The following is a 72,089-nucleotide window of genomic DNA, read 5'->3' on the forward strand; positions in this document are numbered from 1 at the left end:
GGGAGTGGAAATGGAACGGGAGTGGAAATGGAACGGGAGTGGAAATGGAACGGGAGTGGAAATGGAACGGGAGTGGAAATGGAACGGGAGTGGAAATGGAACGGGAGTGGAAATGGAACGGGAGTGGAAATGGAACGGGAGTGGAAATGGAACGGGAGTGGAAATGGAACGGGAGTGGAAATGGAACGGGAGTGGAAATGGAACGGGAGTGGAAATGGAACGGGAGTGGAAATGGAACGGGAGAGGAAATGGAAAGGGAGTGGAATGGGAACGGGAGTGGGAATGGAACGGGAGTGGAAATGGAATGGGAGAGGAAATGGAATGGGAGTGGAATGGGAACGGGAGTGGAAATGGAACGGGAGTGGAAATGGAACGGGAGTGGAAATGGAACGGGAGTGGAAATGGAACGGGAGTGGAAATGGAACGGGAGTGGAAATGGAACGGGAGTGGAAATGGAACGGGAGTGGAAATGGAACGGGAGTGGAAATGGAACGGGAGTGGTAATGGAAAGGGAGTGGAAATGGAACGGGAGTGGAAATGGAACGGGAGTGGAAACGGAAGAGGAGTGGAAATGGAACGGGAGTGGAAATGGAAGGGGAGTGGAAATGGAACGGGAGTGGAAATGGAACGGGATAGGAAATGGAATGGGAGTGGAAATGGAACGGGAGTGGAAATGGAACGGGAGTGGAAACGGAACGGGAGTGGAAATGGAAGGGGAGTGGAAATGGAACGGGAGTGGAAATGGAATGGGAGTGGAAATGGAACGGGAGTGGAATGGGAATGGGAGTGGAAATGGAACGGGAGTGGAAATGGAAGGGGAGTGGAAATGGAACGGGAGTGGAAATGGAAGGGGAGTGGAAATGGAACGGGAGTGGAAATGGAAAGGGAGTGGAAATGGAACGGGAGTGGAAATGGAACGGGAGTGGAAATGGAACGGGAGTGGAAACGGAACGGGAGTGGAAATGGAAGGGGAGTGGAAATGGAACGGGAGTGGAAATGGAATGGGAGTGGAAATGGAACGGGAGTGGAATGGGAATGGGAGTGGAAATGGAACGGGAGTGGAAATGGAAGGGGAGTGGAAATGGAACGGGAGTGGAAATGGAAGGGGAGTGGAAATGGAACGGGAGTGGAAATGGAAGGGGAGTGGAAATGGAACGGGAGTGGAAATGGAACGGGAGTGGAAATGGAACGGGGGTGGAAATGGAACGGGAGTGGAAATGGAACGGGACTGGAAATGGAACGGGAGTGGAAATGGAACGGGAGTGGAAATGGAACGGGAGTGGAAATGGAACGGGAGTGGAATGGGAATGGGAGTGGAAATGGAACGGGAGTGGAAATGGAACGGGAGAGGAAATGGAACGGGAGTGGAATGGGAACGGGAGTGGAAATGGAACGGGAGTGGAAATGGAACGGGAGTGGAAATGGAACGGGAGTGGAAATGGAACGGGAGTGGAAATGGAACGGGAGTGGAAATGGAACGGGAGTGGAAATGGAACGGGAGTGGAAATGGAACGGGAGTGGAAATGGAACGGGAGTGGTAATGGAAAGGGAGTGGAAATGGAACGGGAGTGGAAATGGAACGGGAGTGGAAACGGAAGAGGAGTGGAAATGGAACGGGAGTGGAAATGGAAGGGGAGTGGAAATGGAACGGGAGTGGAAATGGAACGGGATAGGAAATGGAATGGGAGTGGAAATGGAACGGGAGTGGAAATGGAACGGGAGTGGAAACGGAACGGGAGTGGAAATGGAAGGGGAGTGGAAATGGAACGGGAGTGGAAATGGAATGGGAGTGGAAATGGAACGGGAGTGGAATGGGAATGGGAGTGGAAATGGAACGGGAGTGGAAATGGAAGGGGAGTGGAAATGGAACGGGAGTGGAAATGGAAGGGGAGTGGAAATGGAACGGGAGTGGAAATGGAAAGGGAGTGGAAATGGAACGGGAGTGGAAATGGAACGGGAGTGGAAATGGAACGGGAGTGGAAACGGAACGGGAGTGGAAATGGAAGGGGAGTGGAAATGGAACGGGAGTGGAAATGGAATGGGAGTGGAAATGGAACGGGAGTGGAATGGGAATGGGAGTGGAAATGGAACGGGAGTGGAAATGGAAGGGGAGTGGAAATGGAACGGGAGTGGAAATGGAAGGGGAGTGGAAATGGAACGGGAGTGGAAATGGAAAGGGAGTGGAAATGGAACGGGAGTGGAAATGGAACGGGAGTGGAAATGGAACGGGAGTGGAAATGGAACGGGAGTGGAAATGGAACGGGACTGGAAATGGAACGGGAGTGGAAATGGAACGGGAGTGGAAATGGAACGGGAGTGGAAATGGAACGGGAGTGGAATGGGAATGGGAGTGGAAATGGAACGGGAGTGGAAATGGAACGGGAGAGGAAATGGAACGGGAGTGGAATGGGAACGGGAGTGGAAATGGAACGGGAGTGGAAATGGAACGGGAGTGGAAATGGAACGGGAGTGGAAATGGAACGGGAGTGGAAATGGAACGGGAGTGGAAATGGAACGGGAGTGGAAATGGAACGGGAGTGGAAATGGAACGGGAGTGGAAATGGAACGGGAGTGGAAATGGAACGGGAGTGGAAATGGAACGGGAGTGGAAATGGAACGGGAGTGGAAATGGAACGGGAGTGGTAATGGAAAGGGAGTGGAAATGGAACGGGAGTGGAAATGGAACGGGAGTGGAAACGGAAGGGGAGTGGAAATGGAACGGGAGTGGAAATGGAAGGGGAGTGGAAATGGAACGGGAGTGGAAATGGAACGGGATAGGAAATGGAATGGGAGTGGAAATGGAACGGGAGTGGAAATGGAACGGGAGTGGAAACGGAAGGGGAGTGGAAATGGAACGGGAGTGGAAATGGAAGGGGAGTGGAAATGGAACGGGAGTGGAAATGGAACGGGATAGGAAATGGAATGGGAGTGGAAATGGAACGGGAGTGGAAATGGAACGGGAGTGGAAACGGAACGGGAGTGGAAATAGAAGGGGAGTGGAAATGGAATGGGAGTGGAAATGGAACGGGAGTGGAAATGGAAAGGGAGTGGAAATGGAATGGGAGTGGAAATGGAACGGGAGTGGAAATGGAAGGGGAGTGGAAATGGAACGGGAGTGGAAATGGAACGGGAGTGGAAATGGAACGGGAGTGGAAATGGAACGGGAGTGGAAATGGAACGGGAGTGGAAATGGAAGGGGAGTGGAAATGGAATGGGCGTGGAAATGGAATTGGAGTGGAAATGGTATGGGAGTGGAAATGGAACGGGAGAGGAAATGGAGTGGGAGTGGAATGGGAACGGGAGTGGAAATGGAACGGGAGTGGAAATGGAACGGGAGTGGAAATGGAACGGGAGTGGAAATGGAACGGGAGTGGAAATGGAACGGGAGAGGAAATGGAACGGGAGTGGAAATGGAACGGGAGTGGAAATGGAACGGGAGTGGAAATGGAACGGGAGAGGAAATGGAACGGGAGTGGAAATGGAACGGGAGTGGAAATGGAACGGGAGTGGAAATGGAACGGGAGTGGAAATGGAACGGGAGTGGAAATGGAACGGGAGTGGAAATGGAACGGGAGTGGAAATGGAACGGGAGAGGAAATGGAACGGGAGTGGAAATGGAACGGGAGTGGAAATGGAAGGGGAGTGGAAATGGAACGGGAGTGGAAATGGAAGGGGAGTGGAAATGGAACGGGAGTGGAAATGGAAAGGGAGTGGAAATGGAACGGGAGTGGAAATGGAACGGGAGTGGAAATGGAACGGGAGTGGAAATGGAACGGGAGTGGAAATGGAACGGGAGTGGAAATGGAACGGGACTGGAAATGGAACGGGAGTGGAAATGGAACGGGAGTGGAAATGGAACGGGAGTGGAAATGGAATGGGAGTGGAATGGGAATGGGAGTGGAAATGGAACGGGAGTGGAAATGGAATGGGAGAGGAAATGGAATGGGAGTGGAATGGGAACGGGAGTGGAAATGGAACGGGAGTGGAAATGGAACGGGAGTGGAAATGGAACGGGAGTGGAAATGGAACGGGAGTGGAAATGGAACGGGAGTGGAAATGGAACGGGAGTGGAAATGGAACGGGAGTGGAAATGGAACGGGAGTGGAAATGGAAAGGGAGTGGAAATGGAACGGGAGTGGAAATGGAACGGGAGTGGAAATGGAACGGGAGAGGAAATGGAACGGGAGTGGAATGGGAATGGGAGTGGGAATGGAACGGGAGTGGAAATGGAATGGGAGAGGAAATGGAATGGGAGTGGAATGGGAACGGGAGTGGAAATGGAACGGGAGTGGAAATGGAACGGGAGTGGAAATGGAACGGGAGTGGAAATGGAACGGGAGAGGAAATGGAACGGGAGTGGAAATGGAACGGGAGGGGAAATGGAACGGGAGTGGAAATGGAACGGGAGTGGAAATGGAAATGGAATGGGAGTGGAAATGGAACGGGAGTGGAAATGGAAGGGGAGTGGAAATGGAACGGGAGTGGAAATGGAACGGGAGTGGAAATGGAACGGGAGTGGAAATGGAACGGGAGTGGAAATGGAAGGGGAGTGGAAATGGAATGGGAGTGGAAATGGAATTGGAGTGGAAATGGTATGGGAGTGGAAATGGAACGGGAGTGGAAATGGAACGGGAGTAGAATGGGAACGGGAGTGGAAATGGAACGGGAGTGGAAATGGAACGGGAGTGGAAATGGAACGGGAGTGGAAATGGAACGGGAGTGGAAATGGAACGGGAGAGGAAATGGAACGGGAGTGGAAATGGAACGGGAGGGGAAATGGAACGGGAGTGGAAATGGAACGGGAGTGGAAATGGAACGGGAGTGGAAATGGAACGGGAGTGGAAATGGAACGGGAGTGGAAATGGAACGGGAGAGGAAATGGAACGGGAGTGGAAATGGAACGGGAGTGGAAATGGAACGGGAGTGGAAATGGAACGGGAGTGGAAATGGAACGGGAGTGGAAATGGAACGGGAGAGGAAATGGAACGGGAGTGGAAATGGAACGGGAGTGGAAATGGAACGGGAGTGGAAATGGAACGGGAGAGGAAATGGAACGGGAGTGGAAATGGAACGGGAGTGGAAATGGAACGGGAGTGGAAATGGAACGGGAGTGGAAATGGAACGGGAGTGGAAATGGAACGGGAGTGGAAATGGAACGGGAGTGGAAATGGAACGGGAGTGGAAATGGAACGGGAGAGGAAATGGAACGGGAGTGGAAATGGAACGGGAGTGGAAATGGAAGGGGAGTGGAAATGGAACGGGAGTGGAAATGGAAGGGGAGTGGAAATGGAACGGGAGTGGAAATGGAAAGGGAGTGGAAATGGAACGGGAGTGGAAATGGAACGGGAGTGGAAATGGAACGGGAGTGGAAATGGAACGGGAGTGGAAATGGAACGGGAGTGGAAATGGAACGGGACTGGAAATGGAACGGGAGTGGAAATGGAACGGGAGTGGAAATGGAACGGGAGTGGAAATGGAATGGGAGTGGAATGGGAATGGGAGTGGAAATGGAACGGGAGTGGAAATGGAATGGGAGAGGAAATGGAATGGGAGTGGAATGGGAACGGGAGTGGAAATGGAACGGGAGTGGAAATGGAACGGGAGTGGAAATGGAACGGGAGTGGAAATGGAACGGGAGAGGAAATGGAACGGGAGTGGAAATGGAACGGGAGGGGAAATGGAACGGGAGTGGAAATGGAACGGGAGTGGAAATGGAACGGGACTGGAAATGGAACGGGAGTGGAAATGGAACGGGAGTGGAAATGGAACGGGAGTGGAAATGGAACGGGAGTGGAATGGGAATGGGAGTGGAAATGGAACGGGAGTGGAAATGGAACGGGAGAGGAAATGGAATGGGAGTGGAATGGGAACGGGAGTGGAAATGGAACGGGAGTGGAAATGGAACGGGAGTGGAAATGGAACGGGAGTGGAAATGGAACGGGAGTGGAAATGGAACGGGAGTGGAAATGGAACGGGAGTGGAAATGGAACGGGAGTGGAAATGGAACGGGAGTGGAAATGGAACGGGAGTGGAAATGGAACGGGAGTGGAAATGGAACGGGAGTGGAAATGGAACGGGAGTGGAAATGGAACGGGAGAGGAAATGGAAAGGGAGTGGAATGGGAACGGGAGTGGGAATGGAACGGGAGTGGAAATGGAATGGGAGAGGAAATGGAATGGGAGTGGAATGGGAACGGGAGTGGAAATGGAACGGGAGTGGAAATGGAACGGGAGTGGAAATGGAACGGGAGTGGAAATGGAACGGGAGTGGAAATGGAACGGGAGTGGAAATGGAACGGGAGTGGAAATGGAACGGGAGTGGAAATGGAACGGGAGTGGAAATGGAACGGGAGTGGTAATGGAAAGGGAGTGGAAATGGAACGGGAGTGGAAATGGAACGGGAGTGGAAACGGAAGGGGAGTGGAAATGGAACGGGAGTGGAAATGGAAGGGGAGTGGAAATGGAACGGGAGTGGAAATGGAACGGGATAGGAAATGGAATGGGAGTGGAAATGGAACGGGAGTGGAAATGGAACGGGAGTGGAAACGGAACGGGAGTGGAAATGGAACGGGAGTGGAAATGGAACGGGAGAGGAAATGGAACGGGAGTGGAAATGGAACGGGAGTGGAAATGGAACGGGAGTGGAAATGGAACGGGAGAGGAAATGGAACGGGAGTGGAAATGGAACGGGAGTGGAAATGGAACGGGAGTGGAAATGGAACGGGAGTGGAAATGGAACGGGAGTGGAAATGGAACGGGAGTGGAAATGGAACGGGAGTGGAAATGGAACGGGAGAGGAAATGGAACGGGAGTGGAAATGGAACGGGAGTGGAAATGGAAGGGGAGTGGAAATGGAACGGGAGTGGAAATGGAAGGGGAGTGGAAATGGAACGGGAGTGGAAATGGAAAGGGAGTGGAAATGGAACGGGAGTGGAAATGGAACGGGAGTGGAAATGGAACGGGAGTGGAAATGGAACGGGAGTGGAAATGGAACGGGAGTGGAAATGGAACGGGACTGGAAATGGAACGGGAGTGGAAATGGAACGGGAGTGGAAATGGAACGGGAGTGGAAATGGAATGGGAGTGGAATGGGAACGGGAGTGGAAATGGAACGGGAGTGGAAATGGAACGGGAGTGGAAATGGAACGGGAGTGGAAATGGAACGGGAGTGGAAATGGAATGGGAGTGGAATGGGAATGGGAGTGGAAATGGAACGGGAGTGGAAATGGAACGGGAGAGGAAATGGAATGGGAGTGGAATGGGAACGGGAGTGGAAATGGAACGGGAGTGGAAATGGAACGGGAGTGGAAATGGAACGGGAGTGGAAATGGAACGGGAGTGGAAATGGAACGGGAGTGGAAATGGAACGGGAGTGGAAATGGAACGGGAGTGGAAATGGAACGGGAGTGGAAATGGAAAGGGAGTGGAAATGGAACGGGAGTGGAAATGGAACGGGAGTGGAAATGGAACGGGAGAGGAAATGGAACGGGAGTGGAATGGGAATGGGAGTGGGAATGGAACGGGAGTGGAAATGGAATGGGAGAGGAAATGGAATGGGAGTGGAATGGGAACGGGAGTGGAAATGGAACGGGAGTGGAAATGGAACGGGAGTGGAAATGGAACGGGAGTGGAAATGGAACGGGAGAGGAAATGGAACGGGAGTGGAAATGGAACGGGAGGGGAAATGGAACGGGAGTGGAAATGGAACGGGAGTGGAAATGGAAATGGAATGGGAGTGGAAATGGAACGGGAGTGGAAATGGAAGGGGAGTGGAAATGGAACGGGAGTGGAAATGGAACGGGAGTGGAAATGGAACGGGAGTGGAAATGGAACGGGAGTGGAAATGGAAGGGGAGTGGAAATGGAATGGGAGTGGAAATGGAATTGGAGTGGAAATGGTATGGGAGTGGAAATGGAACGGGAGTGGAAATGGAATGGGAGTGGAATGGGAACGGGAGTGGAAATGGAACGGGAGTGGAAATGGAACGGGAGTGGAAATGGAAGGGGAGTGGAAATGGAACGGGAGTGGAAATGGAAGGGGAGTGGAAATGGAACGGGAGTGGAAATGGAAAGGGAGTGGAAATGGAACGGGAGTGGAAATGGAACGGGAGTGGAAATGGAACGGGAGTGGAAATGGAACGGGAGTGGAAATGGAACGGGACTGGAAATGGAACGGGAGTGGAAATGGAACGGGAGTGGAAATGGAACGGGAGTGGAAATGGAACGGGAGTGGAATGGGAACGGGAGTGGAAATGGAACGGGAGTGGAAATGGAACGGGAGAGGAAATGGAACGGGAGTGGAATGGGAACGGGAGTGGAAATGGAACGGGAGTGGAAATGGAACGGGAGTGGAAATGGAACGGGAGTGGAAATGGAACGGGAGTGGAAATGGAACGGGAGTGGAAATGGAACGGGAGTGGAAATGGAACGGGAGTGGAAATGGAACGGGAGTGGAAATGGAACGGGAGTGGAAATGGAACGGGAGTGGAAATGGAACGGGAGTGGAAATGGAACGGGAGTGGAAATGGAACGGGAGTGGTAATGGAAAGGGAGTGGAAATGGAACGGGAGTGGAAATGGAACGGGAGTGGAAACGGAAGGGGAGTGGAAATGGAACGGGAGTGGAAATGGAAGGGGAGTGGAAATGGAACGGGAGTGGAAATGGAACGGGATAGGAAATGGAATGGGAGTGGAAATGGAACGGGAGTGGAAATGGAACGGGAGTGGAAACGGAACGGGAGTGGAAATGGAAGGGGAGTGGAAATGGAATGGGAGTGGAAATGGAATGGGAGTGGAAATGGAAAGGGAGTGGAAATGGAATGGGAGTGGAAATGGAACGGGAGTGGAAATGGAAGGGGAGTGGAAATGGAACGGGAGTGGAAATGGAACGGGAGTGGAAATGGAACGGGAGTGGAAATGGAACGGGAGTGGAAATGGAAGGGGAGTGGAAATGGAATGGGCGTGGAAATGGAATTGGAGTGGAAATGGTATGGGAGTGGAAATGGAACGGGAGAGGAAATGGAACGGGAGTGGAATGGGAACGGGAGTGGAAATGGAACGGGAGTGGAAATGGAACGGGAGTGGAAATGGAACGGGAGTGGAAATGGAACGGGAGTGGAAATGGAACGGGAGAGGAAATGGAACGGGAGTGGAAATGGAACGGGAGTGGAAATGGAACGGGAGTGGAAATGGAACGGGAGAGGAAATGGAACGGGAGTGGAAATGGAACGGGAGTGGAAATGGAACGGGAGTGGAAATGGAACGGGAGTGGAAATGGAACGGGAGAGGAAATGGAACGGGAGTGGAAATGGAACGGGAGTGGAAATGGAAGGGGAGTGGAAATGGAACGGGAGTGGAAATGGAAGGGGAGTGGAAATGGAACGGGAGTGGAAATGGAAAGGGAGTGGAAATGGAAAGGGAGTGGAAATGGAACGGGAGTGGAAATGGAACGGGAGTGGAAATGGAACGGGAGTGGAAATGGAACGGGAGTGGAAATGGAACGGGACTGGAAATGGAACGGGAGTGGAAATGGAACGGGAGTGGAAATGGAACGGGAGTGGAAATGGAATGGGAGTGGAATGGGAACGGGAGTGGAAATGGAACGGGAGTGGAAATGGAACGGGAGTGGAAATGGAACGGGAGTGGAAATGGAACGGGAGTGGAAATGGAAAGGGAGTGGAATGGGAATGGGAGTGGAAATGGAACGGGAGTGGAAATGGAATGGGAGAGGAAATGGAATGGGAGTGGAATGGGAACGGGAGTGGAAATGGAACGGGAGTGGAAATGGAACGGGAGTGGAAATGGAACGGGAGTGGAAATGGAACGGGAGTGGAAATGGAACGGGAGTGGAAATGGAACGGGAGTGGAAATGGAACGGGAGTGGAAATGGAACGGGAGTGGAAATGGAAAGGGAGTGGAAATGGAACGGGAGTGGAAATGGAACGGGAGTGGAAATGGAACGGGAGAGGAAATGGAACGGGAGTGGAATGGGAATGGGAGTGGGAATGGAACGGGAGTGGAAATGGAATGGGAGAGGAAATGGAATGGGAGTGGAATGGGAACGGGAGTGGAAATGGAACGGGAGTGGAAATGGAACGGGAGTGGAAATGGAACGGGAGTGGAAATGGAACGGGAGAGGAAATGGAACGGGAGTGGAAATGGAACGGGAGGGGAAATGGAACGGGAGTGGAAATGGAACGGGAGTGGAAATGGAAATGGAATGGGAGTGGAAATGGAACGGGAGTGGAAATGGAAGGGGAGTGGAAATGGAACGGGAGTGGAAATGGAACGGGAGTGGAAATGGAACGGGAGTGGAAATGGAACGGGAGTGGAAATGGAAGGGGAGTGGAAATGGAATGGGAGTGGAAATGGAATTGGAGTGGAAATGGTATGGGAGTGGAAATGGAACGGGAGTGGAAATGGAATGGGAGTGGAATGGGAACGGGAGTGGAAATGGAACGGGAGTGGAAATGGAACGGGAGTGGAAATGGAACGGGAGTGGAAATGGAACGGGAGTGGAAATGGAACGGGAGAGGAAATGGAACGGGAGTGGAAATGGAACGGGAGGGGAAATGGAACGGGAGTGGAAATGGAACGGGAGTGGAAATGGAACGGGAGTGGAAATGGAACGGGAGTGGAAATGGAACGGGAGTGGAAATGGAACGGGAGTGGAAATGGAACGGGAGTGGAAATGGAACGGGAGAGGAAATGGAACGGGAGTGGAAATGGAACGGGAGTGGAAATGGAACGGGAGTGGAAATGGAACGGGAGTGGAAATGGAACGGGAGTGGAAATGGAACGGGAGAGGAAATGGAACGGGAGTGGAAATGGAACGGGAGTGGAAATGGAACGGGAGTGGAAATGGAACGGGAGAGGAAATGGAACGGGAGTGGAAATGGAACTGGAGTGGAAATGGAACGGGAGTGGAAATGGAACGGGAGTGGAAATGGAACGGGAGTGGAAATGGAACGGGAGTGGAAATGGAACGGGAGTGGAAATGGAACGGGAGTGGAAATGGAACGGGAGAGGAAATGGAACGGGAGTGGAAATGGAACGGGAGTGGAAATGGAAGGGGAGTGGAAATGGAACGGGAGTGGAAATGGAAGGGGAGTGGAAATGGAACGGGAGTGGAAATGGAAAGGGAGTGGAAATGGAACGGGAGTGGAAATGGAACGGGAGTGGAAATGGAACGGGAGTGGAAATGGAACGGGAGTGGAAATGGAACGGGAGTGGAAATGGAACGGGACTGGAAATGGAACGGGAGTGGAAATGGAAGGGGAGTGGAAATGGAACGGGAGTGGAAATGGAAGGGGAGTGGAAATGGAACGGGAGTGGAAATGGAAAGGGAGTGGAAATGGAACGGGAGTGGAAATGGAACGGGAGTGGAAATGGAACGGGAGTGGAAATGGAACGGGAGTGGAAATGGAACGGGACTGGAAATGGAACGGGAGTGGAAATGGAACGGGAGTGGAAATGGAACGGGAGTGGAAATGGAACGGGAGTGGAATGGGAATGGGAGTGGAAATGGAACGGGAGTGGAAATGGAAAGGGAGAGGAAATGGAATGGGAGTGGAATGGGAACGGGAGTGGAAATGGAACGGGAGTGGAAATGGAACGGGAGTGGAAATGGAACGGGAGTGGAAATGGAACGGGAGTGGAAATGGAACGGGAGTGGAAATGGAACGGGAGTGGAAATGGAACGGGAGTGGAAATGGAACGGGAGTGGAAATGGAACGGGAGTGGAAATGGAACGGGAGTGGAAATGGAACGGGAGTGGAAATGGAACGGGAGTGGAAATGGAACGGGAGTGGAAATGGAACGGGAGTGGAAATGGAACGGGAGAGGAAATGGAAAGGGAGTGGAATGGGAATGGGAGTGGGAATGGAACGGGAGTGGAAATGGAATGGGAGAGGAAATGGAATGGGAGTGGAATGGGAACGGGAGTGGAAATGGAACGGGAGTGGAAATGGAACGGGAGTGGAAATGGAACGGGAGTGGAAATGGAACGGGAGTGGAAATGGAACGGGAGTGGAAATGGAACGGGAGTGGAAATGGAACGGGAGTGGAAATGGAACGGGAGTGGTAATGGAAAGGGAGTGGAAATGGAACGGGAGTGGAAATGGAACGGGAGTGGAAACGGAAGAGGAGTGGAAATGGAACGGGAGTGGAAATGGAAGGGGAGTGGAAATGGAACGGGAGTGGAAATGGAACGGGATAGGAAATGGAATGGGAGTGGAAATGGAACGGGAGTGGAAATGGAACGGGAGTGGAAACGGAACGGGAGTGGAAATGGAAGGGGAGTGGAAATGGAACGGGAGTGGAAATGGAATGGGAGTGGAAATGGAACGGGAGTGGAATGGGAATGGGAGTGGAAATGGAACGGGAGTGGAAATGGAAATGGAATGGGAGTGGAAATGGAACGGGAGGGGAAATGGAACGGGAGGGGAAATGGAACGGGAGTGGAAATGGAACGGGAGTGGAAATGGAAATGGAATGGGAGTGGAAATGGAACGGGAGTGGAAATGGAAGGGGAGTGGAAATGGAACGGGAGTGGAAATGGAACGGGAGTGGAAATGGAACGGGAGTGGAAATGGAACGGGAGAGGAAATGGAACGGGAGTGGAAATGGAACGGGAGGGGAAATGGAACGGGAGTGGAAATGGAACGGGAGTGGAAATGGAACGGGAGTGGAAATGGAACGGGAGTGGAAATGGAACGGGAGTGGAAATGGAACGGGAGAGGAAATGGAACGGGAGTGGAAATGGAACGGGAGTGGAAATGGAACGGGAGTGGAAATGGAACGGGAGTGGAAATGGAACGGGAGTGGAAATGGAACGGGAGAGGAAATGGAACGGGAGTGGAAATGGAACGGGAGTGGAAATGGAACGGGAGTGGAAATGGAACGGGAGAGGAAATGGAATGGGAGTGGAAATGGAACGGGAGTGGAAATGGAACGGGAGTGGAAACGGAACGGGAGTGGAAATGGAAGGGGAGTGGAAATGGAACGGGAGTGGAAATGGAATGGGAGTGGAAATGGAACGGGAGTGGAATGGGAATGGGAGTGGAAATGGAACGGGAGTGGAAATGGAAATGGAATGGGAGTGGAAATGGAACGGGAGGGGAAATGGAACGGGAGGGGAAATGGAACGGGAGTGGAAATGGAACGGGAGTGGAAATGGAAATGGAATGGGAGTGGAAATGGAACGGGAGTGGAAATGGAAGGGGAGTGGAAATGGAACGGGAGTGGAAATGGAACGGGAGTGGAAATGGAACGGGAGTGGAAATGGAACGGGAGAGGAAATGGAACGGGAGTGGAAATGGAACGGGAGGGGAAATGGAACGGGAGTGGAAATGGAACGGGAGTGGAAATGGAACGGGAGTGGAAATGGAACGGGAGTGGAAATGGAACGGGAGAGGAAATGGAACGGGAGTGGAAATGGAACGGGAGTGGAAATGGAACGGGAGTGGAAATGGAACGGGAGTGGAAATGGAACGGGAGTGGAAATGGAACGGGAGAGGAAATGGAACGGGAGTGGAAATGGAACGGGAGTGGAAATGGAACGGGAGTGGAAATGGAACGGGAGAGGAAATGGAACGGGAGTGGAAATGGAACGGGAGTGGAAATGGAACGGGAGTGGAAATGGAACGGGAGTGGAAATGGAACGGGAGTGGAAATGGAACGGGAGTGGAAATGGAACGGGAGTGGAAATGGAACGGGAGTGGAAATGGAACGGGAGAGGAAATGGAACGGGAGTGGAAATGGAACGGGAGTGGAAATGGAAGGGGAGTGGAAATGGAACGGGAGTGGAAATGGAAGGGGAGTGGAAATGGAACGGGAGTGGAAATGGAAAGGGAGTGGAAATGGAACGGGAGTGGAAATGGAACGGGAGTGGAAATGGAACGGGAGTGGAAATGGAACGGGAGTGGAAATGGAACGGGAGTGGAAATGGAACGGGAGTGGAAACGGAAGAGGAGTGGAAATGGAACGGGAGTGGAAATGGAAGGGGAGTGGAAATGGAACGGGAGTGGAAATGGAACGGGATAGGAAATGGAATGGGAGTGGAAATGGAACGGGAGTGGAAATGGAACGGGAGTGGAAACGGAACGGGAGTGGAAATGGAAGGGGAGTGGAAATGGAACGGGAGTGGAAATGGAATGGGAGTGGAAATGGAACGGGAGTGGAATGGGAATGGGAGTGGAAATGGAACGGGAGTGGAAATGGAAATGGAATGGGAGTGGAAATGGAACGGGAGGGGAAATGGAACGGGAGGGGAAATGGAACTGGAGTGGAAATGGAACGGGAGTGGAAATGGAAATGGAATGGGAGTGGAAATGGAACGGGAGTGGAAATGGAAGGGGAGTGGAAATGGAACGGGAGTGGAAATGGAACGGGAGTGGAAATGGAACGGGAGTGGAAATGGAACGGGAGAGGAAATGGAACGGGAGTGGAAATGGAACGGGAGTGGAAATGGAACGGGAGTGGAAATGGAACGGGAGTGGAAATGGAACGGGAGTGGAAATGGAACGGGAGAGGAAATGGAACGGGAGTGGAAATGGAACGGGAGTGGAAATGGAACGGGAGTGGAAATGGAACGGGAGTGGAAATGGAACGGAAGTGGAAATGGAACGGGAGAGGAAATGGAACGGGAGTGGAAATGGAACGGGAGTGGAAATGGAACGGGAGTGGAAATGGAACGGGAGAGGAAATGGAACGGGAGTGGAAATGGAACGGGAGTGGAAATGGAACGGGAGTGGAAATGGAACGGGAGTGGAAATGGAACGGGAGTGGAAATGGAACGGGAGTGGAAATGGAACGGGAGTGGAAATGGAACGGGAGTGGAAATGGAACGGGAGAGGAAATGGAACGGGAGTGGAAATGGAACGGGAGTGGAAATGGAACGGGAGTGGAAATGGAACGGGAGTGGAAATGGAAGGGGAGTGGAAATGGAACGGGAGTGGAAATGGAAAGGGAGTGGAAATGGAACGGGAGTGGAAATGGAACGGGAGTGGAAATGGAACGGGAGTGGAAATGGAACGGGAGTGGAAATGGAACGGGAGTGGAAATGGAACGGGACTGGAAATGGAACGGGAGTGGAAATGGAACGGGAGTGGAAATGGAACGGGAGTGGAAATGGAATGGGAGTGGAATGGGAATGGGAGTGGAAATGGAACGGGAGTGGAAATGGAACGGGAGTGGAAATGGAACGGGAGTGGAAATGGAATGGGAGTGGAATGGGAATGGGAGTGGAAATGGAACGGGAGTGGAAATGGAATGGGAGAGGAAATGGAATGGGAGTGGAATGGGAACGGGAGTGGAAATGGAACGGGAGTGGAAATGGAACGGGAGTGGAAATGGAACGGGAGTGGAAATGGAACGGGAGAGGAAATGGAACGGGAGTGGAAATGGAACGGGAGGGGAAATGGAACGGGAGTGGAAATGGAACGGGAGTGGAAATGGAAATGGAATGGGAGTGGAAATGGAACGGGAGTGGAAATGGAAGGGGAGTGGAAATGGAACGGGAGTGGAAATGGAACGGGAGTGGAAATGGAACGGGAGTGGAAATGGAACGGGAGTGGAAATGGAAGGGGAGTGGAAATGGAATGGGAGTGGAAATGGAATTGGAGTGGAAATGGTATGGGAGTGGAAATGGAACGGGAGTGGAAATGGAACGGGAGTGGAATGGGAACGGGAGTGGAAATGGAACGGGAGTGGAAATGGAACGGGAGTGGAAATGGAACGGGAGTGGAAATGGAACGGGAGTGGAAATGGAACGGGAGAGGAAATGGAACGGGAGTGGAAATGGAACGGGAGGGGAAATGGAACGGGAGTGGAAATGGAACGGGAGTGGAAATGGAACGGGAGTGGAAATGGAACGGGAGTGGAAATGGAACGGGAGTGGAAATGGAACGGGAGAGGAAATGGAACGGGAGTGGAAATGGAACGGGAGTGGAAATGGAACGGGAGTGGAAATGGAACGGGAGTGGAAATGGAACGGGAGTGGAAATGGAACGGGAGAGGAAATGGAACGGGAGTGGAAATGGAACGGGAGTGGAAATGGAACGGGAGTGGAAATGGAACGGGAGAGGAAATGGAACGGGAGTGGAAATGGAACGGGAGTGGAAATGGAACGGGAGTGGAAATGGAACGGGAGAGGAAATGGAACGGGAGTGGAAATGGAACGGGAGTGGAAATGGAACGGGAGTGGAAATGGAACGGGAGTGGAAATGGAACGGGAGTGGAAATGGAACGGGAGTGGAAATGGAACGGGAGTGGAAATGGAACGGGAGTGGAAATGGAACGGGAGAGGAAATGGAACGGGAGTGGAAATGGAACGGGAGTGGAAATGGAAGGGGAGTGGAAATGGAACGGGAGTGGAAATGGAAGGGGAGTGGAAATGGAACGGGAGTGGAAATGGAAAGGGAGTGGAAATGGAACGGGAGTGGAAATGGAACGGGAGTGGAAATGGAACGGGAGTGGAAATGGAACGGGAGTGGAAATGGAACGGGAGTGGAAATGGAACGGGAGTGGAAACGGAAGAGGAGTGAAAATGGAACGGGAGTGGAAATGGAAGGGGAGTGGAAATGGAACGGGAGTGGAAATGGAACGGGATAGGAAATGGAATGGGAGTGGAAATGGAACGGGAGTGGAAATGGAACGGGAGTGGAAACGGAACGGGAGTGGAAATGGAAGGGGAGTGGAAATGGAACGGGAGTGGAAATGGAATGGGAGTGGAAATGGAACGGGAGTGGAATGGGAATGGGAGTGGAAATGGAACGGGAGTGGAAATGGAAATGGAATGGGAGTGGAAATGGAACGGGAGGGGAAATGGAACGGGAGGGGAAATGGAACGGGAGTGGAAATGGAACGGGAGTGGAAATGGAAATGGAATGGGAGTGGAAATGGAACGGGAGTGGAAATGGAAGGGGAGTGGAAATGGAACGGGAGGGGAAATGGAACGGGAGTGGAAATGGAACGGGAGTGGAAATGGAAATGGAATGGGAGTGGAAATGGAACGGGAGTGGAAATGGAAGGGGAGTGGAAATGGAACGGGAGTGGAAATGGAACGGGAGTGGAAATGGAACGGGAGTGGAAATGGAACGGGAGTGGAAATGGAAGGGGAGTGGAAATGGAATGGGAGTGGAAATGGAATTGGAGTGGAAATGGTACGGGAGTGGAAATGGAACGGGAGTGGAAATGGAACGGGAGTGGAATGGGAACGGGAGTGGAAATGGAACGGGAGTGGAAATGGAACGGGAGTGGAAATGGAACGGGAGTGGAAATGGAACGGGAGTGGAAATGGAACGGGAGAGGAAATGGAACGGGAGTGGAAATGGAACGGGAGGGGAAATGGAACGGGAGTGGAAATGGAACGGGAGTGTAAATGGAACGGGAGTGGAAATGGAACGGGAGTGGAAATGGAACGGGAGTGGAAATGGAACGGGAGAGGAAATGGAACGGGAGTGGAAATGGAACGGGAGTGGAAATGGAACGGGAGTGGAAATGGAACGGGAGTGGAAATGGAACGGGAGTGGAAATGGAACGGGAGAGGAAATGGAACGGGAGTGGAAATGGAACGGGAGTGGAAATGGAACGGGAGTGGAAATGGAACGGGAGAGGAAATGGAACGGGAGTGGAAATGGAACTGGAGTGGAAATGGAACGGGAGTGGAAATGGAACGGGAGTGGAAATGGAACGGGAGTGGAAATGGAACGGGAGTGGAAATGGAACGGGAGTGGAAATGGAACGGGAGTGGAAATGGAACGGGAGAGGAAATGGAACGGGAGTGGAAATGGAACGGGAGTGGAAATGGAAGGGGAGTGGAAATGGAACGGGAGTGGAAATGGAAGGGGAGTGGAAATGGAACGGGAGTGGAAATGGAAAGGGAGTGGAAATGGAACGGGAGTGGAAATGGAACGGGAGTGGAAATGGAACGGGAGTGGAAATGGAACGGGAGTGGAAATGGAACGGGAGTGGAAATGGAACGGGACTGGAAATGGAACGGGAGTGGAAATGGAACGGGAGTGGAAATGGAACGGGAGTGGAAATGGAAGGGGAGTGGAAATGGAACGGGAGTGGAAATGGAAAGGGAGTGGAAATGGAACGGGAGTGGAAATGGAACGGGAGTGGAAATGGAAGGGGAGTGGAAATGGAATGGGAGTGGAAATGGAATTGGAGTGGAAATGGTATGGGAGTGGAAATGGAACGGGAGTGGAAATGGAACGGGAGAGGAAATGGAACGGGAGTGGAAATGGAACGGGAGTGGAAATGGAACGGGAGTGGAAACGGAACGGGAGTGGAAATGGAAGGGGAGTGGAAATGGAACGGGAGTGGAAATGGAATGGGAGTGGAAATGGAACGGGAGTGGAATGGGAATGGGAGTGGAAATGGAACGGGAGTGGAAATGGAAATGGAATGGGAGTGGAAATGGAACGGGAGGGGAAATGGAACGGGAGGGGAAATGGAACGGGAGTGGAAATGGAACGGGAGTGGAAATGGAAATGGAATGGGAGTGGAAATGGAACGGGAGTGGAAATGGAAGGGGAGTGGAAATGGAACGGGAGTGGAAATGGAACGGGAGTGGAAATGGAACGGGAGTGGAAATGGAACGGGAGAGGAAATGGAACGGGAGTGGAAATGGAACGGGAGGGGAAATGGAACGGGAGTGGAAATGGAACGGGAGTGGAAATGGAACGGGAGTGGAAATGGAACGGGAGTGGAAATGGAACGGGAGTGGAAATGGAACGGGAGAGGAAATGGAACGGGAGTGGAAATGGAACGGGAGTGGAAATGGAACGGGAGTGGAAATGGAACGGGAGTGGAAATGGAACGGGAGTGGAAATGGAACGGGAGAGGAAATGGAACGGGAGTGGAAATGGAACGGGAGTGGAAATGGAACGGGAGTGGAAATGGAACGGGAGAGGAAATGGAACGGGAGTGGAAATGGAACGGGAGTGGAAATGGAACGGGAGTGGAAATGGAACGGGAGTGGAAATGGAACGGGAGTGGAAATGGAACGGGAGTGGAAATGGAACGGGAGTGGAAATGGAACGGGAGTGGAAATGGAACGGGAGAGGAAATGGAACGGGAGTGGAAATGGAACGGGAGTGGAAATGGAAGGGGAGTGGAAATGGAACGGGAGTGGAAATGGAAGGGGAGTGGAAATGGAACGGGAGTGGAAATGGAAAGGGAGTGGAAATGGAACGGGAGTGGAAATGGAACGGGAGTGGAAATGGAACGGGAGTGGAAATGGAACGGGAGTGGAAATGGAACGGGAGTGGAAATGGAACGGGAGTGGAAACGGAAGAGGAGTGGAAATGGAACGGGAGTGGAAATGGAAGGGGAGTGGAAATGGAACGGGAGTGGAAATGGAACGGGATAGGAAATGGAATGGGAGTGGAAATGGAACGGGAGTGGAAATGGAACGGGAGTGGAAACGGAACGGGAGTGGAAATGGAAGGGGAGTGGAAATGGAACGGGAGTGGAAATGGAATGGGAGTGGAAATGGAACGGGAGTGGAATGGGAATGGGAGTGGAAATGGAACGGGAGTGGAAATGGAAATGGAATGGGAGTGGAAATGGAACGGGAGGGGAAATGGAACGGGAGGGGAAATGGAACGGGAGTGGAAATGGAACGGGAGTGGAAATGGAAATGGAATGGGAGTGGAAATGGAACGGGAGTGGAAATGGAAGGGGAGTGGAAATGGAACGGGAGTGGAAATGGAACGGGAGTGGAAATGGAACGGGAGTGGAAATGGAACGGGAGTGGAAATGGAACGGGAGAGGAAATGGAACGGGAGTGGAAATGGAACGGGAGTGGAAATGGAACGGGAGTGGAAATGGAACGGGAGTGGAAATGGAACGGGAGTGGAAATGGAACGGGAGAGGAAATGGAACGGGAGTGGAAATGGAACGGGAGTGGAAATGGAACGGGAGTGGAAATGGAACGGGAGTGGAAATGGAACGGGAGTGGAAATGGAACGGGAGAGGAAATGGAACGGGAGTGGAAATGGAACGGGAGTGGAAATGGAACGGGAGTGGAAATGGAACGGGAGAGGAAATGGAACGGGAGTGGAAATGGAACGGGAGTGGAAATGGAACGGGAGTGGAAATGGAACGGGAGTGGAAATGGAACGGGAGTGGAAATGGAACGGGAGTGGAAATGGAACGGGAGTGGAAATGGAACGGGAGTGGAAATGGAACGGGAGAGGAAATGGAACGGGAGTGGAAATGGAACGGGAGTGGAAATGGAACGGGAGTGGAAATGGAACGGGAGTGGAAATGGAAGGGGAGTGGAAATGGAACGGGAGTGGAAATGGAAAGGGAGTGGAAATGGAACGGGAGTGGAAATGGAACGGGAGTGGAAATGGAACGGGAGTGGAAATGGAACGGGAGTGGAAATGGAACGGGAGTGGAAATGGAACGGGACTGGAAATGGAACGGGAGTGGAAATGGAACGGGAGTGGAAATGGAACGGGAGTGGAAATGGAATGGGAGTGGAATGGGAATGGGAGTGGAAATGGAACGGGAGTGGAAATGGAACGGGAGTGGAAATGGAACGGGAGTGGAAATGGAATGGGAGTGGAATGGGAATGGGAGTGGAAATGGAACGGGAGTGGAAATGGAATGGGAGAGGAAATGGAATGGGAGTGGAATGGGAACGGGAGTGGAAATGGAACGGGAGTGGAAATGGAACGGGAGTGGAAATGGAACGGGAGTGGAAATGGAACGGGAGAGGAAATGGAACGGGAGTGGAAATGGAACGGGAGGGGAAATGGAACGGGAGTGGAAATGGAACGGGAGTGGAAATGGAAATGGAATGGGAGTGGAAATGGAACGGGAGTGGAAATGGAAGGGGAGTGGAAATGGAACGGGAGTGGAAATGGAACGGGAGTGGAAATGGAACGGGAGTGGAAATGGAACGGGAGTGGAAATGGAAGGGGAGTGGAAATGGAATGGGAGTGGAAATGGAATTGGAGTGGAAATGGTATGGGAGTGGAAATGGAACGGGAGTGGAAATGGAACGGGAGTGGAATGGGAACGGGAGTGGAAATGGAACGGGAGTGGAAATGGAACGGGAGTGGAAATGGAACGGGAGTGGAAATGGAACGGGAGTGGAAATGGAACGGGAGAGGAAATGGAACGGGAGTGGAAATGGAACGGGAGGGGAAATGGAACGGGAGTGGAAATGGAACGGGAGTGGAAATTTAACGGGAGTGGAAATGGAACGGGAGTGGAAATGGAACGGGAGTGGAAATGGAACGGGAGAGGAAATGGAACGGGAGTGGAAATGGAACGGGAGGGGAAATGGAACGGGAGTGGAAATGGAACGGGAGTGGAAATGGAAATGGAATGGGAGTGGAAATGGAACGGGAGTGGAAATGGAAGGGGAGTGGAAATGGAACGGGAGTGGAAATGGAACGGGAGTGGAAATGGAACGGGAGTGGAAATGGAACGGGAGAGGAAATGGAACGGGAGTGGAAATGGAACGGGAGTGGAAATGGAACGGGAGTGGAAATGGAACGGGAGTGGAAATGGAACGGGAGTGGAAATGGAACGGGAGAGGAAATGGAACGGGAGTGGAAATGGAACGGGAGTGGAAATGGAACGGGAGTGGAAATGGAACGGGAGTGGAAATGGAACGGGAGTGGAAATGGAACGGGAGTGGAAATGGAACGGGAGTGGAAATGGAACGGGAGAGGAAATGGAACGGGAGTGGAAATGGAACGGGAGTGGAAATGGAAGGGGAGTGGAAATGGAACGGGAGTGGAAATGGAAGGGGAGTGGAAATGGAACGGGAGTGGAAATGGAAAGGGAGTGGAAATGGAACGGGAGTGGAAATGGAACGGGAGTGGAAATGGAACGGGAGTGGAAATGGAACGGGAGTGGAAATGGAACGGGAGTGGAAATGGAACGGGAGTGGAAACGGAAGAGGAGTGGAAATGGAACGGGAGTGGAAATGGAAGGGGAGTGGAAATGGAACGGGAGTGGAAATGGAACGGGATAGGAAATGGAATGGGAGTGGAAATGGAACGGGAGTGGAAATGGAACGGGAGTGGAAACGGAACGGGAGTGGAAATGGAAGGGGAGTGGAAATGGAACGGGAGTGGAAATGGAATGGGAGTGGAAATGGAACGGGAGTGGAATGGGAATGGGAGTGGAAATGGAACGGGAGTGGAAATGGAAATGGAATGGGAGTGGAAATGGAACGGGAGGGGAAATGGAACGGGAGGGGAAATGGAACGGGAGTGGAAATGGAACGGGAGTGGAAATGGAAATGGAATGGGAGTGGAAATGGAACGGGAGTGGAAATGGAAGGGGAGTGGAAATGGAACGGGAGTGGAAATGGAACGGGAGTGGAAATGGAACGGGAGTGGAAATGGAACGGGAGTGGAAATGGAACGGGAGAGGAAATGGAACGGGAGTGGAAATGGAACGGGAGTGGAAATGGAACGGGAGTGGAAATGGAACGGGAGTGGAAATGGAACGGGAGTGGAAATGGAACGGGAGAGGAAATGGAACGGGAGTGGAAATGGAACGGGAGTGGAAATGGAACGGGAGTGGAAATGGAACGGGAGTGGAAATGGAACGGGAGTGGAAATGGAACGGGAGAGGAAATGGAACGGGAGTGGAAATGGAACGGGAGTGGAAATGGAACGGGAGTGGAAATGGAACGGGAGAGGAAATGGAACGGGAGTGGAAATGGAACGGGAGTGGAAATGGAACGGGAGTGGAAATGGAACGGGAGTGGAAATGGAACGGGAGTGGAAATGGAACGGGAGTGGAAATGGAACGGGAGTGGAAATGGAACGGGAGTGGAAATGGAACGGGAGAGGAAATGGAACGGGAGTGGAAATGGAACGGGAGTGGAAATGGAAGGGGAGTGGAAATGGAACGGGAGTGGAAATGGAAGGGGAGTGGAAATGGAACGGGAGTGGAAATGGAAAGGGAGTGGAAATGGAACGGGAGTGGAAATGGAACGGGAGTGGAAATGGAACGGGAGTGGAAATGGAACGGGAGTGGAAATGGAACGGGAGTGGAAATGGAACGGGAGTGGAAACGGAAGAGGAGTGGAAATGGAACGGGAGTGGAAATGGAAGGGGAGTGGAAATGGAACGGGAGTGGAAATGGAACGGGATAGGAAATGGAATGGGAGTGGAAATGGAACGGGAGTGGAAATGGAACGGGAGTGGAAACGGAACGGGAGTGGAAATGGAAGGGGAGTGGAAATGGAACGGGAGTGGAAATGGAATGGGAGTGGAAATGGAACGGGAGTGGAATGGGAATGGGAGTGGAAATGGAACGGGAGTGGAAATGGAAATGGAATGGGAGTGGAAATGGAACGGGAGGGGAAATGGAACGGGAGGGGAAATGGAACGGGAGTGGAAATGGAACGGGAGTGGAAATGGAAATGGAATGGGAGTGGAAATGGAACGGGAGTGGAAATGGAAGGGGAGTGGAAATGGAACGGGAGTGGAAATGGAACGGGAGTGGAAATGGAACGGGAGTGGAAATGGAACGGGAGTGGAAATGGAACGGGAGAGGAAATGGAACGGGAGTGGAAATGGAACGGGAGTGGAAATGGAACGGGAGTGGAAATGGAACGGGAGTGGAAATGGAACGGGAGTGGAAATGGAACGGGAGAGGAAATGGAACGGGAGTGGAAATGGAACGGGAGTGGAAATGGAACGGGAGTGGAAATGGAACGGGAGTGGAAATGGAACGGGAGTGGAAATGGAACGGGAGAGGAAATGGAACGGGAGTGGAAATGGAACGGGAGTGGAAATGGAACGGGAGAGGAAATGGAACGGGAGTGGAAATGGAACGGGAGTGGAAATGGAACGGGAGTGGAAATGGAACGGGAGTGGAAATGGAACGGGAGTGGAAATGGAACGGGAGTGGAAATGGAACGGGAGTGGAAATGGAACGGGAGTGGAAATGGAACGGGAGAGGAAATGGAACGGGAGTGGAAATGGAACGGGAGTGGAAATGGAACGGGAGTGGAAATGGAACGGGAGTGGAAATGGAAGGGGAGTGGAAATGGAACGGGAGTGGAAATGGAAAGGGAGTGGAAATGGAACGGGAGTGGAAATGGAACGGGAGTGGAAATGGAACGGGAGTGGAAATGGAACGGGAGTGGAAATGGAACGGGAGTGGAAATGGAACGGGACTGGAAATGGAACGGGAGTGGAAATGGAACGGGAGTGGAAATGGAACGGGAGTGGAAATGGAATGGGAGTGGAATGGGAATGGGAGTGGAAATGGAACGGGAGTGGAAATGGAACGGGAGTGGAAATGGAACGGGAGTGGAAATGGAATGGGAGTGGAATGGGAATGGGAGTGGAAATGGAACGGGAGTGGAAATGGAATGGGAGAGGAAATGGAATGGGAGTGGAATGGGAACGGGAGTGGAAATGGAACGGGAGTGGAAATGGAACGGGAGTGGAAATGGAACGGGAGTGGAAATGGAACGGGAGAGGAAATGGAACGGGAGTGGAAATGGAACGGGAGGGGAAATGGAACGGGAGTGGAAATGGAACGGGAGTGGAAATGGAAATGGAATGGGAGTGGAAATGGAACGGGAGTGGAAATGGAAGGGGAGTGGAAATGGAACGGGAGTGGAAATGGAACGGGAGTGGAAATGGAACGGGAGTGGAAATGGAACGGGAGTGGAAATGGAAGGGGAGTGGAAATGGAATGGGAGTGGAAATGGAATTGGAGTGGAAATGGTATGGGAGTGGAAATGGAACGGGAGTGGAAATGGAACGGGAGTGGAATGGGAACGGGAGTGGAAATGGAACGGGAGTGGAAATGGAACGGGAGTGGAAATGGAACGGGAGTGGAAATGGAACGGGAGTGGAAATGGAACGGGAGAGGAAATGGAACGGGAGTGGAAATGGAACGGGAGGGGAAATGGAACGGGAGTGGAAATGGAACGGGAGTGGAAATGGAACGGGAGTGGAAATGGAACGGGAGTGGAAATGGAACGGGAGTGGAAATGGAACGGGAGAGGAAATGGAACGGGAGTGGAAATGGAACGGGAGTGGAAATGGAACGGGAGTGGAAATGGAACGGGAGTGGAAATGGAACGGGAGTGGAAATGGAACGGGAGAGGAAATGGAACGGGAGTGGAAATGGAACGGGAGTGGAAATGGAACGGGAGTGGAAATGGAACGGGAGAGGAAATGGAACGGGAGTGGAAATGGAACGGGAGTGGAAATGGAACGGGAGTGGAAATGGAACGGGAGAGGAAATGGAACGGGAGTGGAAATGGAACGGGAGTGGAAATGGAACGGGAGTGGAAATGGAACGGGAGTGGAAATGGAACGGGAGTGGAAATGGAACGGGAGTGGAAATGGAACGGGAGTGGAAATGGAACGGGAGTGGAAATGGAACGGGAGAGGAAATGGAACGGGAGTGGAAATGGAACGGGAGTGGAAATGGAAGGGGAGTGGAAATGGAACGGGAGTGGAAATGGAAGGGGAGTGGAAATGGAACGGGAGTGGAAATGGAAAGGGAGTGGAAATGGAACGGGAGTGGAAATGGAACGGGAGTGGAAATGGAACGGGAGTGGAAATGGAACGGGAGTGGAAATGGAACGGGAGTGGAAATGGAACGGGAGTGGAAACGGAAGAGGAGTGGAAATGGAACGGGAGTGGAAATGGAAGGGGAGTGGAAATGGAACGGGAGTGGAAATGGAACGGGATAGGAAATGGAATGGGAGTGGAAATGGAACGGGAGTGGAAATGGAACGGGAGTGGAAACGGAACGGGAGTGGAAATGGAAGGGGAGTGGAAATGGAACGGGAGTGGAAATGGAATGGGAGTGGAAATGGAACGGGAGTGGAATGGGAATGGGAGTGGAAATGGAACGGGAGTGGAAATGGAAATGGAATGGGAGTGGAAATGGAACGGGAGGGGAAATGGAACGGGAGGGGAAATGGAACGGGAGTGGAAATGGAACGGGAGTGGAAATGGAAATGGAATGGGAGTGGAAATGGAACGGGAGTGGAAATGGAAGGGGAGTGGAAATGGAACGGGAGGGGAAATGGAACGGGAGTGGAAATGGAACGGGAGTGGAAATGGAAATGGAATGGGAGTGGAAATGGAACGGGAGTGGAAATGGAAGGGGAGTGGAAATGGAACGGGAGTGGAAATGGAACGGGAGTGGAAATGGAACGGGAGTGGAAATGGAACGGGAGTGGAAATGGAAGGGGAGTGGAAATGGAATGGGAGTGGAAATGGAATTGGAGTGGAAATGGTATGGGAGTGGAAATGGAACGGGAGTGGAAATGGAACGGGAGTGGAATGGGAACGGGAGTGGAAATGGAACGGGAGTGGAAATGGAACGGGAGTGGAAATGGAACGGGAGTGGAAATGGAACGGGAGTGGAAATGGAACGGGAGAGGAAATGGAACGGGAGTGGAAATGGAACGGGAGGGGAAATGGAACGGGAGTGGAAATGGAACGGGAGTGGAAATGGAACGGGAGTGGAAATGGAACGGGAGTGGAAATGGAACGGGAGTGGAAATGGAACGGGAGAGGAAATGGAACGGGAGTGGAAATGGAACGGGAGTGGAAATGGAACGGGAGTGGAAATGGAACGGGAGTGGAAATGGAACGGGAGTGGAAATGGAACGGGAGAGGAAATGGAACGGGAGTGGAAATGGAACGGGAGTGGAAATGGAACGGGAGTGGAAATGGAACGGGAGAGGAAATGGAACGGGAGTGGAAATGGAACTGGAGTGGAAATGGAACGGGAGTGGAAATGGAACGGGAGTGGAAATGGAACGGGAGTGGAAATGGAACGGGAGTGGAAATGGAACGGGAGTGGAAATGGAACGGGAGTGGAAATGGAACGGGAGAGGAAATGGAACGGGAGTGGAAATGGAACGGGAGTGGAAATGGAAGGGGAGTGGAAATGGAACGGGAGTGGAAATGGAAGGGGAGTGGAAATGGAACGGGAGTGGAAATGGAAAGGGAGTGGAAATGGAACGGGAGTGGAAATGGAACGGGAGTGGAAATGGAACGGGAGTGGAAATGGAACGGGAGTGGAAATGGAACGGGAGTGGAAATGGAACGGGACTGGAAATGGAACGGGAGTGGAAATGGAACGGGAGTGGAAATGGAACGGGAGTGGAAATGGAAGGGGAGTGGAAATGGAACGGGAGTGGAAATGGAAAGGGAGTGGAAATGGAACGGGAGTGGAAATGGAACGGGAGTGGAAATGGAACGGGAGTGGAAATGGAACGGGAGTGGAAATGGAACGGGACTGGAAATGGAACGGGAGTGGAAATGGAACGGGAGTGGAAATGGAACGGGAGTGGAAATGGAACGGGAGTGGAATGGGAATGGGAGTGGAAATGGAACGGGAGTGGAAATGCAATGGGAGAGGAAATGGAATGGGAGTGGAATGGGAACGGGAGTGGAAATGGAACGGGAGTGGAAATGGAACGGGAGTGGAAATGGAACGGGAGTGGAAATGGAACGGGAGTGGAAATGGAACGGGAGTGGAAATGGAACGGGAGTGGAAATGGAACGGGAGTGGAAATGGAACGGGAGTGGAAATGGAACGGGAGTGGAAATGGAACGGGAGTGGAAATGGAACGGGAGTGGAAATGGAACGGGAGTGGAAATGGAACGGGAGTGGAAATGGAACGGGAGTGGAAATGGAACGGGAGTGGAAATGGAACGGGAGTGGAAATGGAACGGGAGAGGAAATGGAAAGGGAGTGGAAATGGAACGGGAGTGGAAATGGAACGGGATAGGAAATGGAATGGGAGTGGAAATGGAACGGGAGTGGAAATGGAACGGGAGTGGAAACGGAACGGGAGTGGAAATGGAAGGGGAGTGGAAATGGAACGGGAGTGGAAATGGAATGGGAGTGGAAATGGAACGGGAGTGGAATGGGAATGGGAGTGGAAATGGAACGGGAGTGGAAATGGAAATGGAATGGGAGTGGAAATGGAACGGGAGGGGAAATGGAACGGGAGGGGAAATGGAACGGGAGTGGAAATGGAACGGGAGTGGAAATGGAAATGGAATGGGAGTGGAAATGGAACGGGAGTGGAAATGGAAGGGGAGTGGAAATGGAACGGGAGTGGAAATGGAACGGGAGTGGAAATGGAACGGGAGTGGAAATGGAACGGGAGAGGAAATGGAACGGGAGTGGAAATGGAACGGGAGGGGAAATGGAACGGGAGTGGAAATGGAACGGGAGTGGAAATGGAACGGGAGTGGAAATGGAACGGGAGTGGAAATGGAACGGGAGTGGAAATGGAACGGGAGAGGAAATGGAACGGGAGTGGAAATGGAACGGGAGTGGAAATGGAACGGGAGTGGAAATGGAACGGGAGTGGAAATGGAACGGGAGTGGAAATGGAACGGGAGAGGAAATGGAACGGGAGTGGAAATGGAACGGGAGTGGAAATGGAACGGGAGTGGAAATGGAACGGGAGAGGAAATGGAATGGGAGTGGAAATGGAACGGGAGTGGAAATGGAATGGGAGTGGAAACGGAACGGGAGTGGAAATGGAAGGGGAGTGGAAATGGAACGGGAGTGGAAATGGAATGGGAGTGGAAATGGAACGGGAGTGGAATGGGAATGGGAGTGGAAATGGAACGGGAGTGGAAATGGAAATGGAATGGGAGTGGAAATGGAACGGGAGGGGAAATGGAACGGGAGGGGAAATGGAACGGGAGTGGAAATGGAACGGGAGTGGAAATGGAAATGGAATGGGAGTGGAAATGGAACGGGAGTGGAAATGGAAGGGGAGTGGAAATGGAACGGGAGTGGAAATGGAACGGGAGTGGAAATGGAACGGGAGTGGAAATGGAACGGGAGAGGAAATGGAACGGGAGTGGAAATGGAACGGGAGGGGAAATGGAACGGGAGTGGAAATGGAACGGGAGTGGAAATGGAACGGGAGTGGAAATGGAACGGGAGTGGAAATGGAACGGGAGAGGAAATGGAACGGGAGTGGAAATGGAACGGGAGTGGAAATGGAACGGGAGTGGAAATGGAACGGGAGTGGAAATGGAACGGGAGTGGAAATGGAACGGGAGAGGAAATGGAACGGGAGTGGAAATGGAACGGGAGTGGAAATGGAACGGGAGTGGAAATGGAACGGGAGAGGAAATGGAACGGGAGTGGAAATGGAACGGGAGTGGAAATGGAACGGGAGTGGAAATGGAACGGGAGTGGAAATGGAACGGGAGTGGAAATGGAACGGGAGTGGAAATGGAACGGGAGTGGAAATGGAACGGGAGTGGAAATGGAACGGGAGAGGAAATGGAACGGGAGTGGAAATGGAACGGGAGTGGAAATGGAAGGGGAGTGGAAATGGAACGGGAGTGGAAATGGAAGGGGAGTGGAAATGGAACGGGAGTGGAAATGGAAAGGGAGTGGAAATGGAACGGGAGTGGAAATGGAACGGGAGTGGAAATGGAACGGGAGTGGAAATGGAACGGGAGTGGAAATGGAACGGGAGTGGAAATGGAACGGGAGTGGAAACGGAAGAGGAGTGGAAATGGAACGGGAGTGGAAATGGAAGGGGAGTGGAAATGGAACGGGAGTGGAAATGGAACGGGATAGGAAATGGAATGGGAGTGGAAATGGAACGGGAGTGGAAATGGAACGGGAGTGGAAACGGAACGGGAGTGGAAATGGAAGGGGAGTGGAAATGGAACGGGAGTGGAAATGGAATGGGAGTGGAAATGGAACGGGAGTGGAATGGGAATGGGAGTGGAAATGGAACGGGAGTGGAAATGGAAATGGAATGGGAGTGGAAATGGAACGGGAGGGGAAATGGAACGGGAGGGGAAATGGAACGGGAGTGGAAATGGAACGGGAGTGGAAATGGAAATGGAATGGGAGTGGAAATGGAACGGGAGTGGAAATGGAAGGGGAGTGGAAATGGAACGGGAGTGGAAATGGAACGGGAGTGGAAATGGAACGGGAGTGGAAATGGAACGGGAGTGGAAATGGAACGGGAGAGGAAATGGAACGGGAGTGGAAATGGAACGGGAGTGGAAATGGAACGGGAGTGGAAATGGAACGGGAGTGGAAATGGAACGGGAGTGGAAATGGAACGGGAGAGGAAATGGAACGGGAGTGGAAATGGAACGGGAGTGGAAATGGAACGGGAGTGGAAATGGAACGGGAGTGGAAATGGAACGGAAGTGGAAATGGAACGGGAGAGGAAATGGAACGGGAGTGGAAATGGAACGGGAGTGGAAATGGAACGGGAGTGGAAATGGAACGGGAGAGGAAATGGAACGGGAGTGGAAATGGAACGGGAGTGGAAATGGAACGGGAGTGGAAATGGAACGGGAGTGGAAATGGAACGGGAGTGGAAATGGAACGGGAGTGGAAATGGAACGGGAGTGGAAATGGAACGGGAGTGGAAATGGAACGGGAGAGGAAATGGAACGGGAGTGGAAATGGAACGGGAGTGGAAATGGAACGGGAGTGGAAATGGAACGGGAGTGGAAATGGAAGGGGAGTGGAAATGGAACGGGAGTGGAAATGGAAAGGGAGTGGAAATGGAACGGGAGTGGAAATGGAACGGGAGTGGAAATGGAACGGGAGTGGAAATGGAACGGGAGTGGAAATGGAACGGGAGTGGAAATGGAACGGGACTGGAAATGGAACGGGAGTGGAAATGGAACGGGAGTGGAAATGGAACGGGAGTGGAAATGGAATGGGAGTGGAATGGGAATGGGAGTGGAAATGGAACGGGAGTGGAAATGGAACGGGAGTGGAAATGGAACGGGAGTGGAAATGGAATGGGAGTGGAATGGGAATGGGAGTGGAAATGGAACGGGAGTGGAAATGGAATGGGAGAGGAAATGGAATGGGAGTGGAATGGGAACGGGAGTGGAAATGGAACGGGAGTGGAAATGGAACGGGAGTGGAAATGGAACGGGAGTGGAAATGGAACGGGAGAGGAAATGGAACGGGAGTGGAAATGGAACGGGAGGGGAAATGGAACGGGAGTGGAAATGGAACGGGAGTGGAAATGGAAATGGAATGGGAGTGGAAATGGAACGGGAGTGGAAATGGAAGGGGAGTGGAAATGGAACGGGAGTGGAAATGGAACGGGAGTGGAAATGGAACGGGAGTGGAAATGGAACGGGAGTGGAAATGGAAGGGGAGTGGAAATGGAATGGGAGTGGAAATGGAATTGGAGTGGAAATGGTATGGGAGTGGAAATGGAACGGGAGTGGAAATGGAACGGGAGTGGAATGGGAACGGGAGTGGAAATGGAACGGGAGTGGAAATGGAACGGGAGTGGAAATGGAACGGGAGTGGAAATGGAACGGGAGTGGAAATGGAACGGGAGAGGAAATGGAACGGGAGTGGAAATGGAACGGGAGGGGAAATGGAACGGGAGTGGAAATGGAACGGGAGTGGAAATGGAACGGGAGTGGAAATGGAACGGGAGTGGAAATGGAACGGGAGTGGAAATGGAACGGGAGAGGAAATGGAACGGGAGTGGAAATGGAACGGGAGTGGAAATGGAACGGGAGTGGAAATGGAACGGGAGTGGAAATGGAACGGGAGTGGAAATGGAACGGGAGAGGAAATGGAACGGGAGTGGAAATGGAACGGGAGTGGAAATGGAACGGGAGTGGAAATGGAACGGGAGAGGAAATGGAACGGGAGTGGAAATGGAACGGGAGTGGAAATGGAACGGGAGTGGAAATGGAACGGGAGAGGAAATGGAACGGGAGTGGAAATGGAACGGGAGTGGAAATGGAACGGGAGTGGAAATGGAACGGGAGTGGAAATGGAACGGGAGTGGAAATGGAACGGGAGTGGAAATGGAACGGGAGTGGAAATGGAACGGGAGTGGAAATGGAACGGGAGAGGAAATGGAACGGGAGTGGAAATGGAACGGGAGTGGAAATGGAAGGGGAGTGGAAATGGAACGGGAGTGGAAATGGAAGGGGAGTGGAAATGGAACGGGAGTGGAAATGGAAAGGGAGTGGAAATGGAACGGGAGTGGAAATGGAACGGGAGTGGAAATGGAACGGGAGTGGAAATGGAACGGGAGTGGAAATGGAACGGGAGTGGAAATGGAACGGGAGTGGAAACGGAAGAGGAGTGGAAATGGAACGGGAGTGGAAATGGAAGGGGAGTGGAAATGGAACGGGAGTGGAAATGGAACGGGATAGGAAATGGAATGGGAGTGGAAATGGAACGGGAGTGGAAATGGAACGGGAGTGGAAACGGAACGGGAGTGGAAATGGAAGGGGAGTGGAAATGGAACGGGAGTGGAAATGGAATGGGAGTGGAAATGGAACGGGAGTGGAATGGGAATGGGAGTGGAAATGGAACGGGAGTGGAAATGGAAATGGAATGGGAGTGGAAATGGAACGGGAGGGGAAATGGAACGGGAGGGGAAATGGAACGGGAGTGGAAATGGAACGGGAGTGGAAATGGAAATGGAATGGGAGTGGAAATGGAACGGGAGTGGAAATGGAAGGGGAGTGGAAATGGAACGGGAGGGGAAATGGAACGGGAGTGGAAATGGAACGGGAGTGGAAATGGAAATGGAATGGGAGTGGAAATGGAACGGGAGTGGAAATGGAAGGGGAGTGGAAATGGAACGGGAGTGGAAATGGAACGGGAGTGGAAATGGAACGGGAGTGGAAATGGAACGGGAGTGGAAATGGAAGGGGAGTGGAAATGGAATGGGAGTGGAAATGGAATTGGAGTGGAAATGGTATGGGAGTGGAAATGGAACGGGAGTGGAAATGGAACGGGAGTGGAATGGGAACGGGAGTGGAAATGGAACGGGAGTGGAAATGGAACGGGAGTGGAAATGGAACGGGAGTGGAAATGGAACGGGAGTGGAAATGGAACGGGAGAGGAAATGGAACGGGAGTGGAAATGGAACGGGAGGGGAAATGGAACGGGAGTGGAAATGGAACGGGAGTGGAAATGGAACGGGAGTGGAAATGGAACGGGAGTGGAAATGGAACGGGAGTGGAAATGGAACGGGAGAGGAAATGGAACGGGAGTGGAAATGGAACGGGAGTGGAAATGGAACGGGAGTGGAAATGGAACGGGAGTGGAAATGGAACGGGAGTGGAAATGGAACGGGAGAGGAAATGGAACGGGAGTGGAAATGGAACGGGAGGGGAAATGGAACGGGAGTGGAAATGGAACGGGAGTGGAAATGGAACGGGAGTGGAAATGGAACGGGAGTGGAAATGGAACGGGAGTGGAAATGGAACGGGAGAGGAAATGGAACGGGAGTGGAAATGGAACGGGAGTGGAAATGGAACGGGAGTGGAAATGGAACGGGAGTGGAAATGGAACGGGAGTGGAAATGGAACGGGAGAGGAAATGGAACGGGAGTGGAAATGGAACGGGAGTGGAAATGGAACGGGAGTGGAAATGGAACGGGAGAGGAAATGGAATGGGAGTGGAAATGGAACGGGAGTGGAAATGGAATGGGAGTGGAAACGGAACGGGAGTGGAAATGGAAGGGGAGTGGAAATGGAACGGGAGTGGAAATGGAATGGGAGTGGAAATGGAACGGGAGTGGAATGGGAATGGGAGTGGAAATGGAACGGGAGTGGAAATGGAAATGGAATGGGAGTGGAAATGGAACGGGAGGGGAAATGGAACGGGAGGGGAAATGGAACGGGAGTGGAAATGGAACGGGAGTGGAAATGGAAATGGAATGGGAGTGGAAATGGAACGGGAGTGGAAATGGAAGGGGAGTGGAAATGGAACGGGAGTGGAAATGGAACGGGAGTGGAAATGGAACGGGAGTGGAAATGGAACGGGAGAGGAAATGGAACGGGAGTGGAAATGGAACGGGAGGGGAAATGGAACGGGAGTGGAAATGGAACGGGAGTGGAAATGGAACGGGAGTGGAAATGGAACGGGAGTGGAAATGGAACGGGAGAGGAAATGGAACGGGAGTGGAAATGGAACGGGAGTGGAAATGGAACGGGAGTGGAAATGGAACGGGAGTGGAAATGGAACGGGAGTGGAAATGGAACGGGAGAGGAAATGGAACGGGAGTGGAAATGGAACGGGAGTGGAAATGGAACGGGAGTGGAAATGGAACGGGAGAGGAAATGGAACGGGAGTGGAAATGGAACGGGAGTGGAAATGGAACGGGAGTGGAAATGGAACGGGAGTGGAAATGGAACGGGAGTGGAAATGGAACGGGAGTGGAAATGGAACGGGAGTGGAAATGGAACGGGAGAGGAAATGGAACGGGAGTGGAAATGGAACGGGAGTGGAAATGGAAGGGGAGTGGAAATGGAACGGGAGTGGAAATGGAAGGGGAGTGGAAATGGAACGGGAGTGGAAATGGAAAGGGAGTGGAAATGGAACGGGAGTGGAAATGGAACGGGAGTGGAAATGGAACGGGAGTGGAAATGGAACGGGAGTGGAAATGGAACGGGAGTGGAAATGGAACGGGAGTGGAAACGGAAGAGGAGTGGAAATGGAACGGGAGTGGAAATGGAAGGGGAGTGGAAATGGAACGGGAGTGGAAATGGAACGGGATAGGAAATGGAATGGGAGTGGAAATGGAACGGGAGTGGAAATGGAACGGGAGTGGAAACGGAACGGGAGTGGAAATGGAAGGGGAGTGGAAATGGAACGGGAGTGGAAATGGAATGGGAGTGGAAATGGAACGGGAGTGGAATGGGAATGGGAGTGGAAATGGAACGGGAGTGGAAATGGAAATGGAATGGGAGTGGAAATGGAACGGGAGGGGAAATGGAACGGGAGGGGAAATGGAACGGGAGTGGAAATGGAACGGGAGTGGAAATGGAAATGGAATGGGAGTGGAAATGGAACGGGAGTGGAAATGGAAGGGGAGTGGAAATGGAACGGGAGTGGAAATGGAACGGGAGTGGAAATGGAACGGGAGTGGAAATGGAACGGGAGTGGAAATGGAACGGGAGAGGAAATGGAACGGGAGTGGAAATGGAACGGGAGTGGAAATGGAACGGGAGTGGAAATGGAACGGGAGTGGAAATGGAACGGGAGTGGAAATGGAACGGGAGAGGAAATGGAACGGGAGTGGAAATGGAACGGGAGTGGAAATGGAACGGGAGTGGAAATGGAACGGGAGTGGAAATGGAACGGGAGTGGAAATGGAACGGGAGAGGAAATGGAACGGGAGTGGAAATGGAACGGGAGTGGAAATGGAACGGGAGTGGAAATGGAACGGGAGAGGAAATGGAACGGGAGTGGAAATGGAACGGGAGTGGAAATGGAACGGGAGTGGAAATGGAACGGGAGTGGAAATGGAACGGGAGTGGAAATGGAACGGGAGTGGAAATGGAACGGGAGTGGAAATGGAACGGGAGTGGAAATGGAACGGGAGAGGAAATGGAACGGGAGTGGAAATGGAACGGGAGTGGAAATGGAACGGGAGTGGAAATGGAACGGGAGTGGAAATGGAAGGGGAGTGGAAATGGAACGGGAGTGGAAATGGAAAGGGAGTGGAAATGGAACGGGAGTGGAAATGGAACGGGAGTGGAAATGGAACGGGAGTGGAAATGGAACGGGAGTGGAAATGGAACGGGAGTGGAAATGGAACGGGACTGGAAATGGAACGGGAGTGGAAATGGAACGGGAGTGGAAATGGAACGGGAGTGGAAATGGAATGGGAGTGGAATGGGAATGGGAGTGGAAATGGAACGGGAGTGGAAATGGAACGGGAGTGGAAATGGAACGGGAGTGGAAATGGAATGGGAGTGGAATGGGAATGGGAGTGGAAATGGAACGGGAGTGGAAATGGAATGGGAGAGGAAATGGAATGGGAGTGGAATGGGAACGGGAGTGGAAATGGAACGGGAGTGGAAATGGAACGGGAGTGGAAATGGAACGGGAGTGGAAATGGAACGGGAGAGGAAATGGAACGGGAGTGGAAATGGAACGGGAGGGGAAATGGAACGGGAGTGGAAATGGAACGGGAGTGGAAATGGAAATGGAATGGGAGTGGAAATGGAACGGGAGTGGAAATGGAAGGGGAGTGGAAATGGAACGGGAGTGGAAATGGAACGGGAGTGGAAATGGAACGGGAGTGGAAATGGAACGGGAGTGGAAATGGAAGGGGAGTGGAAATGGAATGGGAGTGGAAATGGAATTGGAGTGGAAATGGTATGGGAGTGGAAATGGAACGGGAGTGGAAATGGAACGGGAGTGGAATGGGAACGGGAGTGGAAATGGAACGGGAGTGGAAATGGAACGGGAGTGGAAATGGAACGGGAGTGGAAATGGAACGGGAGTGGAAATGGAACGGGAGAGGAAATGGAACGGGAGTGGAAATGGAACGGGAGGGGAAATGGAACGGGAGTGGAAATGGAACGGGAGTGGAAATGGAACGGGAGTGGAAATGGAACGGGAGTGGAAATGGAACGGGAGTGGAAATGGAACGGGAGAGGAAATGGAACGGGAGTGGAAATGGAACGGGAGTGGAAATGGAACGGGAGTGGAAATGGAACGGGAGTGGAAATGGAACGGGAGTGGAAATGGAACGGGAGAGGAAATGGAACGGGAGTGGAAATGGAACGGGAGTGGAAATGGAACGGGAGTGGAAATGGAACGGGAGAGGAAATGGAACGGGAGTGGAAATGGAACGGGAGTGGAAATGGAACGGGAGTGGAAATGGAACGGGAGAGGAAATGGAACGGGAGTGGAAATGGAACGGGAGTGGAAATGGAACGGGAGTGGAAATGGAACGGGAGTGGAAATGGAACGGGAGTGGAAATGGAACGGGAGTGGAAATGGAACGGGAGTGGAAATGGAACGGGAGTGGAAATGGAACGGGAGAGGAAATGGAACGGGAGTGGAAATGGAACGGGAGTGGAAATGGAAGGGGAGTGGAAATGGAACGGGAGTGGAAATGGAAGGGGAGTGGAAATGGAACGGGAGTGGAAATGGAAAGGGAGTGGAAATGGAACGGGAGTGGAAATGGAACGGGAGTGGAAATGGAACGGGAGTGGAAATGGAACGGGAGTGGAAATGGAACGGGAGTGGAAATGGAACGGGAGTGGAAACGGAAGAGGAGTGGAAATGGAACGGGAGTGGAAATGGAAGGGGAGTGGAAATGGAACGGGAGTGGAAATGGAACGGGATAGGAAATGGAATGGGAGTGGAAATGGAACGGGAGTGGAAATGGAACGGGAGTGGAAACGGAACGGGAGTGGAAATGGAAGGGGAGTGGAAATGGAACGGGAGTGGAAATGGAATGGGAGTGGAAATGGAACGGGAGTGGAATGGGAATGGGAGTGGAAATGGAACGGGAGTGGAAATGGAAATGGAATGGGAGTGGAAATGGAACGGGAGGGGAAATGGAACGGGAGGGGAAATGGAACGGGAGTGGAAATGGAACGGGAGTGGAAATGGAAATGGAATGGGAGTGGAAATGGAACGGGAGTGGAAATGGAAGGGGAGTGGAAATGGAACGGGAGGGGAAATGGAACGGGAGTGGAAATGGAACGGGAGTGGAAATGGAAATGGAATGGGAGTGGAAATGGAACGGGAGTGGAAATGGAAGGGGAGTGGAAATGGAACGGGAGTGGAAATGGAACGGGAGTGGAAATGGAACGGGAGTGGAAATGGAACGGGAGTGGAAATGGAAGGGGAGTGGAAATGGAATGGGAGTGGAAATGGAATTGGAGTGGAAATGGTATGGGAGTGGAAATGGAACGGGAGTGGAAATGGAACGGGAGTGGAATGGGAACGGGAGTGGAAATGGAACGGGAGTGGAAATGGAACGGGAGTGGAAATGGAACGGGAGTGGAAATGGAACGGGAGTGGAAATGGAACGGGAGAGGAAATGGAACGGGAGTGGAAATGGAACGGGAGGGGAAATGGAACGGGAGTGGAAATGGAACGGGAGTGGAAATGGAACGGGAGTGGAAATGGAACGGGAGTGGAAATGGAACGGGAGTGGAAATGGAACGGGAGAGGAAATGGAACGGGAGTGGAAATGGAACGGGAGTGGAAATGGAACGGGAGTGGAAATGGAACGGGAGTGGAAATGGAACGGGAGTGGAAATGGAACGGGAGAGGAAATGGAACGGGAGTGGAAATGGAACGGGAGTGGAAATGGAACGGGAGTGGAAATGGAACGGGAGAGGAAATGGAACGGGAGTGGAAATGGAACTGGAGTGGAAATGGAACGGGAGTGGAAATGGAACGGGAGTGGAAATGGAACGGGAGTGGAAATGGAACGGGAGTGGAAATGGAACGGGAGTGGAAATGGAACGGGAGTGGAAATGGAACGGGAGAGGAAATGGAACGGGAGTGGAAATGGAACGGGAGTGGAAATGGAAGGGGAGTGGAAATGGAACGGGAGTGGAAATGGAAGGGGAGTGGAAATGGAACGGGAGTGGAAATGGAAAGGGAGTGGAAATGGAACGGGAGTGGAAATGGAACGGGAGTGGAAATGGAACGGGAGTGGAAATGGAACGGGAGTGGAAATGGAACGGGAGTGGAAATGGAACGGGACTGGAAATGGAACGGGAGTGGAAATGGAACGGGAGTGGAAATGGAACGGGAGTGGAAATGGAAGGGGAGTGGAAATGGAACGGGAGTGGAAATGGAAAGGGAGTGGAAATGGAACGGGAGTGGAAATGGAACGGGAGTGGAAATGGAAGGGGAGTGGAAATGGAATGGGAGTGGAAATGGAATTGGAGTGGAAATGGTATGGGAGTGGAAATGGAACGGGAGTGGAAATGGAACGGGAGAGGAAATGGAATGGGAGTGGAAATGGAACGGGAGTGGAAATGGAACGGGAGTGGAAACGGAACGGGAGTGGAAATGGAAGGGGAGTGGAAATGGAACGGGAGTGGAAATGGAATGGGAGTGGAAATGGAACGGGAGTGGAATGGGAATGGGAGTGGAAATGGAACGGGAGTGGAAATGGAAATGGAATGGGAGTGGAAATGGAACGGGAGGGGAAATGGAACGGGAGGGGAAATGGAACGGGAGTGGAAATGGAACGGGAGTGGAAATGGAAATGGAATGGGAGTGGAAATGGAACGGGAGTGGAAATGGAAGGGGAGTGGAAATGGAACGGGAGTGGAAATGGAACGGGAGTGGAAATGGAACGGGAGTGGAAATGGAACGGGAGAGGAAATGGAACGGGAGTGGAAATGGAACGGGAGGGGAAATGGAACGGGAGTGGAAATGGAACGGGAGTGGAAATGGAACGGGAGTGGAAATGGAACGGGAGTGGAAATGGAACGGGAGTGGAAATGGAACGGGAGAGGAAATGGAACGGGAGTGGAAATGGAACGGGAGTGGAAATGGAACGGGAGTGGAAATGGAACGGGAGTGGAAATGGAACGGGAGTGGAAATGGAACGGGAGAGGAAATGGAACGGGAGTGGAAATGGAACGGGAGTGGAAATGGAACGGGAGTGGAAATGGAACGGGAGAGGAAATGGAACGGGAGTGGAAATGGAACGGGAGTGGAAATGGAACGGGAGTGGAAATGGAACGGGAGTGGAAATGGAACGGGAGTGGAAATGGAACGGGAGTGGAAATGGAACGGGAGTGGAAATGGAACGGGAGTGGAAATGGAACGGGAGAGGAAATGGAACGGGAGTGGAAATGGAACGGGAGTGGAAATGGAAGGGGAGTGGAAATGGAACGGGAGTGGAAATGGAAGGGGAGTGGAAATGGAACGGGAGTGGAAATGGAAAGGGAGTGGAAATGGAACGGGAGTGGAAATGGAACGGGAGTGGAAATGGAACGGGAGTGGAAATGGAACGGGAGTGGAAATGGAACGGGAGTGGAAATGGAACGGGAGTGGAAACGGAAGAGGAGTGGAAATGGAACGGGAGTGGAAATGGAAGGGGAGTGGAAATGGAACGGGAGTGGAAATGGAACGGGATAGGAAATGGAATGGGAGTGGAAATGGAACGGGAGTGGAAATGGAACGGGAGTGGAAACGGAACGGGAGTGGAAATGGAAGGGGAGTGGAAATGGAACGGGAGTGGAAATGGAATGGGAGTGGAAATGGAACGGGAGTGGAATGGGAATGGGAGTGGAAATGGAACGGGAGTGGAAATGGAAATGGAATGGGAGTGGAAATGGAACGGGAGGGGAAATGGAACGGGAGGGGAAATGGAACGGGAGTGGAAATGGAACGGGAGTGGAAATGGAAATGGAATGGGAGTGGAAATGGAACGGGAGTGGAAATGGAAGGGGAGTGGAAATGGAACGGGAGTGGAAATGGAACGGGAGAGGAAATGGAACGGGAGTGGAAATGGAACGGGAGTGGAAATGGAACGGGAGAGGAAATGGAACGGGAGTGGAAATGGAACGGGAGTGGAAATGGAACGGGAGTGGAAATGGAACGGGAGTGGAAATGGAACGGGAGTGGAAATGGAACGGGAGAGGAAATGGAACGGGAGTGGAAATGGAACGGGAGTGGAAATGGAACGGGAGTGGAAATGGAACGGGAGTGGAAATGGAACGGGAGTGGAAATGGAACGGGAGAGGAAATGGAACGGGAGTGGAAATGGAACGGGAGTGGAAATGGAACGGGAGTGGAAATGGAACGGGAGAGGAAATGGAACGGGAGTGGAAATGGAACGGGAGTGGAAATGGAACGGGAGTGGAAATGGAACGGGAGTGGAAATGGAACGGGAGTGGAAATGGAACGGGAGTGGAAATGGAACGGGAGTGGAAATGGAACGGGAGAGGAAATGGAACGGGAGTGGAAATGGAACGGGAGTGGAAATGGAACGGGAGTGGAAATGGAACGGGAGTGGAAATGGAAGGGGAGTGGAAATGGAACGGGAGTGGAAATGGAAAGGGAGTGGAAATGGAACGGGAGTGGAAATGGAACGGGAGTGGAAATGGAACGGGAGTGGAAATGGAACGGGAGTGGAAATGGAACGGGAGTGGAAATGGAACGGGACTGGAAATGGAACGGGAGTGGAAATGGAACGGGAGTGGAAATGGAACGGGAGTGGAAATGGAATGGGAGTGGAATGGGAATGGGAGTGGAAATGGAACGGGAGTGGAAATGGAACGGGAGTGGAAATGGAACGGGAGTGGAAATGGAATGGGAGTGGAATGGGAATGGGAGTGGAAATGGAACGGGAGTGGAAATGGAATGGGAGAGGAAATGGAATGGGAGTGGAATGGGAACGGGAGTGGAAATGGAACGGGAGTGGAAATGGAACGGGAGTGGAAATGGAACGGGAGTGGAAATGGAACGGGAGAGGAAATGGAACGGGAGTGGAAATGGAACGGGAGGGGAAATGGAACGGGAGTGGAAATGGAACGGGAGTGGAAATGGAAATGGAATGGGAGTGGAAATGGAACGGGAGTGGAAATGGAAGGGGAGTGGAAATGGAACGGGAGTGGAAATGGAACGGGAGTGGAAATGGAACGGGAGTGGAAATGGAACGGGAGTGGAAATGGAAGGGGAGTGGAAATGGAATGGGAGTGGAAATGGAATTGGAGTGGAAATGGTATGGGAGTGGAAATGGAACGGGAGTGGAAATGGAACGGGAGTGGAATGGGAACGGGAGTGGAAATGGAACGGGAGTGGAAATGGAACGGGAGTGGAAATGGAACGGGAGTGGAAATGGAACGGGAGTGGAAATGGAACGGGAGAGGAAATGGAACGGGAGTGGAAATGGAACGGGAGGGGAAATGGAACGGGAGTGGAAATGGAACGGGAGTGGAAATGGAACGGGAGTGGAAATGGAACGGGAGTGGAAATGGAACGGGAGTGGAAATGGAACGGGAGAGGAAATGGAACGGGAGTGGAAATGGAACGGGAGTGGAAATGGAACGGGAGTGGAAATGGAACGGGAGTGGAAATGGAACGGGAGTGGAAATGGAACGGGAGAGGAAATGGAACGGGAGTGGAAATGGAACGGGAGTGGAAATGGAACGGGAGTGGAAATGGAACGGGAGAGGAAATGGAACGGGAGTGGAAATGGAACGGGAGTGGAAATGGAACGGGAGTGGAAATGGAACGGGAGAGGAAATGGAACGGGAGTGGAAATGGAACGGGAGTGGAAATGGAACGGGAGTGGAAATGGAACGGGAGTGGAAATGGAACGGGAGTGGAAATGGAACGGGAGTGGAAATGGAACGGGAGTGGAAATGGAACGGGAGTGGAAATGGAACGGGAGAGGAAATGGAACGGGAGTGGAAATGGAACGGGAGTGGAAATGGAAGGGGAGTGGAAATGGAACGGGAGTGGAAATGGAAGGGGAGTGGAAATGGAACGGGAGTGGAAATGGAAAGGGAGTGGAAATGGAACGGGAGTGGAAATGGAACGGGAGTGGAAATGGAACGGGAGTGGAAATGGAACGGGAGTGGAAATGGAACGGGAGTGGAAATGGAACGGGAGTGGAAACGGAAGAGGAGTGGAAATGGAACGGGAGTGGAAATGGAAGGGGAGTGGAAATGGAACGGGAGTGGAAATGGAACGGGATAGGAAATGGAATGGGAGTGGAAATGGAACGGGAGTGGAAATGGAACGGGAGTGGAAACGGAACGGGAGTGGAAATGGAAGGGGAGTGGAAATGGAACGGGAGTGGAAATGGAATGGGAGTGGAAATGGAACGGGAGTGGAATGGGAATGGGAGTGGAAATGGAACGGGAGTGGAAATGGAAATGGAATGGGAGTGGAAATGGAACGGGAGGGGAAATGGAACGGGAGGGGAAATGGAACGGGAGTGGAAATGGAACGGGAGTGGAAATGGAAATGGAATGGGAGTGGAAATGGAACGGGAGTGGAAATGGAAGGGGAGTGGAAATGGAACGGGAGGGGAAATGGAACGGGAGTGGAAATGGAACGGGAGTGGAAATGGAAATGGAATGGGAGTGGAAATGGAACGGGAGTGGAAATGGAAGGGGAGTGGAAATGGAACGGGAGTGGAAATGGAACGGGAGTGGAAATGGAACGGGAGTGGAAATGGAACGGGAGTGGAAATGGAAGGGGAGTGGAAATGGAATGGGAGTGGAAATGGAATTGGAGTGGAAATGGTATGGGAGTGGAAATGGAACGGGAGTGGAAATGGAACGGGAGTGGAATGGGAACGGGAGTGGAAATGGAACGGGAGTGGAAATGGAACGGGAGTGGAAATGGAACGGGAGTGGAAATGGAACGGGAGTGGAAATGGAACGGGAGAGGAAATGGAACGGGAGTGGAAATGGAACGGGAGGGGAAATGGAACGGGAGTGGAAATGGAACGGGAGTGGAAATGGAACGGGAGTGGAAATGGAACGGGAGTGGAAATGGAACGGGAGTGGAAATGGAACGGGAGAGGAAATGGAACGGGAGTGGAAATGGAACGGGAGTGGAAATGGAACGGGAGTGGAAATGGAACGGGAGTGGAAATGGAACGGGAGTGGAAATGGAACGGGAGAGGAAATGGAACGGGAGTGGAAATGGAACGGGAGTGGAAATGGAACGGGAGTGGAAATGGAACGGGAGAGGAAATGGAACGGGAGTGGAAATGGAACTGGAGTGGAAATGGAACGGGAGTGGAAATGGAACGGGAGTGGAAATGGAACGGGAGTGGAAATGGAACGGGAGTGGAAATGGAACGGGAGTGGAAATGGAACGGGAGTGGAAATGGAACGGGAGAGGAAATGGAACGGGAGTGGAAATGGAACGGGAGTGGAAATGGAAGGGGAGTGGAAATGGAACGGGAGTGGAAATGGAAGGGGAGTGGAAATGGAACGGGAGTGGAAATGGAAAGGGAGTGGAAATGGAACGGGAGTGGAAATGGAACGGGAGTGGAAATGGAACGGGAGTGGAAATGGAACGGGAGTGGAAATGGAACGGGAGTGGAAATGGAACGGGACTGGAAATGGAACGGGAGTGGAAATGGAACGGGAGTGGAAATGGAACGGGAGTGGAAATGGAAGGGGAGTGGAAATGGAACGGGAGTGGAAATGGAAAGGGAGTGGAAATGGAACGGGAGTGGAAATGGAACGGGAGTGGAAATGGAACGGGAGTGGAAATGGAACGGGAGTGGAAATGGAACGGGACTGGAAATGGAACGGGAGTGGAAATGGAACGGGAGTGGAAATGGAACGGGAGTGGAAATGGAACGGGAGTGGAATGGGAATGGGAGTGGAAATGGAACGGGAGTGGAAATGGAACGGGAGAGGAAATGGAACGGGAGTGGAATGGGAACGGGAGTGGAAATGGAACGGGAGTGGAAATGGAACGGGAGTGGAAATGGAACGGGAGTGGAAATGGAACGGGAGTGGAAATGGAACGGGAGTGGAAATGGAACGGGAGTGGAAATGGAACGGGAGTGGAAATGGAACGGGAGTGGAAATGGAACGGGAGTGGAAATGGAACGGGAGTGGAAATGGAACGGGAGTGGAAATGGAACGGGAGTGGAAATGGAACGGGAGTGGAAATGGAACGGGAGTGGAAATGGAACGGGAGTGGAAATGGAACGGGAGTGGAAATGGAACGGGAGAGGAAATGGAAAGGGAGTGGAATGGGAATGGGAGTGGGAATGGAACGGGAGTGGAAATGGAATGGGAGAGGAAATGGAATGGGAGTGGAATGGGAACGGGAGTGGAAATGGAACGGGAGTGGAAATGGAACGGGAGTGGAAATGGAACGGGAGTGGAAAAGGAACGGGAGTGGAAATGGAACGGGAGTGGAAATGGAACGGGAGTGGAAATGGAACGGGAGTGGAAATGGAACGGGAGTGGTAATGGAAAGGGAGTGGAAATGGAACGGGAGTGGAAATGGAACGGGAGTGGAAACGGAAGAGGAGTGGAAATGGAACGGGAGTGGAAATGGAAGGGGAGTGGAAATGGAACGGGAGTGGAAATGGAACGGGATAGGAAATGGAATGGGAGTGGAAATGGAACGGGAGTGGAAATGGAACGGGAGTGGAAACGGAACGGGAGTGGAAATGGAAGGGGAGTGGAAATGGAACGGGAGTGGAAATGGAATGGGAGTGGAAATGGAACGGGAGTGGAATGGGAATGGGAGTGGAAATGGAACGGGAGTGGAAATGGAAATGGAATGGGAGTGGAAATGGAACGGGAGGGGAAATGGAACGGGAGGGGAAATGGAACGGGAGTGGAAATGGAACGGGAGTGGAAATGGAAATGGAATGGGAGTGGAAATGGAACGGGAGTGGAAATGGAAGGGGAGTGGAAATGGAACGGGAGTGGAAATGGAACGGGAGTGGAAATGGAACGGGAGTGGAAATGGAACGGGAGAGGAAATGGAACGGGAGTGGAAATGGAACGGGAGGGGAAATGGAACGGGAGTGGAAATGGAACGGGAGTGGAAATGGAACGGGAGTGGAAATGGAACGGGAGTGGAAATGGAACGGGAGTGGAAATGGAACGGGAGAGGAAATGGAACGGGAGTGGAAATGGAACGGGAGTGGAAATGGAACGGGAGTGGAAATGGAACGGGAGTGGAAATGGAACGGGAGTGGAAATGGAACGGGAGAGGAAATGGAACGGGAGTGGAAATGGAACGGGAGTGGAAATGGAACGGGAGTGGAAATGGAACGGGAGAGGAAATGGAATGGGAGTGGAAATGGAACGGGAGTGGAAATGGAACGGGAGTGGAAACGGAACGGGAGTGGAAATGGAAGGGGAGTGGAAATGGAACGGGAGTGGAAATGGAATGGGAGTGGAAATGGAACGGGAGTGGAATGGGAATGGGAGTGGAAATGGAACGGGAGTGGAAATGGAAATGGAATGGGAGTGGAAATGGAACGGGAGGGGAAATGGAACGGGAGGGGAAATGGAACGGGAGTGGAAATGGAACGGGAGTGGAAATGGAAATGGAATGGGAGTGGAAATGGAACGGGAGTGGAAATGGAAGGGGAGTGGAAATGGAACGGGAGTGGAAATGGAACGGGAGTGGAAATGGAACGGGAGTGGAAATGGAACGGGAGAGGAAATGGAACGGGAGTGGAAATGGAACGGGAGGGGAAATGGAACGGGAGTGGAAATGGAACGGGAGTGGAAATGGAACGGGAGTGGAAATGGAACGGGAGTGGAAATGGAACGGGAGTGGAAATGGAACGGGAGAGGAAATGGAACGGGAGTGGAAATGGAACGGGAGTGGAAATGGAACGGGAGTGGAAATGGAAATGGAATGGGAGTGGAAATGGAACGGGAGGGGAAATGGAACGGGAGGGGAAATGGAACGGGAGTGGAAATGGAACGGGAGTGGAAATGGAAATGGAATGGGAGTGGAAATGGAACGGGAGTGGAAATGGAAGGGGAGTGGAAATGGAACGGGAGTGGAAATGGAACGGGAGTGGAAATGGAACGGGAGTGGAAATGGAACGGGAGAGGAAATGGAACGGGAGTGGAAATGGAACGGGAGGGGAAATGGAACGGGAGTGGAAATGGAACGGGAGTGGAAATGGAACGGGAGTGGAAATGGAACGGGAGTGGAAATGGAACGGGAGTGGAAATGGAACGGGAGAGGAAATGGAACGGGAGTGGAAATGGAACGGGAGTGGAAATGGAACGGGAGTGGAAATGGAACGGGAGTGGAAATGGAACGGGAGTGGAAATGGAACGGGAGAGGAAATGGAACGGGAGTGGAAATGGAACGGGAGTGGAAATGGAACGGGAGTGGAAATGGAACGGGAGAGGAAATGGAACGGGAGTGGAAATGGAACGGGAGTGGAAATGGAACGGGAGTGGAAATGGAACGGGAGTGGAAATGGAACGGGAGTGGAAATGGAACGGGAGTGGAAATGGAACGGGAGTGGAAATGGAACGGGAGTGGAAATGGAACGGGAGAGGAAATGGAACGGGAGTGGAAATGGAACGGGAGTGGAAATGGAAGGGGAGTGGAAATGGAACGGGAGTGGAAATGGAAGGGGAGTGGAAATGGAACGGGAGTGGAAATGGAAAGGGAGTGGAAATGGAACGGGAGTGGAAATGGAACGGGAGTGGAAATGGAACGGGAGTGGAAATGGAACGGGAGTGGAAATGGAACGGGAGTGGAAATGGAACGGGACTGGAAATGGAACGGGAGTGGAAATGGAACGGGAGTGGAAATGGAACGGGAGTGGAAATGGAATGGGAGTGGAATGGGAATGGGAGTGGAAATGGAACGGGAGTGGAAATGGAATGGGAGAGGAAATGGAATGGGAGTGGAATGGGAACGGGAGTGGAAATGGAACGGGAGTGGAAATGGAACGGGAGTGGAAATGGAACGGGAGTGGAAATGGAACGGGAGAGGAAATGGAACGGGAGTGGAAATGGAACGGGAGGGGAAATGGAACGGGAGTGGAAATGGAACGGGAGTGGAAATGGAAATGGAATGGGAGTGGAAATGGAACGGGAGTGGAAATGGAAGGGGAGTGGAAATGGAACGGGAGTGGAAATGGAACGGGAGTGGAAATGGAACGGGAGTGGAAATGGAACGGGAGTGGAAATGGAAGGGGAGTGGAAATGGAATGGGAGTGGAAATGGAATTGGAGTGGAAATGGAACGGGAGTGGAAATGGAACGGGAGTGGAAATGGAACGGGAGTGGAAATGGAACGGGAGTGGAAATGGAACGGGAGTGGAAATGGAACGGGAGAGGAAATGGAACGGGAGTGGAAATGGAACGGGAGGGGAAATGGAACGGGAGTGGAAATGGAACGGGAGTGGAAATGGAACGGGAGTGGAAATGGAACGGGAGTGGAAATGGAACGTGAGTGGAAATGGAACGGGAGAGGAAATGGAACGGGAGTGGAAATGGAACGGGAGTGGAAATGGAACGGGAGTGGAAATGGAACGGGAGTGGAAATGGAACGGGAGTGGAAATGGAACGGGAGAGGAAATGGAACGGGAGTGGAAATGGAACGGGAGTGGAAATGGAACGGGAGTGGAAATGGAACGGGAGAGGAAATGGAACGGGAGTGGAAATGGAACTGGAGTGGAAATGGAACGGGAGTGGAAATGGAACGGGAGTGGAAATGGAACGGGAGTGGAAATGGAACGGGAGTGGAAATGGAACGGGAGTGGAAATGGAACGGGAGTGGAAATGGAACGGGAGAGGAAATGGAACGGGAGTGGAAATGGAACGGGAGTGGAAATGGAAGGGGAGTGGAAATGGAACGGGAGTGGAAATGGAAGGGGAGTGGAAATGGAACGGGAGTGGAAATGGAAAGGGAGTGGAAATGGAACGGGAGTGGAAATGGAACGGGAGTGGAAATGGAACGGGAGTGGAAATGGAACGGGAGTGGAAATGGAACGGGAGTGGAAATGGAACGGGACTGGAAATGGAACGGGAGTGGAAATGGAACGGGAGTGGAAATGGAACGGGAGTGGAAATGGAAGGGGAGTGGAAATGGAACGGGAGTGGAAATGGAAAGGGAGTGGAAATGGAACGGGAGTGGAAATGGAACGGGAGTGGAAATGGAACGGGAGTGGAAATGGAACGGGAGTGGAAATGGAACGGGACTGGAAATGGAACGGGAGTGGAAATGGAACGGGAGTGGAAATGGAACGGGAGTGGAAATGGAACGGGAGTGGAATGGGAATGGGAGTGGAAATGGAACGGGAGTGGAAATGGAATGGGAGAGGAAATGGAATGGGAGTGGAATGGGAACGGGAGTGGAAATGGAACGGGAGTGGAAATGGAACGGGAGTGGAAATGGAACGGGAGTGGAAATGGAACGGGAGTGGAAATGGAACGGGAGTGGAAATGGAACGGGAGTGGAAATGGAACGGGAGTGGAAATGGAACGGGAGTGGAAATGGAACGGGAGTGGAAATGGAACGGGAGTGGAAATGGAACGGGAGTGGAAATGGAACGGGAGTGGAAATGGAACGGGAGTGGAAATGGAACGGGAGTGGAAATGGAACGGGAGTGGAAATGGAACGGGAGTGGAAATGGAACGGGAGAGGAAATGGAAAGGGAGTGGAATGGGAATGGGAGTGGGAATGGAACGGGAGTGGAAATGGAATGGGAGAGGAAATGGAATGGGAGTGGAATGGGAACGGGAGTGGAAATGGAACGGGAGTGGAAATGGAACGGGAGTGGAAATGGAACGGGAGTGGAAAAGGAACGGGAGTGGAAATGGAACGGGAGTGGAAATGGAACGGGAGTGGAAATGGAACGGGAGTGGAAATGGAACGGGAGTGGTAATGGAAAGGGAGTGGAAATGGAACGGGAGTGGAAATGGAACGGGAGTGGAAACGGAAGAGGAGTGGAAATGGAACGGGAGTGGAAATGGAAGGGGAGTGGAAATGGAACGGGAGTGGAAATGGAACGGGATAGGAAATGGAATGGGAGTGGAAATGGAACGGGAGTGGAAATGGAACGGGAGTGGAAACGGAACGGGAGTGGAAATGGAAGGGGAGTGGAAATGGAACGGGAGTGGAAATGGAATGGGAGTGGAAATGGAACGGGAGTGGAATGGGAATGGGAGTGGAAATGGAACGGGAGTGGAAATGGAAATGGAATGGGAGTGGAAATGGAACGGGAGGGGAAATGGAACGGGAGGGGAAATGGAACGGGAGTGGAAATGGAACGGGAGTGGAAATGGAAATGGAATGGGAGTGGAAATGGAACGGGAGTGGAAATGGAAGGGGAGTGGAAATGGAACGGGAGTGGAAATGGAACGGGAGTGGAAATGGAACGGGAGTGGAAATGGAACGGGAGAGGAAATGGAACGGGAGTGGAAATGGAACGGGAGGGGAAATGGAACGGGAGTGGAAATGGAACGGGAGTGGAAATGGAACGGGAGTGGAAATGGAACGGGAGTGGAAATGGAACGGGAGTGGAAATGGAACGGGAGAGGAAATGGAACGGGAGTGGAAATGGAACGGGAGTGGAAATGGAACGGGAGTGGAAATGGAACGGGAGTGGAAATGGAACGGGAGTGGAAATGGAACGGGAGAGGAAATGGAACGGGAGTGGAAATGGAACGGGAGTGGAAATGGAACGGGAGTGGAAATGGAACGGGAGAGGAAATGGAATGGGAGTGGAAATGGAACGGGAGTGGAAATGGAACGGGAGTGGAAACGGAACGGGAGTGGAAATGGAAGGGGAGTGGAAATGGAACGGGAGTGGAAATGGAATGGGAGTGGAAATGGAACGGGAGTGGAATGGGAATGGGAGTGGAAATGGAACGGGAGTGGAAATGGAAATGGAATGGGAGTGGAAATGGAACGGGAGGGGAAATGGAACGGGAGGGGAAATGGAACGGGAGTGGAAATGGAACGGGAGTGGAAATGGAAATGGAATGGGAGTGGAAATGGAACGGGAGTGGAAATGGAAGGGGAGTGGAAATGGAACGGGAGTGGAAATGGAACGGGAGTGGAAATGGAACGGGAGTGGAAATGGAACGGGAGAGGAAATGGAACGGGAGTGGAAATGGAACGGGAGGGGAAATGGAACGGGAGTGGAAATGGAACGGGAGTGGAAATGGAACGGGAGTGGAAATGGAACGGGAGTGGAAATGGAACGGGAGTGGAAATGGAACGGGAGAGGAAATGGAACGGGAGTGGAAATGGAACGGGAGTGGAAATGGAACGGGAGTGGAAATGGAACGGGAGTGGAAATGGAACGGGAGTGGAAATGGAACGGGAGAGGAAATGGAACGGGAGTGGAAATGGAACGGGAGTGGAAATGGAACGGGAGTGGAAATGGAACGGGAGAGGAAATGGAACGGGAGTGGAAATGGAACGGGAGTGGAAATGGAACGGGAGTGGAAATGGAACGGGAGTGGAAATGGAACGGGAGTGGAAATGGAACGGGAGTGGAAATGGAACGGGAGTGGAAATGGAACGGGAGTGGAAATGGAACGGGAGAGGAAATGGAACGGGAGTGGAAATGGAACGGGAGTGGAAATGGAAGGGGAGTGGAAATGGAACGGGAGTGGAAATGGAAGGGGAGTGGAAATGGAACGGGAGTGGAAATGGAAAGGGAGTGGAAATGGAACGGGAGTGGAAATGGAACGGGAGTGGAAATGGAACGGGAGTGGAAATGGAACGGGAGTGGAAATGGAACGGGAGTGGAAATGGAACGGGAGTGGAAACGGAAGAGGAGTGGAAATGGAACGGGAGTGGAAATGGAAGGGGAGTGGAAATGGAACGGGAGTGGAAATGGAACGGGATAGGAAATGGAATGGGAGTGGAAATGGAACGGGAGTGGAAATGGAACGGGAGTGGAAACGGAACGGGAGTGGAAATGGAAGGGGAGTGGAAATGGAACGGGAGTGGAAATGGAATGGGAGTGGAAATGGAACGGGAGTGGAATGGGAATGGGAGTGGAAATGGAACGGGAGTGGAAATGGAAATGGAATGGGAGTGGAAATGGAACGGGAGGGGAAATGGAACGGGAGGGGAAATGGAACGGGAGTGGAAATGGAACGGGAGTGGAAATGGAAATGGAATGGGAGTGGAAATGGAACGGGAGTGGAAATGGAAGGGGAGTGGAAATGGAACGGGAGTGGAAATGGAACGGGAGTGGAAATGGAACGGGAGTGGAAATGGAACGGGAGAGGAAATGGAACGGGAGTGGAAATGGAACGGGAGGGGAAATGGAACGGGAGTGGAAATGGAACGGGAGTGGAAATGGAACGGGAGTGGAAATGGAACGGGAGTGGAAATGGAACGGGAGTGGAAATGGAACGGGAGAGGAAATGGAACGGGAGTGGAAATGGAACGGGAGTGGAAATGGAACGGGAGTGGAAATGGAACGGGAGTGGAAATGGAACGGGAGTGGAAATGGAACGGGAGAGGAAATGGAACGGGAGTGGAAATGGAACGGGAGTGGAAATGGAACGGGAGTGGAAATGGAACGGGAGAGGAAATGGAACGGGAGTGGAAATGGAACGGGAGTGGAAATGGAACGGGAGTGGAAATGGAACGGGAGTGGAAATGGAACGGGAGTGGAAATGGAACGGGAGTGGAAATGGAACGGGAGTGGAAATGGAACGGGAGTGGAAATGGAACGGGAGAGGAAATGGAACGGGAGTGGAAATGGAACGGGAGTGGAAATGGAAGGGGAGTGGAAATGGAACGGGAGTGGAAATGGAAGGGGAGTGGAAATGGAACGGGAGTGGAAATGGAAAGGGAGTGGAAATGGAACGGGAGTGGAAATGGAACGGGAGTGGAAATGGAACGGGAGTGGAAATGGAACGGGAGTGGAAATGGAACGGGAGTGGAAATGGAACGGGACTGGAAATGGAACGGGAGTGGAAATGGAACGGGAGTGGAAATGGAACGGGAGTGGAAATGGAATGGGAGTGGAATGGGAATGGGAGTGGAAATGGAACGGGAGTGGAAATGGAATGGGAGAGGAAATGGAATGGGAGTGGAATGGGAACGGGAGTGGAAATGGAACGGGAGTGGAAATGGAACGGGAGTGGAAATGGAACGGGAGTGGAAATGGAACGGGAGAGGAAATGGAACGGGAGTGGAAATGGAACGGGAGGGGAAATGGAACGGGAGTGGAAATGGAACGGGAGTGGAAATGGAAATGGAATGGGAGTGGAAATGGAACGGGAGTGGAAATGGAAGGGGAGTGGAAATGGAACGGGAGTGGAAATGGAACGGGAGTGGAAATGGAACGGGAGTGGAAATGGAACGGGAGTGGAAATGGAAGGGGAGTGGAAATGGAATGGGAGTGGAAATGGAATTGGAGTGGAAATGGTATGGGAGTGGAAATGGAACGGGAGTGGAAATGGAACGGGAGTGGAATGGGAACGGGAGTGGAAATGGAACGGGAGTGGAAATGGAACGGGAGTGGAAATGGAACGGGAGTGGAAATGGAAGGGGAGTGGAAATGGAATGGGAGTGGAAATGGAATTGGAGTGGAAATGGTATGGGAGTGGAAATGGAACGGGAGTGGAAATGGAACGGGAGTGGAATGGGAACGGGAGTGGAAATGGAACGGGAGTGGAAATGGAACGGGAGTGGAAATGGAACGGGAGTGGAAATGGAACGGGAGTGAAAATGGAACGGGAGAGGAAATGGAACGGGAGTGGAAATGGAACGGGAGGGGAAATGGAACGGGAGTGGAAATGGAACGGGAGTGGAAATGGAACGGGAGAGGAAATGGAACGGGAGTGGAAATGGAACGGGAGTGGAAATGGAACGGGAGTGGAAATGGAACGGGAGTGGAAATGGAACGGGAGTGGAAATGGAACGGGAGAGGAAATGGAACGGGAGTGGAAATGGAACGGGAGTGGAAATGGAACGGGAGTGGAAATGGAACGGGAGAGGAAATGGAACGGGAGTGGAAATGGAACGGGAGTGGAAATGGAACGGGAGTGGAAATGGAACGGGAGTGGAAATGGAACGGGAGTGGAAATGGAACGGGAGTGGAAATGGAACGGGAGTGGAAATGGAACGGGAGTGGAAATGGAACGGGAGAGGAAATGGAACGGGAGTGGAAATGGAACGGGAGTGGAAATGGAAGGGGAGTGGAAATGGAACGGGAGTGGAAATGGAAGGGGAGTGGAAATGGAACGGGAGTGGAAATGGAAAGGGAGTGGAAATGGAACGGGAGTGGAAATGGAACGGGAGTGGAAATGGAACGGGAGTGGAAATGGAACGGGAGTGGAAATGGAACGGGAGTGGAAATGGAACGGGAGTGGAAACGGAAGAGGAGTGGAAATGGAACGGGAGTGGAAATGGAAGGGGAGTGGAAATGGAACGGGAGTGGAAATGGAACGGGATAGGAAATGGAATGGGAGTGGAAATGGAACGGGAGTGGAAATGGAACGGGAGTGGAAACGGAACGGGAGTGGAAATGGAAGGGGAGTGGAAATGGAACGGGAGTGGAAATGGAATGGGAGTGGAAATGGAACGGGAGTGGAATGGGAATGGGAGTGGAAATGGAACGGGAGTGGAAATGGAAATGGAATGGGAGTGGAAATGGAACGGGAGGGGAAATGGAACGGGAGGGGAAATGGAACGGGAGTGGAAATGGAACGGGAGTGGAAATGGAAATGGAATGGGAGTGGAAATGGAACGGGAGTGGAAATGGAAGGGGAGTGGAAATGGAACGGGAGTGGAAATGGAACGGGAGTGGAAATGGAACGGGAGTGGAAATGGAACGGGAGTGGAAATGGAACGGGAGAGGAAATGGAACGGGAGTGGAAATGGAACGGGAGTGGAAATGGAACGGGAGTGGAAATGGAACGGGAGTGGAAATGGAACGGGAGTGGAAATGGAACGGGAGAGGAAATGGAACGGGAGTGGAAATGGAACGGGAGTGGAAATGGAACGGGAGTGGAAATGGAACGGGAGTGGAAATGGAACGGGAGTGGAAATGGAACGGGAGAGGAAATGGAACGGGAGTGGAAATGGAACGGGAGTGGAAATGGAACGGGAGTGGAAATGGAACGGGAGAGGAAATGGAACGGGAGTGGAAATGGAACGGGAGTGGAAATGGAACGGGAGTGGAAATGGAACGGGAGTGGAAATGGAACGGGAGTGGAAATGGAACGGGAGTGGAAATGGAACGGGAGTGGAAATGGAACGGGAGTGGAAATGGAACGGGAGAGGAAATGGAACGGGAGTGGAAATGGAACGGGAGTGGAAATGGAACGGGAGTGGAAATGGAACGGGAGTGGAAATGGAAGGGGAGTGGAAATGGAACGGGAGTGGAAATGGAAAGGGAGTGGAAATGGAACGGGAGTGGAAATGGAACGGGAGTGGAAATGGAACGGGAGTGGAAATGGAACGGGAGTGGAAATGGAACGGGAGTGGAAATGGAACGGGACTGGAAATGGAACGGGAGTGGAAATGGAACGGGAGTGGAAATGGAACGGGAGTGGAAATGGAATGGGAGTGGAATGGGAATGGGAGTGGAAATGGAACGGGAGTGGAAATGGAACGGGAGTGGAAATGGAACGGGAGTGGAAATGGAATGGGAGTGGAATGGGAATGGGAGTGGAAATGGAACGGGAGTGGAAATGGAATGGGAGAGGAAATGGAATGGGAGTGGAATGGGAACGGGAGTGGAAATGGAACGGGAGTGGAAATGGAACGGGAGTGGAAATGGAACGGGAGTGGAAATGGAACGGGAGAGGAAATGGAACGGGAGTGGAAATGGAACGGGAGGGGAAATGGAACGGGAGTGGAAATGGAACGGGAGTGGAAATGGAAATGGAATGGGAGTGGAAATGGAACGGGAGTGGAAATGGAAGGGGAGTGGAAATGGAACGGGAGTGGAAATGGAACGGGAGTGGAAATGGAACGGGAGTGGAAATGGAACGGGAGTGGAAATGGAAGGGGAGTGGAAATGGAATGGGAGTGGAAATGGAATTGGAGTGGAAATGGTATGGGAGTGGAAATGGAACGGGAGTGGAAATGGAACGGGAGTGGAATGGGAACGGGAGTGGAAATGGAACGGGAGTGGAAATGGAACGGGAGTGGAAATGGAACGGGAGTGGAAATGGAACGGGAGTGGAAATGGAACGGGAGAGGAAATGGAACGGGAGTGGAAATGGAACGGGAGGGGAAATGGAACGGGAGTGGAAATGGAACGGGAGTGGAAATGGAACGGGAGTGGAAATGGAACGGGAGTGGAAATGGAACGGGAGTGGAAATGGAACGGGAGAGGAAATGGAACGGGAGTGGAAATGGAACGGGAGTGGAAATGGAACGGGAGTGGAAATGGAACGGGAGTGGAAATGGAACGGGAGTGGAAATGGAACGGGAGAGGAAATGGAACGGGAGTGGAAATGGAACGGGAGTGGAAATGGAACGGGAGTGGAAATGGAACGGGAGAGGAAATGGAACGGGAGTGGAAATGGAACGGGAGTGGAAATGGAACGGGAGTGGAAATGGAACGGGAGAGGAAATGGAACGGGAGTGGAAATGGAACGGGAGTGGAAATGGAACGGGAGTGGAAATGGAACGGGAGAGGAAATGGAACGGGAGTGGAAATGGAACGGGAGTGGAAATGGAACGGGAGTGGAAATGGAACGGGAGTGGAAATGGAACGGGAGTGGAAATGGAACGGGAGTGGAAATGGAACGGGAGTGGAAATGGAACGGGAGTGGAAATGGAACGGGAGAGGAAATGGAACGGGAGTGGAAATGGAACGGGAGTGGAAATGGAAGGGGAGTGGAAATGGAACGGGAGTGGAAATGGAAGGGGAGTGGAAATGGAACGGGAGTGGAAATGGAAAGGGAGTGGAAATGGAACGGGAGTGGAAATGGAACGGGAGTGGAAATGGAACGGGAGTGGAAATGGAACGGGAGTGGAAATGGAACGGGAGTGGAAATGGAACGGGAGTGGAAACGGAAGAGGAGTGGAAATGGAACGGGAGTGGAAATGGAAGGGGAGTGGAAATGGAACGGGAGTGGAAATGGAACGGGATAGGAAATGGAATGGGAGTGGAAATGGAACGGGAGTGGAAATGGAACGGGAGTGGAAACGGAACGGGAGTGGAAATGGAAGGGGAGTGGAAATGGAACGGGAGTGGAAATGGAATGGGAGTGGAAATGGAACGGGAGTGGAATGGGAATGGGAGTGGAAATGGAACGGGAGTGGAAATGGAAATGGAATGGGAGTGGAAATGGAACGGGAGGGGAAATGGAACGGGAGGGGAAATGGAACGGGAGTGGAAATGGAACGGGAGTGGAAATGGAAATGGAATGGGAGTGGAAATGGAACGGGAGTGGAAATGGAAGGGGAGTGGAAATGGAACGGGAGGGGAAATGGAACGGGAGTGGAAATGGAACGGGAGTGGAAATGGAAATGGAATGGGAGTGGAAATGGAACGGGAGTGGAAATGGAAGGGGAGTGGAAATGGAACGGGAGTGGAAATGGAACGGGAGTGGAAATGGAACGGGAGTGGAAATGGAACGGGAGTGGAAATGGAAGGGGAGTGGAAATGGAATGGGAGTGGAAATGGAATTGGAGTGGAAATGGTATGGGAGTGGAAATGGAACGGGAGTGGAAATGGAACGGGAGTGGAATGGGAACGGGAGTGGAAATGGAACGGGAGTGGAAATGGAACGGGAGTGGAAATGGAACGGGAGTGGAAATGGAAGGGGAGTGGAAATGGAATGGGAGTGGAAATGGAATTGGAGTGGAAATGGTATGGGAGTGGAAATGGAACGGGAGTGGAAATGGAACGGGAGTGGAATGGGAACGGGAGTGGAAATGGAACGGGAGTGGAAATGGAACGGGAGTGGAAATGGAACGGGAGTGGAAATGGAACGGGAGTGAAAATGGAACGGGAGAGGAAATGGAACGGGAGTGGAAATGGAACGGGAGGGGAAATGGAACGGGAGTGGAAATGGAACGGGAGTGGAAATGGAACGGGAGAGGAAATGGAACGGGAGTGGAAATGGAACGGGAGTGGAAATGGAACGGGAGTGGAAATGGAACGGGAGTGGAAATGGAACGGGAGTGGAAATGGAACGGGAGAGGAAATGGAACGGGAGTGGAAATGGAACGGGAGTGGAAATGGAACGGGAGTGGAAATGGAACGGGAGAGGAAATGGAACGGGAGTGGAAATGGAACGGGAGTGGAAATGGAACGGGAGTGGAAATGGAACGGGAGTGGAAATGGAACGGGAGTGGAAATGGAACGGGAGTGGAAATGGAACGGGAGTGGAAATGGAACGGGAGTGGAAATGGAACGGGAGAGGAAATGGAACGGGAGTGGAAATGGAACGGGAGTGGAAATGGAAGGGGAGTGGAAATGGAACGGGAGTGGAAATGGAAGGGGAGTGGAAATGGAACGGGAGTGGAAATGGAAAGGGAGTGGAAATGGAACGGGAGTGGAAATGGAACGGGAGTGGAAATGGAACGGGAGTGGAAATGGAACGGGAGTGGAAATGGAACGGGAGTGGAAATGGAACGGGAGTGGAAACGGAAGAGGAGTGGAAATGGAACGGGAGTGGAAATGGAAGGGGAGTGGAAATGGAACGGGAGTGGAAATGGAACGGGATAGGAAATGGAATGGGAGTGGAAATGGAACGGGAGTGGAAATGGAACGGGAGTGGAAACGGAACGGGAGTGGAAATGGAAGGGGAGTGGAAATGGAACGGGAGTGGAAATGGAATGGGAGTGGAAATGGAACGGGAGTGGAATGGGAATGGGAGTGGAAATGGAACGGGAGTGGAAATGGAAATGGAATGGGAGTGGAAATGGAACGGGAGGGGAAATGGAACGGGAGGGGAAATGGAACGGGAGTGGAAATGGAACGGGAGTGGAAATGGAAATGGAATGGGAGTGGAAATGGAACGGGAGTGGAAATGGAAGGGGAGTGGAAATGGAACGGGAGTGGAAATGGAACGGGAGTGGAAATGGAACGGGAGTGGAAATGGAACGGGAGTGGAAATGGAACGGGAGAGGAAATGGAACGGGAGTGGAAATGGAACGGGAGTGGAAATGGAACGGGAGTGGAAATGGAACGGGAGTGGAAATGGAACGGGAGTGGAAATGGAACGGGAGAGGAAATGGAACGGGAGTGGAAATGGAACGGGAGTGGAAATGGAACGGGAGTGGAAATGGAACGGGAGTGGAAATGGAACGGGAGTGGAAATGGAACGGGAGAGGAAATGGAACGGGAGTGGAAATGGAACGGGAGTGGAAATGGAACGGGAGTGGAAATGGAACGGGAGAGGAAATGGAACGGGAGTGGAAATGGAACGGGAGTGGAAATGGAACGGGAGTGGAAATGGAACGGGAGTGGAAATGGAACGGGAGTGGAAATGGAACGGGAGTGGAAATGGAACGGGAGTGGAAATGGAACGGGAGTGGAAATGGAACGGGAGAGGAAATGGAACGGGAGTGGAAATGGAACGGGAGTGGAAATGGAACGGGAGTGGAAATGGAACGGGAGTGGAAATGGAAGGGGAGTGGAAATGGAACGGGAGTGGAAATGGAAAGGGAGTGGAAATGGAACGGGAGTGGAAATGGAACGGGAGTGGAAATGGAACGGGAGTGGAAATGGAACGGGAGTGGAAATGGAACGGGAGTGGAAATGGAACGGGACTGGAAATGGAACGGGAGTGGAAATGGAACGGGAGTGGAAATGGAACGGGAGTGGAAATGGAATGGGAGTGGAATGGGAATGGGAGTGGAAATGGAACGGGAGTGGAAATGGAACGGGAGTGGAAATGGAACGGGAGTGGAAATGGAATGGGAGTGGAATGGGAATGGGAGTGGAAATGGAACGGGAGTGGAAATGGAATGGGAGAGGAAATGGAATGGGAGTGGAATGGGAACGGGAGTGGAAATGGAACGGGAGTGGAAATGGAACGGGAGTGGAAATGGAACGGGAGTGGAAATGGAACGGGAGAGGAAATGGAACGGGAGTGGAAATGGAACGGGAGGGGAAATGGAACGGGAGTGGAAATGGAACGGGAGTGGAAATGGAAATGGAATGGGAGTGGAAATGGAACGGGAGTGGAAATGGAAGGGGAGTGGAAATGGAACGGGAGTGGAAATGGAACGGGAGTGGAAATGGAACGGGAGTGGAAATGGAACGGGAGTGGAAATGGAAGGGGAGTGGAAATGGAATGGGAGTGGAAATGGAATTGGAGTGGAAATGGTATGGGAGTGGAAATGGAACGGGAGTGGAAATGGAACGGGAGTGGAATGGGAACGGGAGTGGAAATGGAACGGGAGTGGAAATGGAACGGGAGTGGAAATGGAACGGGAGTGGAAATGGAACGGGAGTGGAAATGGAACGGGAGAGGAAATGGAACGGGAGTGGAAATGGAACGGGAGGGGAAATGGAACGGGAGTGGAAATGGAACGGGAGTGGAAATGGAACGGGAGTGGAAATGGAACGGGAGTGGAAATGGAACGGGAGTGGAAATGGAACGGGAGAGGAAATGGAACGGGAGTGGAAATGGAACGGGAGTGGAAATGGAACGGGAGTGGAAATGGAACGGGAGTGGAAATGGAACGGGAGTGGAAATGGAACGGGAGAGGAAATGGAACGGGAGTGGAAATGGAACGGGAGTGGAAATGGAACGGGAGTGGAAATGGAACGGGAGAGGAAATGGAACGGGAGTGGAAATGGAACGGGAGTGGAAATGGAACGGGAGTGGAAATGGAACGGGAGAGGAAATGGAACGGGAGTGGAAATGGAACGGGAGTGGAAATGGAACGGGAGTGGAAATGGAACGGGAGTGGAAATGGAACGGGAGTGGAAATGGAACGGGAGTGGAAATGGAACGGGAGTGGAAATGGAACGGGAGTGGAAATGGAACGGGAGAGGAAATGGAACGGGAGTGGAAATGGAACGGGAGTGGAAATGGAAGGGGAGTGGAAATGGAACGGGAGTGGAAATGGAAGGGGAGTGGAAATGGAACGGGAGTGGAAATGGAAAGGGAGTGGAAATGGAACGGGAGTGGAAATGGAACGGGAGTGGAAATGGAACGGGAGTGGAAATGGAACGGGAGTGGAAATGGAACGGGAGTGGAAATGGAACGGGAGTGGAAACGGAAGAGGAGTGGAAATGGAACGGGAGTGGAAATGGAAGGGGAGTGGAAATGGAACGGGAGTGGAAATGGAACGGGATAGGAAATGGAATGGGAGTGGAAATGGAACGGGAGTGGAAATGGAACGGGAGTGGAAACGGAACGGGAGTGGAAATGGAAGGGGAGTGGAAATGGAACGGGAGTGGAAATGGAATGGGAGTGGAAATGGAACGGGAGTGGAATGGGAATGGGAGTGGAAATGGAACGGGAGTGGAAATGGAAATGGAATGGGAGTGGAAATGGAACGGGAGGGGAAATGGAACGGGAGGGGAAATGGAACGGGAGTGGAAATGGAACGGGAGTGGAAATGGAAATGGAATGGGAGTGGAAATGGAACGGGAGTGGAAATGGAAGGGGAGTGGAAATGGAACGGGAGGGGAAATGGAACGGGAGTGGAAATGGAACGGGAGTGGAAATGGAAATGGAATGGGAGTGGAAATGGAACGGGAGTGGAAATGGAAGGGGAGTGGAAATGGAACGGGAGTGGAAATGGAACGGGAGTGGAAATGGAACGGGAGTGGAAATGGAACGGGAGTGGAAATGGAAGGGGAGTGGAAATGGAATGGGAGTGGAAATGGAATTGGAGTGGAAATGGTATGGGAGTGGAAATGGAACGGGAGTGGAAATGGAACGGGAGTGGAATGGGAACGGGAGTGGAAATGGAACGGGAGTGGAAATGGAACGGGAGTGGAAATGGAACGGGAGTGGAAATGGAACGGGAGTGGAAATGGAACGGGAGAGGAAATGGAACGGGAGTGGAAATGGAACGGGAGGGGAAATGGAACGGGAGTGGAAATGGAACGGGAGTGGAAATGGAACGGGAGTGGAAATGGAACGGGAGTGGAAATGGAACGGGAGTGGAAATGGAACGGGAGAGGAAATGGAACGGGAGTGGAAATGGAACGGGAGTGGAAATGGAACGGGAGTGGAAATGGAACGGGAGTGGAAATGGAACGGGAGTGGAAATGGAACGGGAGAGGAAATGGAACGGGAGTGGAAATGGAACGGGAGTGGAAATGGAACGGGAGTGGAAATGGAACGGGAGAGGAAATGGAACGGGAGTGGAAATGGAACTGGAGTGGAAATGGAACGGGAGTGGAAATGGAACGGGAGTGGAAATGGAACGGGAGTGGAAATGGAACGGGAGTGGAAATGGAACGGGAGTGGAAATGGAACGGGAGTGGAAATGGAACGGGAGAGGAAATGGAACGGGAGTGGAAATGGAACGGGAGTGGAAATGGAAGGGGAGTGGAAATGGAACGGGAGTGGAAATGGAAGGGGAGTGGAAATGGAACGGGAGTGGAAATGGAAAGGGAGTGGAAATGGAACGGGAGTGGAAATGGAACGGGAGTGGAAATGGAACGGGAGTGGAAATGGAACGGGAGTGGAAATGGAACGGGAGTGGAAATGGAACGGGACTGGAAATGGAACGGGAGTGGAAATGGAACGGGAGTGGAAATGGAACGGGAGTGGAAATGGAAGGGGAGTGGAAATGGAACGGGAGTGGAAATGGAAAGGGAGTGGAAATGGAACGGGAGTGGAAATGGAACGGGAGTGGAAATGGAACGGGAGTGGAAATGGAACGGGAGTGGAAATGGAACGGGACTGGAAATGGAACGGGAGTGGAAATGGAACGGGAGTGGAAATGGAACGGGAGTGGAAATGGAACGGGAGTGGAATGGGAATGGGAGTGGAAATGGAACGGGAGTGGAAATGGAATGGGAGAGGAAATGGAATGGGAGTGGAATGGGAACGGGAGTGGAAATGGAACGGGAGTGGAAATGGAACGGGAGTGGAAATGGAACGGGAGTGGAAATGGAACGGGAGTGGAAATGGAACGGGAGTGGAAATGGAACGGGAGTGGAAATGGAACGGGAGTGGAAATGGAACGGGAGTGGAAATGGAACGGGAGTGGAAATGGAACGGGAGTGGAAATGGAACGGGAGTGGAAATGGAACGGGAGTGGAAATGGAACGGGAGTGGAAATGGAACGGGAGTGGAAATGGAACGGGAGTGGAAATGGAACGGGAGTGGAAATGGAACGGGAGAGGAAATGGAAAGGGAGTGGAAATGGAACGGGAGTGGAAATGGAACGGGATAGGAAATGGAATGGGAGTGGAAATGGAACGGGAGTGGAAATGGAACGGGAGTGGAAACGGAACGGGAGTGGAAATGGAAGGGGAGTGGAAATGGAACGGGAGTGGAAATGGAATGGGAGTGGAAATGGAACGGGAGTGGAATGGGAATGGGAGTGGAAATGGAACGGGAGTGGAAATGGAAATGGAATGGGAGTGGAAATGGAACGGGAGGGGAAATGGAACGGGAGGGGAAATGGAACGGGAGTGGAAATGGAACGGGAGTGGAAATGGAAATGGAATGGGAGTGGAAATGGAACGGGAGTGGAAATGGAAGGGGAGTGGAAATGGAACGGGAGTGGAAATGGAACGGGAGTGGAAATGGAACGGGAGTGGAAATGGAACGGGAGAGGAAATGGAACGGGAGTGGAAATGGAACGGGAGGGGAAATGGAACGGGAGTGGAAATGGAACGGGAGTGGAAATGGAACGGGAGTGGAAATGGAACGGGAGTGGAAATGGAACGGGAGTGGAAATGGAACGGGAGAGGAAATGGAACGGGAGTGGAAATGGAACGGGAGTGGAAATGGAACGGGAGTGGAAATGGAACGGGAGTGGAAATGGAACGGGAGTGGAAATGGAACGGGAGAGGAAATGGAACGGGAGTGGAAATGGAACGGGAGTGGAAATGGAACGGGAGTGGAAATGGAACGGGAGAGGAAATGGAATGGGAGTGGAAATGGAACGGGAGTGGAAATGGAACGGGAGTGGAAACGGAACGGGAGTGGAAATGGAAGGGGAGTGGAAATGGAACGGGAGTGGAAATGGAATGGGAGTGGAAATGGAACGGGAGTGGAATGGGAATGGGAGTGGAAATGGAACGGGAGTGGAAATGGAAATGGAATGGGAGTGGAAATGGAACGGGAGGGGAAATGGAACGGGAGGGGAAATGGAACGGGAGTGGAAATGGAACGGGAGTGGAAATGGAAATGGAATGGGAGTGGAAATGGAACGGGAGTGGAAATGGAAGGGGAGTGGAAATGGAACGGGAGTGGAAATGGAACGGGAGTGGAAATGGAACGGGAGTGGAAATGGAACGGGAGAGGAAATGGAACGGGAGTGGAAATGGAACGGGAGGGGAAATGGAACGGGAGTGGAAATGGAACGGGAGTGGAAATGGAACGGGAGTGGAAATGGAACGGGAGTGGAAATGGAACGGGAGAGGAAATGGAACGGGAGTGGAAATGGAACGGGAGTGGAAATGGAACGGGAGTGGAAATGGAACGGGAGTGGAAATGGAACGGGAGTGGAAATGGAACGGGAGAGGAAATGGAACGGGAGTGGAAATGGAACGGGAGTGGAAATGGAACGGGAGTGGAAATGGAACGGGAGAGGAAATGGAACGGGAGTGGAAATGGAACGGGAGTGGAAATGGAACGGGAGTGGAAATGGAACGGGAGTGGAAATGGAACGGGAGTGGAAATGGAACGGGAGTGGAAATGGAACGGGAGTGGAAATGGAACGGGAGTGGAAATGGAACGGGAGAGGAAATGGAACGGGAGTGGAAATGGAACGGGAGTGGAAATGGAAGGGGAGTGGAAATGGAACGGGAGTGGAAATGGAAGGGGAGTGGAAATGGAACGGGAGTGGAAATGGAAAGGGAGTGGAAATGGAACGGGAGTGGAAATGGAACGGGAGTGGAAATGGAACGGGAGTGGAAATGGAACGGGAGTGGAAATGGAACGGGAGTGGAAATGGAACGGGAGTGGAAACGGAAGAGGAGTGGAAATGGAACGGGAGTGGAAATGGAAGGGGAGTGGAAATGGAACGGGAGTGGAAATGGAACGGGATAGGAAATGGAATGGGAGTGGAAATGGAACGGGAGTGGAAATGGAACGGGAGTGGAAACGGAACGGGAGTGGAAATGGAAGGGGAGTGGAAATGGAACGGGAGTGGAAATGGAATGGGAGTGGAAATGGAACGGGAGTGGAATGGGAATGGGAGTGGAAATGGAACGGGAGTGGAAATGGAAATGGAATCGGAGTGGAAATGGAACGGGAGGGGAAATGGAACGGGAGGGGAAATGGAACGGGAGTGGAAATGGAACGGGAGTGGAAATGGAAATGGAATGGGAGTGGAAATGGAACGGGAGTGGAAATGGAAGGGGAGTGGAAATGGAACGGGAGTGGAAATGGAACGGGAGTGGAAATGGAACGGGAGTGGAAATGGAACGGGAGTGGAAATGGAACGGGAGAGGAAATGGAACGGGAGTGGAAATGGAACGGGAGTGGAAATGGAACGGGAGTGGAAATGGAACGGGAGTGGAAATGGAACGGGAGTGGAAATGGAACGGGAGAGGAAATGGAACGGGAGTGGAAATGGAACGGGAGTGGAAATGGAACGGGAGTGGAAATGGAACGGGAGTGGAAATGGAACGGAAGTGGAAATGGAACGGGAGAGGAAATGGAACGGGAGTGGAAATGGAACGGGAGTGGAAATGGAACGGGAGTGGAAATGGAACGGGAGAGGAAATGGAACGGGAGTGGAAATGGAACGGGAGTGGAAATGGAACGGGAGTGGAAATGGAACGGGAGTGGAAATGGAACGGGAGTGGAAATGGAACGGGAGTGGAAATGGAACGGGAGTGGAAATGGAACGGGAGTGGAAATGGAACGGGAGAGGAAATGGAACGGGAGTGGAAATGGAACGGGAGTGGAAATGGAACGGGAGTGGAAATGGAACGGGAGTGGAAATGGAAGGGGAGTGGAAATGGAACGGGAGTGGAAATGGAAAGGGAGTGGAAATGGAACGGGAGTGGAAATGGAACGGGAGTGGAAATGGAACGGGAGTGGAAATGGAACGGGAGTGGAAATGGAACGGGAGTGGAAATGGAACGGGACTGGAAATGGAACGGGAGTGGAAATGGAACGGGAGTGGAAATGGAACGGGAGTGGAAATGGAATGGGAGTGGAATGGGAATGGGAGTGGAAATGGAACGGGAGTGGAAATGGAACGGGAGTGGAAATGGAACGGGAGTGGAAATGGAATGGGAGTGGAATGGGAATGGGAGTGGAAATGGAACGGGAGTGGAAATGGAATGGGAGAGGAAATGGAATGGGAGTGGAATGGGAACGGGAGTGGAAATGGAACGGGAGTGGAAATGGAACGGGAGTGGAAATGGAACGGGAGTGGAAATGGAACGGGAGAGGAAATGGAACGGGAGTGGAAATGGAACGGGAGGGGAAATGGAACGGGAGTGGAAATGGAACGGGAGTGGAAATGGAAATGGAATGGGAGTGGAAATGGAACGGGAGTGGAAATGGAAGGGGAGTGGAAATGGAACGGGAGTGGAAATGGAACGGGAGTGGAAATGGAACGGGAGTGGAAATGGAACGGGAGTGGAAATGGAAGGGGAGTGGAAATGGAATGGGAGTGGAAATGGAATTGGAGTGGAAATGGTATGGGAGTGGAAATGGAACGGGAGTGGAAATGGAACGGGAGTGGAATGGGAACGGGAGTGGAAATGGAACGGGAGTGGAAATGGAACGGGAGTGGAAATGGAACGGGAGTGGAAATGGAACGGGAGTGGAAATGGAACGGGAGAGGAAATGGAACGGGAGTGGAAATGGAACGGGAGGGGAAATGGAACGGGAGTGGAAATGGAACGGGAGTGGAAATGGAACGGGAGTGGAAATGGAACGGGAGTGGAAATGGAACGGGAGTGGAAATGGAACGGGAGAGGAAATGGAACGGGAGTGGAAATGGAACGGGAGTGGAAATGGAACGGGAGTGGAAATGGAACGGGAGTGGAAATGGAACGGGAGTGGAAATGGAACGGGAGAGGAAATGGAACGGGAGTGGAAATGGAACGGGAGTGGAAATGGAACGGGAGTGGAAATGGAACGGGAGAGGAAATGGAACGGGAGTGGAAATGGAACGGGAGTGGAAATGGAACGGGAGTGGAAATGGAACGGGAGAGGAAATGGAACGGGAGTGGAAATGGAACGGGAGTGGAAATGGAACGGGAGTGGAAATGGAACGGGAGTGGAAATGGAACGGGAGTGGAAATGGAACGGGAGTGGAAATGGAACGGGAGTGGAAATGGAACGGGAGTGGAAATGGAACGGGAGAGGAAATGGAACGGGAGTGGAAATGGAACGGGAGTGGAAATGGAAGGGGAGTGGAAATGGAACGGGAGTGGAAATGGAAGGGGAGTGGAAATGGAACGGGAGTGGAAATGGAAAGGGAGTGGAAATGGAACGGGAGTGGAAATGGAACGGGAGTGGAAATGGAACGGGAGTGGAAATGGAACGGGAGTGGAAATGGAACGGGAGTGGAAATGGAACGGGAGTGGAAACGGAAGAGGAGTGGAAATGGAACGGGAGTGGAAATGGAAGGGGAGTGGAAATGGAACGGGAGTGGAAATGGAACGGGATAGGAAATGGAATGGGAGTGGAAATGGAACGGGAGTGGAAATGGAACGGGAGTGGAAACGGAACGGGAGTGGAAATGGAAGGGGAGTGGAAATGGAACGGGAGTGGAAATGGAATGGGAGTGGAAATGGAACGGGAGTGGAATGGGAATGGGAGTGGAAATGGAACGGGAGTGGAAATGGAAATGGAATGGGAGTGGAAATGGAACGGGAGGGGAAATGGAACGGGAGGGGAAATGGAACGGGAGTGGAAATGGAACGGGAGTGGAAATGGAAATGGAATGGGAGTGGAAATGGAACGGGAGTGGAAATGGAAGGGGAGTGGAAATGGAACGGGAGGGGAAATGGAACGGGAGTGGAAATGGAACGGGAGTGGAAATGGAAATGGAATGGGAGTGGAAATGGAACGGGAGTGGAAATGGAAGGGGAGTGGAAATGGAACGGGAGTGGAAATGGAACGGGAGTGGAAATGGAACGGGAGTGGAAATGGAACGGGAGTGGAAATGGAAGGGGAGTGGAAATGGAATGGGAGTGGAAATGGAATTGGAGTGGAAATGGTATGGGAGTGGAAATGGAACGGGAGTGGAAATGGAACGGGAGTGGAATGGGAACGGGAGTGGAAATGGAACGGGAGTGGAAATGGAACGGGAGTGGAAATGGAACGGGAGTGGAAATGGAACGGGAGTGGAAATGGAACGGGAGAGGAAATGGAACGGGAGTGGAAATGGAACGGGAGGGGAAATGGAACGGGAGTGGAAATGGAACGGGAGTGGAAATGGAACGGGAGTGGAAATGGAACGGGAGTGGAAATGGAACGGGAGTGGAAATGGAACGGGAGAGGAAATGGAACGGGAGTGGAAATGGAACGGGAGTGGAAATGGAACGGGAGTGGAAATGGAACGGGAGTGGAAATGGAACGGGAGTGGAAATGGAACGGGAGAGGAAATGGAACGGGAGTGGAAATGGAACGGGAGTGGAAATGGAACGGGAGTGGAAATGGAACGGGAGAGGAAATGGAACGGGAGTGGAAATGGAACTGGAGTGGAAATGGAACGGGAGTGGAAATGGAACGGGAGTGGAAATGGAACGGGAGTGGAAATGGAACGGGAGTGGAAATGGAACGGGAGTGGAAATGGAACGGGAGTGGAAATGGAACGGGAGAGGAAATGGAACGGGAGTGGAAATGGAACGGGAGTGGAAATGGAAGGGGAGTGGAAATGGAACGGGAGTGGAAATGGAAGGGGAGTGGAAATGGAACGGGAGTGGAAATGGAAAGGGAGTGGAAATGGAACGGGAGTGGAAATGGAACGGGAGTGGAAATGGAACGGGAGTGGAAATGGAACGGGAGTGGAAATGGAACGGGAGTGGAAATGGAACGGGACTGGAAATGGAACGGGAGTGGAAATGGAACGGGAGTGGAAATGGAACGGGAGTGGAAATGGAAGGGGAGTGGAAATGGAACGGGAGTGGAAATGGAAAGGGAGTGGAAATGGAACGGGAGTGGAAATGGAACGGGAGTGGAAATGGAAGGGGAGTGGAAATGGAATGGGAGTGGAAATGGAATTGGAGTGGAAATGGTATGGGAGTGGAAATGGAACGGGAGTGGAAATGGAACGGGAGAGGAAATGGAATGGGAGTGGAAATGGAACGGGAGTGGAAATGGAACGGGAGTGGAAACGGAACGGGAGTGGAAATGGAAGGGGAGTGGAAATGGAACGGGAGTGGAAATGGAATGGGAGTGGAAATGGAACGGGAGTGGAATGGGAATGGGAGTGGAAATGGAACGGGAGTGGAAATGGAAATGGAATGGGAGTGGAAATGGAACGGGAGGGGAAATGGAACGGGAGGGGAAATGGAACGGGAGTGGAAATGGAACGGGAGTGGAAATGGAAATGGAATGGGAGTGGAAATGGAACGGGAGTGGAAATGGAAGGGGAGTGGAAATGGAACGGGAGTGGAAATGGAACGGGAGTGGAAATGGAACGGGAGTGGAAATGGAACGGGAGAGGAAATGGAACGGGAGTGGAAATGGAACGGGAGGGGAAATGGAACGGGAGTGGAAATGGAACGGGAGTGGAAATGGAACGGGAGTGGAAATGGAACGGGAGTGGAAATGGAACGGGAGTGGAAATGGAACGGGAGAGGAAATGGAACGGGAGTGGAAATGGAACGGGAGTGGAAATGGAACGGGAGTGGAAATGGAACGGGAGTGGAAATGGAACGGGAGTGGAAATGGAACGGGAGAGGAAATGGAACGGGAGTGGAAATGGAACGGGAGTGGAAATGGAACGGGAGTGGAAATGGAACGGGAGAGGAAATGGAACGGGAGTGGAAATGGAACGGGAGTGGAAATGGAACGGGAGTGGAAATGGAACGGGAGTGGAAATGGAACGGGAGTGGAAATGGAACGGGAGTGGAAATGGAACGGGAGTGGAAATGGAACGGGAGTGGAAATGGAACGGGAGAGGAAATGGAACGGGAGTGGAAATGGAACGGGAGTGGAAATGGAAGGGGAGTGGAAATGGAACGGGAGTGGAAATGGAAGGGGAGTGGAAATGGAACGGGAGTGGAAATGGAAAGGGAGTGGAAATGGAACGGGAGTGGAAATGGAACGGGAGTGGAAATGGAACGGGAGTGGAAATGGAACGGGAGTGGAAATGGAACGGGAGTGGAAATGGAACGGGAGTGGAAACGGAAGAGGAGTGGAAATGGAACGGGAGTGGAAATGGAAGGGGAGTGGAAATGGAACGGGAGTGGAAATGGAACGGGATAGGAAATGGAATGGGAGTGGAAATGGAACGGGAGTGGAAATGGAACGGGAGTGGAAACGGAACGGGAGTGGAAATGGAAGGGGAGTGGAAATGGAACGGGAGTGGAAATGGAATGGGAGTGGAAATGGAACGGGAGTGGAATGGGAATGGGAGTGGAAATGGAACGGGAGTGGAAATGGAAATGGAATGGGAGTGGAAATGGAACGGGAGGGGAAATGGAACGGGAGGGGAAATGGAACGGGAGTGGAAATGGAACGGGAGTGGAAATGGAAATGGAATGGGAGTGGAAATGGAACGGGAGTGGAAATGGAAGGGGAGTGGAAATGGAACGGGAGTGGAAATGGAACGGGAGAGGAAATGGAACGGGAGTGGAAATGGAACGGGAGTGGAAATGGAACGGGAGAGGAAATGGAACGGGAGTGGAAATGGAACGGGAGTGGAAATGGAACGGGAGTGGAAATGGAACGGGAGTGGAAATGGAACGGGAGTGGAAATGGAACGGGAGAGGAAATGGAACGGGAGTGGAAATGGAACGGGAGTGGAAATGGAACGGGAGTGGAAATGGAACGGGAGTGGAAATGGAACGGGAGTGGAAATGGAACGGGAGAGGAAATGGAACGGGAGTGGAAATGGAACGGGAGTGGAAATGGAACGGGAGTGGAAATGGAACGGGAGAGGAAATGGAACGGGAGTGGAAATGGAACGGGAGTGGAAATGGAACGGGAGTGGAAATGGAACGGGAGTGGAAATGGAACGGGAGTGGAAATGGAACGGGAGTGGAAATGGAACGGGAGTGGAAATGGAACGGGAGTGGAAATGGAACGGGAGAGGAAATGGAACGGGAGTGGAAATGGAACGGGAGTGGAAATGGAACGGGAGTGGAAATGGAACGGGAGTGGAAATGGAAGGGGAGTGGAAATGGAACGGGAGTGGAAATGGAAAGGGAGTGGAAATGGAACGGGAGTGGAAATGGAACGGGAGTGGAAATGGAACGGGAGTGGAAATGGAACGGGAGTGGAAATGGAACGGGAGTGGAAATGGAACGGGACTGGAAATGGAACGGGAGTGGAAATGGAACGGGAGTGGAAATGGAACGGGAGTGGAAATGGAATGGGAGTGGAATGGGAATGGGAGTGGAAATGGAACGGGAGTGGAAATGGAACGGGAGTGGAAATGGAACGGGAGTGGAAATGGAATGGGAGTGGAATGGGAATGGGAGTGGAAATGGAACGGGAGTGGAAATGGAATGGGAGAGGAAATGGAATGGGAGTGGAATGGGAACGGGAGTGGAAATGGAACGGGAGTGGAAATGGAACGGGAGTGGAAATGGAACGGGAGTGGAAATGGAACGGGAGAGGAAATGGAACGGGAGTGGAAATGGAACGGGAGGGGAAATGGAACGGGAGTGGAAATGGAACGGGAGTGGAAATGGAAATGGAATGGGAGTGGAAATGGAACGGGAGTGGAAATGGAAGGGGAGTGGAAATGGAACGGGAGTGGAAATGGAACGGGAGTGGAAATGGAACGGGAGTGGAAATGGAACGGGAGTGGAAATGGAAGGGGAGTGGAAATGGAATGGGAGTGGAAATGGAATTGGAGTGGAAATGGTATGGGAGTGGAAATGGAACGGGAGTGGAAATGGAACGGGAGTGGAATGGGAACGGGAGTGGAAATGGAACGGGAGTGGAAATGGAACGGGAGTGGAAATGGAACGGGAGTGGAAATGGAACGGGAGTGGAAATGGAACGGGAGAGGAAATGGAACGGGAGTGGAAATGGAACGGGAGGGGAAATGGAACGGGAGTGGAAATGGAACGGGAGTGGAAATGGAACGGGAGTGGAAATGGAACGGGAGTGGAAATGGAACGGGAGTGGAAATGGAACGGGAGAGGAAATGGAACGGGAGTGGAAATGGAACGGGAGTGGAAATGGAACGGGAGTGGAAATGGAACGGGAGTGGAAATGGAACGGGAGTGGAAATGGAACGGGAGAGGAAATGGAACGGGAGTGGAAATGGAACGGGAGTGGAAATGGAACGGGAGTGGAAATGGAACGGGAGAGGAAATGGAACGGGAGTGGAAATGGAACGGGAGTGGAAATGGAACGGGAGTGGAAATGGAACGGGAGAGGAAATGGAACGGGAGTGGAAATGGAACGGGAGTGGAAATGGAACGGGAGTGGAAATGGAACGGGAGTGGAAATGGAACGGGAGTGGAAATGGAACGGGAGTGGAAATGGAACGGGAGTGGAAATGGAACGGGAGTGGAAATGGAACGGGAGAGGAAATGGAACGGGAGTGGAAATGGAACGGGAGTGGAAATGGAAGGGGAGTGGAAATGGAACGGGAGTGGAAATGGAAGGGGAGTGGAAATGGAACGGGAGT

The sequence above is a fragment of the Gorilla gorilla genome, chromosome 12 (genome assembly GCF_029281585.2).
Source record: "Gorilla gorilla gorilla isolate KB3781 chromosome 12, NHGRI_mGorGor1-v2.1_pri, whole genome shotgun sequence".
Lineage (NCBI taxonomy): Eukaryota > Metazoa > Chordata > Mammalia > Primates > Hominidae > Gorilla > Gorilla gorilla.